This window comes from Lactuca virosa, chromosome 5, assembly GCF_052849685.1.
Source record: "Lactuca virosa cultivar CGN04683 chromosome 5, Lactuca_virosa_CGN04683_v6, whole genome shotgun sequence".
In the NCBI taxonomy this organism is placed as follows: domain Eukaryota; kingdom Viridiplantae; phylum Streptophyta; class Magnoliopsida; order Asterales; family Asteraceae; genus Lactuca; species Lactuca virosa.
Window position 1 is genome coordinate 58963420 of NC_136430.1, and position 72089 is coordinate 59035508.

The following is a 72089-nucleotide window of genomic DNA, read 5'->3' on the forward strand; positions in this document are numbered from 1 at the left end:
TTGAAAAGTTGTTTTGCTATAATTAAGGGAGAGGAATTCATACTTCATTTTGAATCTAAAAGCTTAGATTGAGATTTTAATCGAATTTAGTCATGGACATATGTGAATGTTATGTTGAAATGATTCAACATAAGGAAATTCTATATGTGGAAATATTATAGCAAAAGACGGGTAAAGTATCATGTCTTTATGTGAGACATTATGAATCGTATTCCATATGCTTCGGATATAGGATCGATTACATAAGTTATAATATTAATCTTGTCTAATTTTCCAAATGCCTAGGGCATTAAGAGGGAAAAGCGACTAGAACGAGATATGACTAAAATGGTTAAGCAATTGTTAAGGACAATCTGAGGTTTACCAAAGATTGGTTGCTCATGGACAGTTGGAAGTAAAGTGTGAATATTGGAATGACCATATTGACATACTCTGAGAAGAGGTAACTCTTGTTCAGAAGTGATAGTCAAAATGGGATTATGGAAATGTTCCATAAGTGGAAGTTGATCATAAAATATGTGTAAGATTGGAAACCTTAATGCAAGAATGATGTTCAAAGGAATGTACTTTGAATATGAGACTTCGCTTCCATGGAATTGGTCCAGTAACCAATGTCCAAAGGGAATACTTTGTAATATCATTGGCATAGTCTTTGTGACTTTTGTGCATTGACATTACAAAACGATTATTGCATTTGATTTTCGAATCTAACAGATTATAGTAAATGGTAAGAATTTGGTATTCTTACATTTACGATAAGGATTTGGAATTGTCAAATGAGCATCATTGAAATGTTGTCCATTGATCTATTTCACAAAGAGAGGACCATAGGTAAACATAGTGTGCATGCTTGGAGCATGGCATAACTATTGTTTTAATTCAAGTATTAAGTTGATTAATCGAAACATTATACAATGAATAATGTGTAATCAATATGGTGATTAAATAAAAGGTGTTTTATTTATATTCATAAGTTCTGAGACCATATTGGATTCGATTATTCTTGTGTTTCACTTTGCATATTTTGACTTCCCGAATAACTAGGTTATTCATACTATCCACAGTCGATCATACTTTGGAAGTAGGTATTGAGGCAAGACTGTTATGAATCTGACTGTAGATTGTCTAGGTGTTTTAGACATAGCACAAGGTTGTTGCAGTGTTCATGAGTACTTATGGAATAAGATTCGAGTATTGGATTAAACCCATGCTAATCTGAATCACTTCATGGATTTTATCACGAGTGATTGTGAGACGACAATATGTTATATTCTTAAAACAGAGACGTGTGAGTTGTAGCTTACAAATCAGTTGCACATTGATGATGCATAAACGCACCAGTAACTTGGTGTTATAAAACGCATTGTTGTGTGTGATTTGATGAGTAAATATAGCAAGCATATGAGTCGAAGTTTATCCATTCCTTTTACCATTAGAGGGATAAAAGCGATATATGTGGGCCCCTCGATGATTTAGTGATGACACCCTAAGCGCTTGGCCAAGCCTGGACTGATTTGATTTGTTCAATTAGTCGGTCGTCATAAATCGGAAATCAGGAAACAACACATGAACAGAGAGAATGATTATAATCCATGTCTCAGTTCATACAGTGATCAATCGAAACATTATACAATGAATAATGTGTAATCAATATGGTGATTAAATAAAATGTGTTTTATTTATATTCATAAGTTATGAGACCATATTGGATTCGATTATTCTTGTGTTTCACTTTGCATATTTTGACTTCCCGAATAACTAGGTTATTCATACTATCCACAGTCGATCATACTTTGGAAGTAGGTATTGAGGCAAGACTGTCATGAATCTGACTGTAGATTGTCTAGGTGTTTTAGACATAGCACAAGGTTGTTGCAGTGTTCATGAGTACTTCTGGAATAAGATTCGAGTATTGGATTAAACCCACGCTCATCTGAATCACTTCATGGATTTTATCACGAGTGATTGTGATACGATAATATCTTATATTCTTAAAACAGAGACGTGTGAGTTGTAGCTTACAAATCGGTTGCACATTGATGATGCGTAAACGCACCAGTAACTTGGTGTTATAAAACGCATTGTTGTGTGTGATTTGATGAGTAAATATAGAAAGCATATGAGTCGAAGTTTATCCATTCCCTTTACCCTTAGAGGCATAAAAAAGGATATATGTGAGCCCTTCGATGATTTAGTGATGACACCCTAAGCGCTTGGTCAAGCCTGGACTGATTTGATTTGTTAAATTAGTCGGTCATCATAAATCGGAAATCGGGAAAAAAACACCTGAACAGAGAGAACGATTATAATCCTTGTCTCAGTTCATACGGTATCTAGAATAGAGGAATATATGATCCCTTATCTAATGGACGCAGCATTGACTAGGTCAGAGTTCGACAGCGGCTATTAAGAGCTACGATTGCTAGTCGGGATTTTGGAGTCGTACTTGTAATAATAGTTATTAGACTTATCCAAGTGGGAGACTGTTGGATTAGGTGTCTAAGCCCATAACTATAATTGGTATGTACTTGACCCGAGAGTAGCATGGTCCATTTGGGCTGCCTTCACCAGAGCAATTTGATAGGATGGACTTTTGAGAAGAGGTTATTTATGATTTATTAATATAATATAAGTTCTAATATATTAATATCAAATCATGTTATTTAATTAATATTGATCAAGAATTAATTTGGAATTAATTTAGTGATCAAAAGAGACTAATTAAATTAATGAAGACTAATTGTGTAAATTAGTTATAGATATTGTTTGTGCTTATGATACATGATGGACTAAGTTTATAAAAGAATCCATAAAGAGTTAGTCCATATGGATCATGGATAATAAGCCCAAGGGTATGGATTAGGGTTTAACCATGACTCTTAGAATCCTACAATATATATATATATATATATATATATATATATATATATATATATATATATATATATATATATATATATATATATATATGTCACCCTATAGCTAAAATCGGTTACGAAATATGTTCTAAGAGTTCATTTGAGCCGATTTTATGCAAGGATATTCTCTCTCGAAAGTCCTCCATTTGTTCATGGTGTTTGTGAACCATTTGAGGCATCACATTTGAGGTGCTAAGTTCTTAAAGGCCAAAACTACAAGCTACAACAAAGAGGTAATTCTATAACTCAATTCTATGTTGTTTATGTCAATTGTATGCTAGTTGTAGGCTTCATGCTTTAGAAACAATATTGCATGTATAATTAGAGAAAACATAGATCCAAAGCAATTAGGGTTGTATGTGCACCATAGGATGTTGTAGTATACAAAACCCAACAGTTACTGTTTCCTTTATCCAACCAACAAATTTACGATTCACCTAACCGCCCGTCAACGCGTCCACACCGGAAGCACTACAAGCAAAAGAAATAAACCATCATGATTACTAGGCCCATAGCCTATGACTGGAATGCTCCCGATAACCTACCGACATTGTTGTCCTCGCATCATTGGCCCAACACTCTGGGCCTGAAGATACCTACTTCATTCCATTACCTTAAAGGGCCTAAACAACTCCCATACAAAGCCAACTAAGCACCACAAGACACCTACCAAACGAAACCTTATGAAAACAAGGTCGCACACGATCCACGGATAGGATAACGGTTGCACCCTTGATCCAAATCGGAAGCTGAAACCCAAGAGAACCTTGCACATAATTCGAACCAAGAGCCCCAATGCCCTCTTGCTCAGCTCACAAGGAGCACCCTCATACACATACTTCAGAAACCCATAATCTCATCCGAAAAGAAAAGAAACACCAGAGATAATAAAAAAGGTAACCTTACTTAAAACAGGAAATATCCTCATGATCGGTCAAACAAGACCCCGTACTTGTGAGACCGAACGGATTCCATAGAATATACTGAACAAGAGGGTAGCTGACGTATTCCTTGACCTTTAACTGGCACCACGTAAATCCTTTGGAGAATTCCCACTGAATAACGAACTCAACGACCAGTGGTCTCAAATACCTTGACACCCAAACCAAAGAAACCACAACCCACCTGGAGCTGAACATACCTGCTTCTGAAAAGGGTTCACCGACCAACATCTGCCCAACAAAATCTGAAAGCAGCAAACCAAACAACGAACTGACAGAACCCTCAATGACTGGCGCTCAACCTGAGAATCCCAATTCTCCCCCACTTAAAACTCGAACCATCATCCACTGGTGGTGAAACCAAAACATAACCCAACCGGCCCACCCAGGTACAACCATACTTGACCGTGAAATGAATATCATCCACAGAATGGTCCTCCAGATACTGATCAAACGAACCCCACGAGAAACCTGAATTACAACTGAAAACCTCGAAACTTCCCATAATAACCACTTACAAAGCATAGGCAACTACCGATTTACAATCCAAACATACACCCCCTTCCTGCAACCCACACGACAATCCGGTACCTGGCTTCCCATCTCCCAAGGATACGACCCTTGCTCGCATCGCTAAGGTACTCGTGCCACATCAACCACTTGCGCACACCAGTGCTGAAATGTTATTGCCAACCATTGCGACCAACAGACCTCAAGCTGAGAATCCAACCTAACTCAGGAGGTCACAAGCCTGCCCACTCCTTTAATTTGTAAAAACTGAAGGGAGAGATCCTTGCCACCAATAACGACAATCTAATTCGACAACCTGCCACTTAAATCCCAGATGCAATTCCAAACCGATCATATCAACCGCTTCCTCCCCGTGCCTCGATGCCCAAGGCACGACCTCTAGCCAAACCTCCGAGACCTCCAACCAACATACTCATCTAGGATTGAACCACTCATCCCACATCAATATCGCCACAGGGGCCTAAACAACACAAAACCCATCCTTGCCTGAGCAGCCCAAGCCAAAAGATCAACATATACTGAACCACTGTCTCGAACCATGGTATCCAACCATGCTATCTTCCCTGACCAGTCCTTAGAATCTCCGAAATTTTCCTCGATTTGAGTATGGATCCTATGCTTCCAGTAGTACGGGCCCAATATTACCATCCACACCTATCCATACTCTCCTCAAGAATCCCCTCGGGTCCACTAAGACCTAATCATAAAATACTCCTGAAATCTACTCAATAGCGTAACAACCGCACTAATCATACTCCCTAGGCTATCCTAGGATTCACCCACACCCCTCTTCCATCAGCTACTGAAGAACCTCTACCAACGCCAGCTAACCACTTCATGAATACAATTACATGCAACCAGGGTTAAATAATCCTTCGGCTAAAGGACTCGGCCCTACAACGGTTGGACTTAGACTAGAGCTACGCAATAGGTCCAAGTCCTTTATCCTAAGATTATTTAACCCTCATAGAATATAATCTAATGATTTCATTTTATGGTTAGCTCCCATCAACATAGGTCCTACAAAGCACCAAGCAAGCAGCATTCGAGCAGACAAGCCGACTAGGACTAAAATGCAATAAAATCAGACACATCCTCGTGCGAAATCCTAGATCTTCAACTCCCAGCACCACAAGTACACCTTTGTCCTGCTCACACTCTCCCCGGTGTGGCTAATCATTCCTCACGCTGACCCGCTATACACTGCACCCGCTCATGAAACTTCAACCAACCCAGCAGCACTCGTGTATGCTAGCCATACATAAAACTGGATCCTATAGACAGTTGAATACTTGATCCTAACCTAAGCCCTTCATCAAACATGAATAGGAAATAAGTCCAAACCAAGCATTCTCAGGCTATAGAATCTTAGTTCTATACAACTACGAGGCATACACTAAGCAACTACAGTAATCATGTCAATTTCATATAAAGAAGAATCCTAGGCTATCAGGCATCATATAATCAGGAAATTCTATCATGAAATTCCTGAAGATCCCTAGCCTATCACTAGCATGCTGTTCTAACATATCACAATATCAAATAACAGTATGGTATTTTGGGGTCTACTTACTAGCTCCGGCTGATCGTACACATCGTATCTCCTTAAGTATTTTGAAAACCATTTGAAAATCATTTTGAAAATCTTTTCCCTTAGTTTGAGACTGGATTCACACGAATGTTCCTCCAATTCACTCAAACCAAGGCTCTGATACCAACTTGTAACAACCCAAAAATTTCAATAAAATTAAACCTTTCAAAACAACCCATTTTCTAAAGAAGCGTTTACAAAACCATTGTTTCCAAAACTTTATTTAAAATCCGATTCATTTTCAACACAGTTTTCAAAACATTCATATTATTAGAATTTCCCAGAAATCATAAGTCCAAAAACGCAAGGATGTGTACGGTCACACCTTCACCTTGACATGATTGACTGAAGTACCCCTGGCCCAATCATCAACCAAAATTGAGGCGCAAAACCAAAAGATCCACAAAGGCCCACTAATGGCCCAATTTTCCAAATTGGGTCCAACCCCATATGGGCCTTATCTTTAGCCCATAATTTTCCTTATTACAATTCATATTACCTCAAGCACTCTTTGGGACAAACTTGGTCAAAGACATAAATCGAAAGTCAAAGTCAATGGTCCAAGTTGACCCAAATTGCCGAGTTGTCCTTCAACTCGTCGAGTTTCTCCATCAAACTGCACAGATCGGGAAAAACCTAGTCAGCTCGCCGAGTTAACCCACCAACTCGCTGAGTTCCTCTATCAATCTGAAAATGTCGCGGAAAACCGAGCCAACTCGCCGAGTTTATCCAACAAACTCGCCGAGTTCGCCAGAAACCCACCCCTTAACACATTAAGCACTTAATCCATGAGTACATGACTCCAAAACATAGATCTGACTCCCTTGAGCTAGAAGACAATGCAAAGTTTCCAAATTTACGTTCATGCATGTCTAAATGAAACTCTTAAGCTTGGAATGGACTTAATAAACGACTTAATGCATGCACGACACCAAAATCCTCATAAAGTTTGCACCTTTAAGCTCAAGGGTACCAAAACCAACTCAGATCTGAAAGAACAACCCCTCAAATGACTTTACTCCATCATCATTGTAACATCCCAAGTTCGGAAGCAAGAAGTGGAAGGGTGCAAAGTGTAAATTTAGGAAAGGGACTCGACGAGTAGGTCCGCTTATTCGCCGAGTCGGAGCGGGGTTCTATCGCGGATTAAGTGGCCAACTCGTCGAGTCGGCAACTTGGACTCGACGAGTTGGTGCTGGAATGAGAAAACCCTAATCCCGAGGGTTGCACCCTATTTAAAGGACTTTATGTCTTTCTCCCAGCCTCCTATTCCCCCAAAGAGTTCCAGAAAAACCCTAATTTCGTGTGAGACTTCATTGTTGAGGAGATTGGAGCTTGGAAGAGGAATTTGGTGGAAGGAGCTTGAGAAATTGGAGGCTAGCATCAAGGGGCTTGTGTAGATCTGGAATCTACATCCGTTTGGGCATATCTCAGAGGTAAGGAGCCATTATCTTAAGCTATTTCCTTTTTGGGTTCATCCTTGGTGGTTGATTTGGAGTTCCTTAGCTTGTTTGATATCTATTTCGGGTTTGGAGTTTAGATCTGAGGTTGCTACTCCAGATCTAAGCTTGTGATGCTCCTTAATGCCATAAAGCTCATGTCTAAGAGTTATTGATGAAGCCCCTTTGTCATAAACCCTAGCCCTAGAGTGTTTTGGGCTTATATCTCCTTGGTTTCACGTAAAGTTTGTAACTTTATGTGAGGGTTAGGCTGTAGAAGACTGGATCTATGGTTTGGAGCCCCTGCATGGCTCGAAAAGCCTCTGTATGGATTGAGAACTGAAGACACTCGGCGAGTCACATGGGTGTACTCGACGAGTTGTATGAACATGTTCATGGACTCGGCGAGTTGGAAGAACAACTTGGCGAGTCTGTTGAAGATTGCCTTGGACTCGGCGAGTCTGTTCTTGGACTCGGCGAGTCTGGTCGCAGAACCCAACCTCTTGTGGTTAAAGCTTTGGATTAGTGAGTCGGTTGGCGACTCAGTGAGTTGGACAGGATGGGATTCCGAGATCGTTGAACTCGACGAGTCTTGGGGCGACTCGGCGAGTTGAGTCGTGTTATGGGAGCTTTCTGAATATGAGAACTTGACGAGTCGACGGGTTGACTCGGCGAGTAGAGTCAACCAGGAAGGTTGACTTTGACTGAGTACTTTGACTTTGACCAAGAGTTGACCAGTTTGACTTCCAACGGTATTTTGGTAATTTTGGTATTGGTTCCTTGGTAGTGTGTTGTGGTGAAGTTCGTGTCGGTGGTCGGATCAGCTTGGTCGTATCTCTTCAGCCGGCAATTGCAGGTGAGTTATCCTCACTATATCGACAGGGTCTACAGCACCAAGGCCGGCCCTTTATCGGATGGAAATCCTGGTATTGTTGTTATGTTATTGCTTTGCTAGATCTGCATCCTGGTATTTAGGATGGTGTTATGTTAGTGACCTGGTTAAGGTCGGTACCCGGTATATAGGGTAATGTTATGTTAGTGACCTGGTTAAGGTCGGTACCCGGTATATAGGGTAATGTTATGCTAGTGACCGGTTAGGTCGGAATCCTGGTTAGGATGTTGACATGCTATGTGATCTGTTAGACTGTTTGTCTGGTTAAGGATTTGTTATGTGATTAATTGTTTTATGTGCACATGGTTGTTCGACGGGGGTTTGGTTGAGAAGGGTCCTGCTTTGTGCTGTAGGCCAACATACCCAGGGCGGACCTGATATTCCGAAGTCCCAGCGAGCGGTCTGGATAGGCTGAAGGCCCCAAGAGGGCGGACCAGACGTGCCGAGGCTCGGAGAGTGGACCAGGCCGACTGAAGGCCCGGTGTGGGAGGACCAGTCATACTGTAGACTCAGAGAGTGGACCAGGTGGATTGAAGGCCCGGTGCGGGCGGACCAATCACACTGTAGACTCGATGTGCATGGCTAGACTCGGAGGGTGGACCAGGTGGAATGAAGGCCCGGTGCGGGCGGACCAGTCACACAGTAGACCCGATGTGCATGGCTGTTCTATTTGTGATATGTTATGAGTATGTTTATGTGCGGTTGGTATTTTGGGGGTAACTCACTAAGCTTTCGGGCTTACAGTTTCAGTGTATTGTTTCAGGTACTTCAGGAGATCGTGGCAAGGCGAAGGCGTGATCGTACCGCTCCTCATGTTTTATGATTTATGTGATATGGTTCTGGGGGATACTCTGTTGTTTAAACTATTTTGAAAACGAGATGTATGAACTTAATGGTTTTTGGATGAATTAAAATGTTTTAAATTGGCCCAATTTTTATGGGTGTTACAAGTTGGTATCAGAGCCTTGGTTTGAGTGAATTGGAGGAACATTCGTGTGAATCCAGTCTCAAATCAAGGACAAATTTTCAAAAATAGTTTTCAAAAGGTTTTCAAAATAAGTAAAGGAGGATGCAGAGGGTACGATCAGCCAGAGCCAGTAAGTAGACCCCAAAATACCATACAAGTTATTGATTATGTGATATGTTAGAACAGCATGCTAGTACTAGGCTAGGGATCTTCAGGAATTGCATGATAGAATTGCCTGATTTATGATGCCTGCTAGCTTAGGGTTTCTTGTTATGGGATATTCAGTATTCCTCTATGGGTGAGGATGGATTGCTTGTTATGTATGTTTGTGCTTAGGGCGTTGTGGTGATACTTGAGACAAATATGGGTAGGTGTGGAAGGTAGTATGGGCCCGTACTACTGAAAGCACAGGACCCATACGCGTGTCAAGGAAGTCACAACCCCTAGGTTGTTGGTTAGAGGTTAGTTCTCGGCGGTTATGCGAGGTATCTGAGGTTCTTATGGTTCGTTGCATTATGGCGGATGCGAGACGTTTCGAGGCAGGATCCGGTTCGGGATCGGGATCAGGAGAGGGTAGTCAGGATGGACCAGCACCACCCGAAGTCATCGGTCAGATGAGTACGGATGAGTTGGATGCCAGGATTCGTGAGATCCTGCATGATGAGGTTGCTGCTATGTTCCGGGCTGAGTTGCCGGAACTGTTTGGGTCGATCAAGACCGCCATGGTTGCGTATTTTGATGAGCACTATGCAGCTCTTGCACAGACAGCGGTCGCGGCAGCCGCAACGGCTGTGGCAGCGACAGGAGGAGGAGCCAGTCGGGGCTTTCAGTATCGGGATTTCGACAATATGAAGCCCCTACTTTCGATGGAGTTTAGGATCCGATCGTTGCTATGAGATGGTTGTCAGACGTGGAGGGTTGTTTCTTCACGTGTTCATGCCCTGCGGATCAGAGGGTGAGGTGTGCTCTGAACCTTTTGAGGCTCGGGGCGAAGGATTGGTGGAGGTTGACTACGGGATCTTATTCTGATACGCAGCGGGCTGCAGTTTCGTGGGATCAGTTCCGGGAGATGTTCAGTACTCGTTATGTTCCGCAGGTTGAGAGAGAGGTTGGCTCAGGAGTTCCTGGAACTGAAGCAGGGTTCAGAGTCGATGACGGAGATCACCGGGATGTTCACTGAGAGGGCGATGTTTTGGCCGGAGTTCGCGTCGGAGCAGGCTCAGATGTCCTGGTATCTGAGTATGCTCAAGAGGGATATTAGACAGTATGTGTCCACGCAGAGATGTGATACCTTGTTAGAGTTGCAGGAGGCCGGCAGGCGGCGTGAGTTGGAGATTGAGTTGCAGTTGCGAGAGCAGAGGCAGGCCCCGGTGCAGTCGCAGGCGGCGCCGAAACGGTCCAAAACTGTTGACTCTAGGGTTGGAGGTCAGGGTAGCCACACTTGTGAGAAGTGTGGGAAGGGTCATGTCGGAGTTTGCCGATCCGGTGGTGCGTGTCGCAAGTGCGGGAGAGAGGGGCATTATGCGAGGGATTGTCGTCAGTCGGCTCCGATGCAGGATATGAGGATTTGTTATCATTGCTATCAGGTTGGACACTTGAGGGTCAACTGTCCACAACTTGTTGCAAGACCGGTGCAGGCTCCAGCACCGGCCACTTTGAGGATTACTGGCGGGGGGTCAGGGTGGAGCGGAGCCTCTGAGGGCTCAGGGACGCGCATTCCAGCTTACAGCAGAGGAGGTCAGGGCAGAGCCGGATGCAACTGCGGTATGATTGAGGATCTTAGTAGTTAGGAGTTGTAGTTGGTTAGCATCCAAGAGGATAGATGATCGGAAGGTCGAGTATATGATATCTTTGCTGGGTATGGCACCTGCGATGTGAGAAGTGTTCAGCTGAGATTCAACTTCCCTGGAGTTCGGGTGTGCGATGGTGGAAGGGTTATTCGGTGAAGGTTAATCACTCCCGAGGGAGTCAATTCATGGTTAAGAGGGAATATATGGAGTAAGGGCGATTGAGCTATGCCGGTTTTGGGCATCGGTGGTTAGTAGTCGGTGCACTAAGTGGGGGAGAATTGGAAAATTCTCCGGTGAAACAACATGCATCCAAGGATGGTTAGTTGTTTGGATTTCAGCAGTGTTTTGCTGAGGGTGTGGATCGGTGAGAGCAAGTGGTAGACAAGTGGGGCGGAGCACAGACCATGGTTTTCGGAAAAGGTGACTGATTGTTGTAAGGCCTAGGGTTAGGCCGGGAACTGAGTACATGGAATGGAGTTGGAGTTCGGAACCCCAAGACGGCTAGAACAGACTGCATGGGAGAGATTCCCGGGAAGGATGGTTCAGGGTGACGTACGACAGTTTTGAGAGGTCCAGATAGACTGAAGGCCAAAAGGCGTACCAGTCAGACCGAAGGCTCGGGGAACGATCCAGACAGGCTGAAGGCCCAGGAGGGCGGTCCAGACATGCTGAAGGTTTTGAGAGTGGTCCAGATAGGCTGAGGGTCTGGTAAGGCGGTCCAGTCATGCTGAAGACTCTGTATGTGTTAGTAGATCTGTATGCGGAGAATGAGTGACTATGTCGCCATGCAATAGTAATTGATATGGTCTGGCCCCAAGTATTGATCATGATGATGAAGTTGGTCGGAGGCCGTGCGTGGGCCTTGTTAGTTATGTGATCGGATTCGGAGTATATGGGAGTTCGAGAATAGCAGTTGCTCTACATGGATAGTGTAGAGTGGAGTTTAGCTCTGTGGCACTTATAGGTACGGTAAGGGTTGTTGAGTAGACTTCCTGGAAAGGGAAGGTATGTAGCTCCGGAAGGAGTTTGGGTCCTCTGAAAGGAAGGTAGTGGAGTAAAAGGATGATCGAAAGTGCTTGGTAGTAAGCACTGGGATTGTACCAGATATATGGAAGCACATACGGGTTGGATGCCCGTTGAGGTTGTGGCAATGTTGGATGATGCGCAGGCATGTTTTCAGTCTCCTTAGAAGAGGAGGAGGAAAGTGTTTCCAGATTGGAGATTGGAACAGAGGAAGGTGAAATAGCAGGTTAACAGACTCGGGAGTAGTCTGGACCGGTGCTGAGGAGTGTATAAGGATATTACAGTCGGAGGTCAAGGACCTAGAGATCGTGATAGGGAGGTGTGAGTGGGTTGCACTCCGTTGTGTCGAACCAAAGGGTTCGAGGGTGACGCAAGGACAAGGTTCTTAGTTCCGAGTATGGTTGTAGGCTTGAGTTATGTATGTAGAGGTATTCCAATCTGGGGTATTCCATCATGAGGATTCGTTACAGGTTGCAAGTTATCAGAGTTATCGCCAATATTGGGCGAAGAAAGATGGATTAGTGTCTTGGCGGAGCTCAGTGGGTGTTGTGGTATCCAGTTTTCGCAGGTGGCGAATGAATACGTAAGACGGAAGTAAGTAGTATCTTCAGGTGACACTTAGTTGATGAGTGTTGTCATCAAAGAAAAGAAGCTGGTGGCCGGCTTGAAGCAGTTGATCAGGACCCTGCAAGGAAAGAGATGGATTTTTGGGATTCGATAACTGTGTTTGAAGGAATCTGGGTTGGTTCGAGATCCGTGGATGCATTGTGGGAGTATCATCCGGAAGTTTGTGTTGCCGCAGGCTTCGAGGACGAAGCCTCATTTAAGTGGGGGAGAATTGTAACATCCCAAGTTCGGAAGCAAGAAGTGGAAGGGTGCAAAGTGTAAATTTAGGAAAGGGACTCGACGAGTAGGTCCGCTTACTCGCCGAGTCGGAGCGGGGTTCTATCGCGGATTAAGTGGCCAACTCGCCGAGTCGGCGACTTGGACTCGACGAGTTGGTGCTGGAATGAGAAAACCCTAATCCCGAGGGTTGCACCCTATTTAAAGGACTTTATGTCCTTCTCCCAACCTCCTATTCCCCCAAAGAGTTCCAGAAAAACCCTAATTTCATGTGAGACTTCATTGTTGAGGAGATTGGAGCTTGGAAGAGGAATTTGGTGGAAGGAGCTTGAGAAATTGGAGGCTAGCATCAAGGGGCTTGTGTAGCTCTGGAATCTACATCAGTTTGGGCATATCTCAGAGGTAAGGAGCCATTATCTTAAGCTATTTCCTTTTTGGGTTCATCCTTGGTGGTTGATTTGGAGTTCCTTAACTTGTTTGATATCTATTTCGGGTTTGGAGTTTAGATCTGAGGTTGCTACTCCAGATCTAAGCTTGTGATGGTCCTTAATGCCATAAAGCTCCTTTCTAAGAGTTATTAGTGAAGCCCCTTTGTCATAAACCCTAGCCCTAGAGTGTTTTGGGCTTATATCTCCTTGGTTTCACGTAAAGTTTGCAACTTTATGTGAGGGTTAGGCTGTAGAAGAGTGGATCTATGGATTGGAGCCCCTGCATGGCTCGAAAAGCCTATGTATGGATTGAGAACTGAAGAGACTCGGCGAGTCACATGGGTGTACTCGACGAGTTGTATGAACATGTGCATGGACTCGGCAAGTTGGAAGAACAACTCGGCGAGTCTGTTGAAGATTGCCTTGGACTCGACGAGTCTGTTCTTGGACTCGGCGAGTCTGGTCGCAGAACCCAACCTCTTGTGGTTAAAGCTTTGGATTAGTGAGTCGGTTGGCGACTCAGTGAGTTGGACAGGATGGGATTCTGAAATCGTTGAACTCGACGAGTCTTGGGGTGACTCGGCGAGTTGAGTCGTGTTATGGGAGCTTTCTGAATATGAGAACTCGACGAGTCGACGGGTTGACTTGGCGAGTAGAGTCAACCAGGAAGGTTGACTTTGACTGAGGACTTTGACTTTGACCAAGAGTTGACCAGTTTGACTTCCAAGGGTATTTTGGTAATTTTGGTATTGGTTCCTTGGTAGTGTGCTGTGGTGAAGTTCGTGTCGGTGATCGGAACAGCTTGGTCGTATCTCTTCAGCCGGCAATTGCAGGTGAGTTATCCTCACTATATCGACAGGGTCTACGGCACCAAGAGGGCGGACCGGATATTCTGAAGGCATAGCGAGCGGTCCGGATAGGCTAAAGGCCCCAAGAGGGCGGACCAGACGTGCCGAGGCTCGTAGAGTGGACCAGGCCGACTGAAGGCCCGGTGTGGGCGGACCAGTCATACTGTAGACTCAGAGAGTGGACCAGGTGGATTGAAGGCCCGGTGCGGGCGGACCAATCACACTGTAGACTCGATGTGCATGGCTAGACTCGGAGTGTGGACCAGGTGGACTGAAGGCCCGGTGCGGGCGGACCAGTCACACAGTAGACCCGATGTGCATGGCTGTTCTATTTGTGATATGTTATGAGTATGTTTATGTGCGGTTGGTATTTTGGGGGTAACTCACTAAGCTTTCGGGCTTACAGTTTCAGTGTATTGTTTCAGGTACTTCAGGAGATCGTGGCAAGGCGAAGGCGTGATCGTACCGCTCCTCATGTTTTATGATTTATATGATATGGTTCTGGGGGATACTCTGATGTTTAAACTATTTTGAAAACGAGATGTATGAACTTAATGGTTTTTGGATGAATTAAAATGTTTTAAATTGGCCCAATTTTTATGGGTGTTACAAGTTGGTATCAGAGCCTTGGTTTGAGTGAATTGGAGGAACATTCGTGTGAATCCAGTCTCAAATCAAGGACAGATTTTCAAAAATAGTTTTCAAAAGGTTTTCAAAATAAGTAAAGGAGGATGCAGAGGGTACGATCAGCCAGAGCCAGTAAGTAGACCCCAAAATACCATACAAGTAGTAGAACAAGCCATATGAGTCGAAGTTTATCCATTCCTTTTACCTTCGGGATAAAAGCGATATCTGTGGGCCCCTCGATGATTTAGCGATGACACATGTGAGTGCTTGGCCAAGCCAGGATTGATTTGATTTGTTCAATCAGTCAGTCATCATAAATCGAAAATCGGGAAACAACAAATGGACAGAGAGAATGATTATAATCCATGTCTCAGTCCATATGATATCTAGAATGGAGGAATATATGATCCCTTATCTAATGGACAAGTCATTGACAAGGTCAGAGTTCGACAGCGGCTTTAAGAGCTACGATTGCCAGTTAGGTTTTGAAGTCATACTCAATAATAGTTTTAGACTTATCCAAGTGGGAGACTGTTGGATTAATGTCTAAGTCCATAACTATATTTGGTATGTACTTGACCCAACCCGGCATGGTCCATTTGGGTTGCACTTCACCGGCACAATTTATATGGATAGTCTTTTGAGAATAGTATATTTATGATTTATATTAATATATTATAAGTTCTAATATATTAATATGGAATCATATTATTTAATTAGTATTGATCAAGAATTAATTTAGAATTAATTAAGTGATCAAAAAGAACTAATTAAATATGGACTCTTATATATATGGAATGGGCCAAGTTCATTTAGGTGGGGCTAAGCTTTCATGGATGGTCCAAGGAGCTTTTAACCCATGGATCCTATGTAAATGAAAGGTCATGGGTATTAGGGTTTACATGGATGTAACCCTAATCCTCCATAATATATAAAGGGGTCCTTGGCTCACAAAATTGGCACAAGTGTGTGAAAATAAGAGTGGGCCGATTTTAGTGTGCATACATATTCTTTCAAGTTCTTCCAAGGTGTTTTGGTGATTTGTGATTCCATTTGAGGCTTCCACACTATTGGGGCTAAGCTCTTAAAGCTTGAAGACATCAAGCTACATCAAAAGGTATGTCATCTAACTAGAACTTTGTAGTATAGGTGCTTCATAATATGCTAGTTAGGATGAAACCTTGGAATAGTTAATATTTGCATGTATAATAGAGAAAACATAGATCCAAGGTTTATAGGGTTGCATGTACACCATAGGAGTGTTAGAATGCTCAAAACCCAACAGTGGTATCAGAGCCATGGGTTGTTTTCTGTTATATTGATGCAAATGTTTTATTTTCAAGTTGAAAAAAAAAGGAAAAAAAAACATGACGTTTGTCAAATTTTAAGATAATTACTTGTTTTGTGAAAAACGAATTATTTGTAAAATTTGAATCATTTGTTATATGGACCAACACCACCCGAAGTCATCGGTCAGATGAGTATGGATGAGTTGGATGCCAGGATTCGTGAGATCCTGCATGATGAGGTTGTTGCTATGTTCCGGGCTGAGTTGCCGGAACTGTTTGGGTCGATCAAGACCGCCATGGTTGGGTATTTTGATGAGCGCAATGCAGCTCTTGCAGAGACAGCGGCCGCGGCAGCCGCAGCGGCTGTGGCAGCGACAGGAGGAGGAGCCAGTCGGGGCTTTCAGTATCGGGATTTCGACAATACGAAGCCCCTACTTTCGATGGAGTTCAGGATCCGATCGTTGCTATGAGATGGTTGTCAGATGTGGAGGGTTGTTTCTTCACGTGTTCATGTCCTGCGGATCAGAGGGTGAGGTGTGCTCTGAACCTTTTGAGGCTCGGGGCGAAGGATTGGTGGAGGTTGACTACGGGATCTTATTCTGATGCGCAGCGGGCTGCGGTTTCGTGGGATCAGTTCCGGGAGATGTTCAATACTCATTATGTTCCGCAGGTTAAGAGAGAGAGGTTGGCTCAGGAGTTCCTGGAACTGAAGCAGGGTTCAGAGTCGGTGACGGAGATCACTGGGATGTTCACTGAGAGGGCGATGTTTTGCCCGGAGTTCGCGTCGGAGCAGGCTCAGATGTCCCGGTATCTGAGTATGCTCAAGAGGGATATTAGACAGTATGTGTCCACGCAGAGATGTGATACCGTGTTAGAGTTGCAGGAGGCCGCCAGGCGGCGTGAGTTGGAGATTGAGTTGCAGTTGCGAGAGCAGAGGCAGGCCCCGATGCAGTTGCAGCCGGCGCCGAAACGGTCCAAAACCGTTGACTCTAGGGTTGGAGGTCAGGGCAGCCACACTTGTGAGAAGTGTGGGAAGGGTCATGCCGGAGTTTGCCGATCTGGTGGTGCGTGTCGCAAGTGCGGGAGAGAGGGGCATTATGCGAGGGATTGTCGTCAGTCGGCTCCGGTGCAGGATATGAGGATTTGTTATCATTGCCATCAGGATGGACACTTGAGGGTCAACTGTCCACAACTTGTTGCAAGACCGGTGCAGGCTCCAGCATCGGCCACTTTGAGGATTACTGGCGGGGGGTCAGGGTGGAGCGGAGCCTCCGAGGGCTCAGGGACACGCATTCCAGCTTACAGCAGAGGAGGTCAGGGAAGAGTCGGATGCAGCTGCGGTATGATTGAGGATCTTTGGCACGGTCAAGGAGGGTATTCTGGAGATTCTTGATGATAGATTAAGTGCCTTTCGTGCTACGATGGTGTTTTTGATCGGGCGCGCTCTCTGACCTTCAGAGAGTTTCGGGCATGTGAAGCGCCAGACTATCATAGGGCTAGGGATCCCATTGCGAGTAGCAGGTGGTTGGCAGATGTTGCCAACGCCATTCGTACCAGCCGTTGTACCGAAGGGGACAAGGTTAGACTAGCTTCCTACCTCCTGAAGGACAGGGCTCATGATTGGTGGGAGGAGGTAGGGCATGCGGTAGGAGGTGATGCTATTGATTCGATGACCTGGTGTGATTTCTCGACTAGGTTCCGAGCCGAGTTTGCACCGGTGATTGAGGTGCAGCAGCTGGCGCGAGAGTTTCAGGATCTCTGTCAGACTACTGAGGCGGTGACTGAGATCATCGCTATGTTCAGGTAGAGGGCACTTCTGGTTCCACAATATGTGGCGAACGAGGAGATGAAGAAGGCCCGGTACCATGAGATGATGAGGAGTGACATTCGGCAGTTTGTTAGCCGATACAACTGCAAACGCTGGAAGACATGATAGCGAGGGCTAGGGAGAGGGGGTTGACTTGGAGATGGAGAGAAAGAGGAAGCCAGATTCTGCTGCGGGTGTTGAGGGTTTGGACAAGAGGCCCAAGGTATCTGATTCTAGACCGATAGGCCAGCATGGCCGTAGCCACTGTGACAAGTGCAACAAGACGCACAAGTAGACGTGCAGAGGGGTGAGTTCTGGCTGCTTCAAGTGCGGTCGGACTGGTCACATCAGCAAAGATTGTACTGCTACCATCCCCATCACTCCGGTGTCTGATCTGATTTGCTTTCAGTGCAATCAAAGGGGCCACAAGAAGTCCCATTGTCCGATGTTGGCCATGACAGGACCGGTGTCAGCACCCGCTCCTATGACATTGAGGATTACTGATGGCCGTCAGGGCCGGGCAGATGCACCAGCGGCGAAGACCAGGGCGTTCCAGCTGACTACAGAGGAGGCGCATGTAGCTCCTTATGTTGTGGCGGGTATGTATCTTCTCCTTATCTCTTTATCTGTATTAATTTATTGCTTATGTTGATGTGCTTTATTTTAGGATTGTTCCTTGTGAACGACATCTCTGCTTTAGTATTATTTGATTCGGGGGCTACCCGATCATTCGTATCCCTTGCTCTTAGCAAGAGATTTGTTGGAGCTCCGGGGGAGCTGGATTGTCCTTTAGATGTCGAGATTTCCGATGATAGGTCTATTCGGGCTGCAAGGGTTCATCAAGGTTGTACTCTCCAGTTATTCAGTGAGTGGTATCCGGTGGATTTGGTTCCCATTCCTTTGAGTGGGAACAAGGTTATCGTGGGCATGGATTGGTTGAGCCCTAATGGGGCAGTGATAGACTGTGAGCAGCAGTTGGTTTGGGTTCGGACCCTGAGTGGGGGAGAGTTGGTGATTCAGGGTGAAAGATCGCATCGTGCGCCGGTTATATGTTCTGCAGCGAGGGCCAGACACTATCTACATCGGGGTTGTGCAGGTTTTGTCGCCTATGTCATGGATACCCGGGATAAGGGTCAGGCGACCGTGGACGATGTGCCGATTGTGCGGGAATATCTGGATGTATTCCCAGAGGATTTTCCTGGAGTACCTCCGAAGAGGCAGGTTGAGTTCAGGATTGATTTGGTTCCAGCTGCGGCTTCGATAGCCAAAGCACCCTATCGGTTGGCTCCTCCTGAGATGCAAGAGTTGTCTACATAGCTGCAGGAGCTATTAGACAAGGGATTTATTAGGCCGTGATGCAGTGGGAGGTTCCGAGGTCTCCATCTGAGATTCAGAGTTTTCTTGGTTTGGCGGGTTATTATCGGATATTTATCCAGGATTTCTCCAAGATTGTTGTTCCATTGACAAGACTGACCAAGAAGTCGGTGATATTTCGCTGGCAGCCTGAGCAGCAGGTGGCTTTCGAGACTCTTAGACAACGATTGTGTGAGGGGCCGATTCTGACCCTGCCAGAGGGTGTTGATGATTTTGTGGTTTATTGTGACACGTCGATCACGGGTTTGGGTGCGGTATTGATGCAGCAGGGCCGCGTGATCGCTTACGCTTCGAGGCAGCTGAAGCCTCATGAGGCGAATTATCCGACGCATGATTTGGAGCTAAGGGATGTGGTTTTCGCCCTCAAGATTTGGCGGCATTACCTCTATGGGGTTCGTTGTACTAATTACACGGACCACAAGAGCCTGAGGTATTTGATGGATCAGTCAAACCTGAACATGAGACATCGTCGATGGTTGGATGTGGTGAAGGATTATGATTGCGAGATCTTGTACCACCCGGGAAAGGCCAATGTGGTGGCCGATGCTCTTGGCCGCAAGGCGTTCGCGGCTCCGATCATAGATTTATGCTTGAGGATGACTGTGGTTACTCCGTTGTTGGAACGGATCCGTGAGGCACAGGTCGAGGCGATGAAGGAGGAGCACCGGAAGAGCGAGCGGATTGTGGGTCAGGTGGCTTTCTTCGATTATGATAGTCGAGGATTGTTGACCCTGCATCGAAGGGTCTGGGTTCCTTATTGGGGTGGTGTGCACCAAGTTCTGATGGAGGAGGCTCACAAGTTGAGATTCTCCATTCATCCCGGGGCGACGGAGATGTATAGGGATCTTCGCCCTGATTATTGGTGGCCCTACATGAAGCGGAATATATCATGGTTTGTGGAGCGGTGCTTGAGTTGCAGGAAAGTCAAGGCCGAGCATCAGTGACCTCACATCAAGATGCATCCATTGGAGATTCCCATATAGAAATGGGAAGACATCATGATGGATTTTATCACGAAGCTTCCCAGGACTGCGCGCGGAGTGGATTCTATTTGGGTCATCGTGGATCGATTGACCAAAAGCGTGCATTTCATCCCATCCAGGAGAGTAATTCTGCAGAGAAGCTAGCTGAGATTTATGTTCGAGAGGTGGTGGCACGTCATGGGTTGGTATTGGTCCCTTCAACCCGCTAAACACAGTGAGGAAGACTCACCTCAGACTGTTGAACCTCACAGATAAATCTCTAGATGCTGCTTCGAAAATCCCTGCACTATCATCATAAAATAACATCCAATTAATAATAGGGTCTCGAATCATACTAAGAGTCCAAACTAGGGTAAAAGATCATTTTACCCTTTACCTAATTTGGCCCAAGGCCAAAGCCCAAACCAATTACTTAAAAAGACCCAACTTCCAGCAATAGCCACCCAAGGCCCAATTATGGCCCAATCTTCCAAATTGGGCCCAAACCCCTTCGTGGGCCTTCATCCAAAAATCCAACTAGAAATCTGATGGCCCAACAAAGTCGTACACTTCCTAGGTCCACACATGGCCCAAAAAAGAAGCCCACATGTTGAGTACATTGGGCGTACTCAGCTCGTACGCTTATCGTACACGCTCAGGGGCTAGTACGCGTAGCGTACCAGCTTGTACGCCCAGCGTACTCCCCAGTTGGCCAACCCTCACCAAAAAGCACTTAATCCATTCAGCCCCTACTCTATACTCTCAGATCTTAACCCAAAAGATGACTTATCACATAAAGTTGGCAACTTTATGTGCATGCATGGCTTAATGGGGCTCTAGAGCTCAAAAGAGCTTAACAAATGACTTAACACATGCATGAGTCCATAATCACCATAAATTTTGCATCTTTATGCTTAAGGAACCCTTAATATGTCCATATCTAAAAGGTTAAACTCCAGAAACGGCCTTAGCTCACAAGAACCAACCAAAATGGACCAAAATAGCCATAAACAAGCCCAAAAGAAGATCTATACAATGAGTTATCAAGTTATGGACTTTATACCTCAAAATCCACGAAATGGAGAAGTTAAAGCTGGATCTCAAAGCTCTTCTCCAAAGGATGAGTCTTCAATCTTTTCCTTCCTCTTCAAGATGCATAAAACACACCAAAAATGCTTCACAATAGCTCAAAAGCACCACACAAAGGCTAATGTCACAACTAGGAATTCTAATGCTTTGTAAACATTAAACAAGGATAACATTGTAACTAAAACTTGAAAGCATGTATGATGCTTAATCAATGACAACAAAATTCCATCAAACACTCTATAAAACACTTCAAATAGTCAACAAAAGATTGGAAACCCTAAAAATCCCGGCTTAAGTCCATTATGGACTAGGATTTTCTTATTGGGCCTAATGGGCCAATAAGCCTCCAATTTGACTATGTTGGGCTTAGAACCTTCAAATGGACCATAAATCAATTCTTTTATGCACATTGGGCCGTGAACCACCTCTAAAAGCCCAATGGGCCGAAAACCTACTTAATGGGCTCATGGTTTCGAACAAAATCAAACAATGGCCCAAGATAAACTACTTCCTTCCTCCTAAGCCCAAGAATTCGGCCCAAGATAAAAAAAAAGAGAAAAGAAAAGAGGAAATAAGATTAATGGGTGGTTAAGGGGAGGTTGACACCTCATAATTATACATGGGATATCCATACACCAATCTCATACTTCCATGCACCCATCACCTCAAGACTCTTTCCCATCTCTTTTTCTTCTTCGGCCGAGAGCACAAGGAAACACACACATACAAAACACTTCAAACTCTCTCAAGTATCCTCCTCCTTCCCACTCCAAAATCTCGAAATTTTGCTTGTGTATCAAAAGGATCTCAAGAGAATATCATCACTTCTTGGTAAGTTGTACTTAGATCCATGGTTTAGTTTCTTGATTATTTCATAAATCTCCTTCTAACTCATGAAAGTTCATGATCATGCTTCTTAGAAACCATCTAAGCCAAAGTCTTCTCAAGAAGCTTTCTAGGGCCGATAATAGCATCAAACTCTTCCATTTCTTTCTTCAAATCGAAAACAACAAGCAAAGGTGAGTTCATACCCATCTATTTTCGGTTTTCATATGTTTTATGGGGGAGAATGCAAGTAAAATGTGAAGATCTATGTGTATTTGTATGTTATGTGTGATTTCTTATGTTTTTGTGGTATATGTGTGCTAAAAATGAAAGATATTTCGAGATCTATAGTTCAAGAAGGAAAAATATGTAATCTAGGTCATATTTCACTTAACATGTCAAGATAAACTAATATACAAGCCTTAAAATAACACACTACAACATAAAACTCATTATTGGGCTATTTTTGTCAAATAAACAAAAGTTTGGGAAAAAGTTGTCATTTACGGTTTTTACAAGGTTCAGAATGTCAAAACAGTTAAAATGGAAATTTCTATGAACATTATGTTTTTCAAAGGACTAAAAATGAAATTTGGGGCTTATTGGGCTAAATTTTGGTCTTTTTGGCCCATAGGCCCAAAGTTGCGAAAAAATGGATTTAAGGGGACTGAAATGGTAAATTTCTCAAAACAGTGGGTAGAAAGGTAAATAAATCTATTTCTGGGGTTTGAAATGATCACATTTGTTAAAAAGGATTGAAAATGCAAAGATTTTGGATTTTGGGTAAAAAGTGTAAAAATTGCAAAAAAGGTGGACAAAAATGCAAATCTTTTAACTAAAGGGTTGAAACTTTCTAAAATTTACTTTTGGGCTTAAAACATTATTTAAATAAGTGTTTGGGTCAAAGATGTCAAGAAAAAGGGTTCAAGGACCTAAAATGTCATTTTTTTTATAAAAAGGGCAAATTGCCAACTTTACAAAATAAGGGGCGGAATAGGTCAAACTAATGTTTTTGGTCAATTATGTTGATAATAATAATAATTGGGTCAAAATATACAAAACTTTATAACTTATGGGTTGTAAATAGAAAAATAACTATTTTATAAATCTATAAATCGTTATAAAACAAATGCGTGATTTATACGACATATCGATTAAACAACTCGCAACATTAATTCTATGCAAAACAAGTAAACGTTCAAATGGTTGGGCTTGAGAGATTCTAATCATGCTTAATGGGCCTTCGTGGCTCATTAACATGGCTTTTGGGCCCAACATAATTAATACATGTTATTTGGCCTCCTGCGACCCAATTACGTGCTTAAGGGACCCTCAATGGTTTTTACATGCTATTGGGCCTCAGTGGCCCATTAGCATTACTAGTATGGTCCAAATAAATCGTATGCGAAATGGGCCAACGCGCTTTTCGTATACTCGACAGCCATAAATAACATACGAAATTAGTAGGGCCTAGTAGTCCTCTTCTCCTTGTCTGTTAGGCTTATCACCTCTTCAAGTAAAATAAAAATTAGATCATTAATCAAGGTTAATCAAATTCATGTGGATTGAGTGAGTAATAACGGGTGACACCAATAGGTGTCGCTCGTAGTCTGTAGTTGTAATCAAAGTCTCCTGGAAGGAGAGCGAGAGTTTGTGTATAGATCTATACGGGGGTGACTCCCCCACACTTAAGCTGTTCGCTACAGTTAGACTCGGCCAGTCTAGGGTGACAAAGTCTTAAGATCAAATTTCGGTGTTCATTAGAATGCCAAGACAGACGAACTAGTCATTATAATGCATGGTTATAAAGACTCACGTAGAAATCCGACATCATTAATCAAGGGAAATCATATTCATTCGATGTAACGATTCAATAAAGCGAAACTATCATAACTTTATATCGGAAAACATCGGGTTTTCTGGGGAAACCAATCTTACTCATTTGTACTTTCAAAAACTATAATGCAAAACGTCTCATTTATTCATGTATTGAAATCACTCACGCACATACTTACAGGATCATCACTACATTTTCAAGAAAAGTTTTAATACAGAAAATATCGGATTTTCTGGGTTTTTCAAATGACATAAACTGTTTCACATCAAACACACTTATGAACTCACCAACATTATATATGTTGACCGTTTTCAAAATAACTTGTATTCTCAGGTAATCGTTAGACAAGGAGGCATCCAGTGTGATGAAAGTTTCTTTTGTAGTTGCTAATCACCAAACACTTTATATTTCGAAATCATGTAATGTAAACCTTGTACTTGATGTGAATAATGCCAGTTGTACTATGTAATGGTTGGTGATGCATGTGTTATGTTTCATATATATTCATTGTGATGATATTTCAATTTAAGTCACACGAGCCCTCGGACGTTTCCGCCGTCTGGTTCGGGGTGTGACAGGCTAAGGGACGAAATTAGGGTTTGAGGATATGGAGGCTAGTCTAAAATGTCCAAGAGGTGGGTTAATGATGCTTAAATAGGGCACAAACCCTAAAAATTACGGTTTTCCCCTGGTCAACGTACGCCTAACGTAACCCACGTACGTCCAGCGTACGTGGTTGATATTCGCGATCAGACTTCAACTAGTACGTCAAGCATACTCTATAGTACGCCCCGCGTACTAGCCAAAAGGACCAAGTTGCAATGTTTTGTCATTCAAGGGTAAAAAGTGGACTTACAAGGTTTGAGTGCTACAATAGCCCCATAGGATTTTTATCATTTAAACCTTCCCCATAAGCTTATCTACTTCCTATTTGCTTATATATAAAGTTTGAGGGCAATCAGATGTCATTTACTAGGTTTTCCTCGAAAAAAATAAATTTAAGAGAACGCCTAACACTCCCCGTGTCATGCCTGACACGTCCCCATGTCACGTATGCCTAATATGACAAGCCTCATGTCAACTCTGTTGTAGGGCATTAGAGAGCATCAAAGAATTCGATGATGCGATGGGAAGAAGACGGGGAGAAAGGGTTGTTGAGTCTTAATACTTTGCATTTGACGGTGGCGGAGTTGGCGTCAGACTGGTACAGTGCCTCGTCGGCCATTTTTGAGAACTAGAGTAAGGAAAAAAGGTAGCCTAAATATACAAATATACAAGCCTAGAAACTTTATCTCTTCCAGATATGTATGGATGGATCGAATCTTCTTTGATATACTAACGTGTTTGATTAAGCACCTTAATACAACATGAGACTGATTCTGTAATCTGTAATCCCCACGAGGCTTTGGGTTCGTTTTTCCTGAATGATGGCATCGAAAAGTACATAATTGAAATCAAGGCCCTCCTTTAATTTTTTATCAGACTGAAGAGTAATCAATTGGGTGGTTTCTTCGTGGCTTAAAGACAAAAATCAAAATTAGGTACATAGCCTCTATCCATCCATCTGCAAGCAAGCCGTCGAATTCTCCCGTAACATCAAAGCCTTCATGGGGCTTTACAACAGTAAGTTTACCAAAAAATGTCGTTGTGACAATTCCAATATAGGTTTCTTCAATCTAAATTAGTTGGAGGCTCTAATTGTAATCACTTAAGACTAAAACCACATTTGGGACTCTCACCCAAACCTGCCCATCAGAAAAGCCAAACTCTATAGTTTGGAGCCCCGGTACTCGTCATATCTCAAAACAAGAGTGGGAAGACCGTCATGGGCGGGGTTTATGTACACACCAGAACACAAGTGCATCAAAGGCACCTTACGTTTTATCCTCTTGTCCGACAACGACGAAGGATAAATCTATCGCACATAATCTGTCATCAAGGAAGAAATTGATAAGGAATGTGAGTTTTTATCCCTAGAGTCTTATGGTTTACCCATTACTTATGCCTAATGCACCTACCCTTTCTATCGGCTTACCGACTTTTTCAAAGTCCACCTTAAAGATCATCAACTTCTTTTCTCTAGCTTTGATCTGTTTTATATAAGAAATGAATTATTCATGGTAACAGCATACTTATTGTAATCATATTAACACACTAAATGTTTATAAATGGTTAAAAAGCATTTGGATTAACCCAACTCAAAAAAATTGTCCGTTTTAATAGGTTACTCAACTCGCACCGATTATATAAAATGGAAGACCTTGATGTTTCAAGTGTGACTAGCTAAAACTTTAAAGATAGATTTGAAACTTGTTCATATGCTAAAGCTTGAACAAGTAGGTCTTAAAGAAAAAAAAAAAAAAAAAAAAAAGGTCCAATATCAAAAGAACATGATACCTACGTATACATACCTCTTGGAAGAGTGGGATCATCTTAGAGTTTACTAGTTTACATGTATCACATAATACTCATATACAATTATTATAACCAATAAATAATATATAAACGAAAACAAGTAACACACATTTAGCACACGTTGCGGATTTCAAGGAATTTGAGTCACAATTTCCCAAACCAAGACAAAATTGCAAGTCGTCTCCTAAAAATCGTCGTTCGAATGACCATGAAACTTCAAGGAAGCCTACTGGCTACAAGCGAAGTGGACAAAATCCACTTGTGAAAACAAGAATATTTTGTAACCGCAAAATGGCTTCACAAACTTTGCTATGGTCGTCTTTTCTTTGACTTTATCATGATTGCTATCCTTCAAAAGGGTTCAAATTGTAATTTCATACAATCCTCACATTCCATGTAATTTCTTCCTTCTATTATATAATATTTCATCCCCTATATATTTAACTAAACACCAATCAACAACTGGAAAAACAATCAAAATCAATTTACAAACTGTTCTTTTAGTGTGTGTTTTACAAAGAGAGAAAATGGAGGTAGAGAAAGAATCAGTGAAACTCAGCCTGAGCAATGAGCTTACAAAAACAGCTCAATCTCTATCCATGGAAGCCCACAAACAAAACAAACCTTTCATCACAAACCCCAACAAGAAACATGGTACATCTTCATCAATGGAGGTTGCTATCTTCGCATTTCCAGGATCATGGGAAGTCAGCAACTGGTACCATGGTGATCTTTTTGGAGAAACCGAGGTTGATCGTAAACTCTTCAAGTCCCTGTGCCGGATCGGAGAGAATCGACCCGCCAAAGTCAACGCAGCATTTCTTAAAAGATTTCAAGATCTTTTAAACGATTCCACGTTCAAATCCGAGGTATAAATCTAATAACTTTACCTTCAAGTTATAATTTTAGATTTGAAAAGAAGAAAATTGACCGAAAGTCAAACTGTAAAATTTTCAGATAGAGAAAGCTGTGAACGCAAATAAGAAGATTTTATTCACGGGGCATTTGTATGGTGGTGCGACAGCAAGTTTTGCCACACTTTGGATGCTCGATGAATACATAAAAAAACGCGGTAAAAAATTCCCAATCGGGTGCGTCACTTTCGGGTCACCTCTGATTGGTGATCGGACCCTGTCCCACGCGGTCCGGCGTGAGAAATGGGCGGGTCATTTTACCCATTTTGTCATGGAGCACGACATTGTTCCTCGTATGATGCTATCTCCTAAGATATCAATTCAACAACATCTACCTAGTATTCTCAAATCCTTCCAACAGAAAGTCAAACCCAATGATCATAAGCGTAAAAAACCGAGTGCCAGACAACCAATGGATGAAGATCAGTCGATAGGAGATGCTGAATCTGTTGAGTTCTTTGAGAATGTAATAATAAATGCATCAACGGTTGCAAGCCATGTTGCATTTGAGCTCATGGAACCTACAAATTCTCTAATGGAGAAGCTATCGGTTGACTTTGTAAAAGTCTCTCCGTATAGACCATCGGGTTTTTACGTTTTTTGCACTAGCCCTTCTCAACAGTTTCGGGTTGAAAACCCGAGCGCTGTTCTACAGTTACTGTTTTATTTCTTACAGCTAACCGATGAAAATCAAAAGCCAGTTGATTTTGCGCACAAAAGTTTATCACAAAGTTTCAGTTACGAAGAAGAACTGAAGAACGGGTTACAGCTGGAAAACTTGGTCGACCTGAAAGACCTCAACGACCACTTGTTGACTCCTAATGGTACTGCAGGTGATGCGGTTCGTACAAGTAACGAAGCTCTATTTCAACTGGTGAGTGGTGAAATTCAACTTTTTCCCATTAACAAATTACATTTTGTAGTTGAGCCGAATTGATTTGTGTTATGTTGTTGTAGAGTGCAAGTGCGAGATGCTGTATAATTGCTGCTGAAGAGGCAGAGAAGAGGAAGAAAGAAAACGAGAAGGTGATTGATAAGTCATTGAGAAGAGAGCAACCTCAATCTCGGACTGAATCTAAGCTGATCGGGGATATTCTGAGTGAAATCCGTAACTACAAAGATAGTAATCTAGATTACTATGAGGCATTCAAGCTTCAAAATGAGAAAGCAGACTTTCAGGCTAATATGAACAGGCTAGAGTTGGCTAAGATATGGGATGTGATTGTTGAAATGGTGATGCGGGAGGATCTTCCGGATGAATTTGAGGGGCGGGAGGATTGGGTGGAGGTGGGGACAGTGTTTAGGCGGCTTGTTGAGCCGTTAGATATTGCCAATTATTATCGACATTTGAAGGGAGATGGGTATATGAAATATAGGCCAAAGAGGTATAAGTTTACACAGAGATGGTATGAACATGCGAATGGTATGGGTTTTGATGAGGTTGTTTGTGAGAGTAATTTTGTTGCTGAGGTTGAGGAGATTATGAAAGAGGTTTTTGAAACTAAGAAGAAGAGTGTTGAGAAGGGTAAGCAGGAAGTGGAGAGTGTGGATAAACGAGTTGAGAAGTGGCGTTCTGATGATAAAATACAGAAACAGGATGTGTTTTGGGGAGAATCTATCTTGTCTATGTTGCGGGAAAAACTCTAATATGTTGAAATTTAGTTTCTCCTCGACTAATTAGGGTTAGTTTTGTAATTTTATTTGGTTAGTTATTTTCTGGAAGTTTGTTAGTTATAGTTTTTCCAGCCGCCAAAAAAAATAAAGGGGTGTGATGGTTGGGTTGTCAAAGGGTTGTGTTGGTTCATGTGTGTCCAGAACTTGTAATTGTCATTATGTGTGTAGTTAATAAAAAGGATCTATGTGTTTTTGTTGTGCAGAACCTCTCTTTTACATTCTTCCCAACACACTAATGTTATTGCAAGTTGTCTTATGTTAGATTAAATCCAACAAATGCTTTCATGATGTTCCAAGAACAATTCTAGATTGATGTGGTGTTAAATAAACTTTTCTAATCATATTAAACACATATTGGATCCACAGTAAAAGCGAGAGCGTATTTGAATAACCAGTTTTCTATGGGATTTTTGATATAGGAGATGAAGCCATTGATCTGCTTGATATCTAAATCGATGAAAGATTGTGTGGTGTTCTTATGGAACTCATCTTCTGAAGTTGAGAGAAAAAAATTAATGGTCTCCTGTATATACGTATCAGACATCTAATAGGCAATCAGATTCCCCTCATATATGTAACACACAGTTGCTTCCATCAAGTAAGTTTTGTAAGATCAGGTACCAATTATGTCATATTTGCATAGTTATAATCACAATATGTAAATATTATAACACTAAAATGATTATTACAAAAACGGTCCTAAGACCATATAATAATGAAATATTTCAAGTGTTTCCATAAGAGCTGCAGGTTTATAACAGATATAAGGGTGATCTATTTATAAATAATTTAATCTCAAAAATACTAATACTAAAATTAAACTTTAATTTTTTTTAGATGGTCGTAACATCCATAAAGAACTTGTCTCTCACTTCTCTTTTAGAGAATGAGAAACTGAAAGCGACTGGTATTGGAATTTGAGGATCATCCTCACACATGAATAGAAGTTACACATCATTAAAAACCTTTTTACCTAATACGCCTCCTGAGAACTAGACAGCTACTATTCAGATCAACTAGAATAGGAAGTTTGACGAGCAAAACAAGGTAGTACCAACGTTTTAAAAACCGGTTTGAACCGGCCGGTCGAACACGTTGGACCGGGAACCGGGAGAGGGAGCGATTCAACTATCACCGGTTTTACATTGATTTCTGAACCGGATTGAACCGGCCAGTTTTTAGAAAAAACCCGGTTGAACCGGTTAAACCAAATAAAAACACATGAAAAAGAACCATTTACATAATAAACTTTAGTGATTTTTTTCAAATTTATTTAGTTTTCTCTAAATAAAAACATATGGTAAATGTTATAAAGTTTTTTTTTATGTGTTTGTATTCATCTAAAATTATATTTCATTTCGGTATTATACTTTATTTTCTTTTTGACGTATATGGATTGATGTAAAACACTAAAACTTATGGTAATGTGTTATTTTAATGTATTTGGATTCATCTACAACTTATTTTTATGTGTATTTTAAAGTTTGAACTTGTAAACATCAAATTCATAATTTATATATGTACGTATGTGAAGGAAAATAGAAAAAAACATGAAAAATATAGAAACCGGTTCGCCCGGCGGTCGAACCAGGAGCCGGCCACCATACCGCTTCAACTAAAAAACCGGTTTTTAAAATATTGGATAGTACTTGTTTGCCTTATGTTGGCAAATATCATCCCTGACCTTTAGAAGGATATGGAGAATTTTAAACATAAAAGTGGTTGGATCAAGAATTTAATTTTTAATGATACTCTTTGTATATTGCACATAACTCCAAACTTATTATTCGTATCTAAATGTTGGCTATGCTTTTATGTTTGGTTACACTGATATACTTATTAGATTCAAATCCCATACAAAAATGACAAGTGAAGATTTCATTCATGTTGTTGCATTAACATTTAGGTCACATATCACAACATGACAAAGGGAAACACGAACAGATCCACAACATGTTCAGAATTGATTCATACCAACATTTGTGAATAAGTGGTCATAAATCGTTTACAACTTTCACTGATAATCACTACTAAATAAAATAACCTACTTAATAATTACAAAATAGAAAAAAGATTGATAATTTAGTAGTGTTACCTTAACAAATGCAGGTGGTTGAAGATCGAGTGTTATTCACAGTTTATCTTTGAGAACATATCACATTTCAATCAGATTAGTAACAAAAGAGAAGGTTAAAATCTATTGATTGATCTAAATTTCATAAGTATAAACACACATTAACATTATATCAGTAATGATGGATATGAACTCAAAAAGCCAAGGTTTATGGAGTTGCCTACAAGACAACTTGGAATGCAGTGGAAATGATGTATTCGATTTTTTATATGCCCTTTTTATGTATTCACATACCAACACCCAACACCCAACACCCAACAAGTCCTATAGGCAAACTCACAAGATCATATTTCCCAAACACTGTCTATCGACATACCTACCACTAATATCAGTCTTTTTTTTCTTCTAATATGTAAACATAAAAGACACACATGAAAACAAGGACCACATACTTCTTCTAACGCCTGGGGATCATGCTGTGAGAACGACCCAGTTTGAAAGCTGCAATCCCCTGTTCCGCATGTTCATACAGCTTCCTGCACCCTGGACAACGACCATTATCTTCAAGAATCCTCTTGTGGCAGAAAAGACACAGCCTGTACCCACATGGACAAGGAAGAAAACTTGTGTCTGTCAAATCAAGATCTTCACAGCATATCGGACATGTTGATGGAGCAAATGCAAATCCAACATTCTTATAATGGCGATCTGAATTCATGGGGAAACTCTTCTGTTTTATCAGATTTGGGAGACCTTGAGGACGAAAAGCATCATCTGGTCTCCAGGCTCGATGATTCACTTGTGCATGGCAATCCTCTTGATCCTCTTTGATTGTTTCCACAGGCTCTAGCTCTGATGATGCAGTTGTAGAGTCCGGATTAGGGTTATGATTGTTTTTAATGTCATCGGCTGCTAAAGCATCAGCAATTGCTTCCCAATCATCCAAGCATCCATCGTCACCATCATCTTCTTCTGTCATACTTTCTGAATAACAACCACCGCTGCTACTGCTGCTGCTCCGGCTACTACTACCGGTGAAATTAGCCACTGATCTGTTACTTCCCAAGCTGCTCGTATGACTAGTAGGGCTGTTGGAAGGCGACTCCCAATCACTGTAATGATTCATCAAACCATCGTTCTCTTCACCACCAGGATTAATCACTAATTTCACCAGCGATCGATCTCCCTCGTTTGAGGCATGCATGTCTGAAGCAGGCATTTTTGCACGAACATCGCCTTTATTTTCTTCCTTAAACCCCTTGTTCTTCACTATAAGAAAAAAAATTTTGATTAACCATAAGAGCAATACATCTACATACAAGACATATCAGATCAAATACACATGATACAAAAATTTACACACGAACACAAAAAAACTGAGAAAAATCACCTTGAGAAAGCCACTGTTCACGACGAACATCAAGCTTGCACTGCTTCAATTTGGCAGTCCTATTCACCTTCAAGATTGAAAAAATCAGGTTAGATCGTAACAAAAAACAAGAAGAACGCCCTATTTTCCCAAAAAGAAAAAACCAACACGTTTCTCTCGCAACTATCCATCAATCAAACGATACGCCTCAGAAAATCGAACAATTGAATAGAATTCAATAAATGTACCCGCTTTTTCTTGCCAATTTCCTTCGGATTGGAAAACGCAGTCGGGATCGAAGCGTTGGCGATCGAATCGTAAACCATGGCTGATGAATTCTCAAAAAAACCCTAGAAAATTCGATTTGAAAAAACCTCCAGATCAAAAAAAACAAGCGAAATTTCTCGAAGAGCAAAGATATCGATTCAGAGAAAACGATGGATATCAAGGATTGAGAGAATGCGAAAAGATTGAATTTTGGTGTGGATAGATAACGGAATTTGCTCTGCTTCGTTCGCCCTTTTGGCAACACATGAAACAGACTCTGCCCTCAAGTCGTCCTTTTATAGTTGCCTATTTACAATTATACCCTTCAGTGTCCGACTAATTTTCAGATCGTGCCACCAATATCGTTGACATAAAATGCGCCTGTCGATCTTTCGTCTTGACTTAAATGTCATTTATCCCCACACTTTATTACACTTTCGTTACAATATATGAATACAACTTTTGATCGGATATATATAGGACGCAAAACTAACTGGATAAGAATTCTAAATAGATAAAAACTCTAAGGCTTGTTAGAGCATTGTTGAGCAAGGAAACATAAACGGAAAAAATTAATAAATATGAAACTAATTACAATAATCTTAAAATTTATTTTCAAGTTGGACTGTGAAGATCACGAACACTCAATTTGATGCATATGAATCGAAAAACCTTTAGTAAATATGTATGCAGTTTGAAATTCTAAACGGATAGCACAAGGCTTTATTTCACCATTAACTACTCTTTCTCTAACAAAATTGTCATCTCCACATGCTTGGTGCGTTCATGATATATTTGATTAATTGTGATGTGTTTGACTAGTTCATTATCACACATTAAAGGTGTAGCTCCAACCTGTGTAGCATCATAATCTTGTAAAATCCATCTTAACCAAATTATCTCACGCACCATACTAGCCATTGATCTATATTCTGTTTCAGCTGACGATCTGACAACAATACTTTGTTTCTTTGTTCGCCAAAAAATAAGAGTTCCTCCCAAACTAATAAAATAACCAATACAAGATTTCCTTGTTGATGGACAACTCAACCAACTGGCATCACAGTAAACTACTAGGTTGAGGTTCCTAATCGAAGGTAGAAACAAACCTTGTCCAAGCATGGTTATCAAGTAACGAAGCACCTGATATGCTGCATCCATATGCATTTTTCTTGGTATGCTTAAAAACTGACTTAACTTATGACGGGATTTCTAGGTTACAATATAAAGATTTGCACATCAGATTTTTATTCATAAACTCTTATGGGTATATGCAACCTAGAACTTTTTACTATTATAGCAACATACTTTATGAAACAACTATTGACCTACTAAAATCGAAAACACAAGGCTAAGAATCATACATTTTAGTATATTCAAAGATATTAACTCTTGAGTCTTCAATGCTCCATGGAAAGAAAACATTCATGTAACATTCGGATCCCCGAGGTACGAAATTTTAAGTAAAATATGGATTTTAAAGGGGTCACGACGTGAGGGAGGCACCATCAAGTCGTGACATGGTCGCATTATGCGGGAAGGGTCATCTAAGTGTCATGACGTGACACTTTATGGGTCACGACGTGACACCTAATCATATGCAAAACCCTAATTTCGGACTTGGATCCTATTTAAAGGAAGTGAGGGGATAGGGTTTCCTCCACCCTCAGCCTCCATCACCTCCAAATGCCCCTTTGGCCAAACCTTATCCCTCTTGAGGTTTTTAAGCTCACTTTTAAAAGCTTGTGGTGGTTTTGAAAGAAGGAGAAGAATAATTGGTTCTTAGTTCCTCCAAGCAACCTCTCATTGTAACACCCTATTTCGGATTGTCCGTGATTAGGGTTTATAGGCTGCAAACCGGGCATGAGGAAGCCTCAGGGTTGCGACAAGTTGCTAGAAGCGTAGGGCATCTCGACACCTTTCCGAGGGTATGAGGTTCATTGGAATCGGAGTTATATCGAGGAAGCTAGGGAAGTTTGAAGTTGTGGCAGAATGAGTCCCTTATTTGAGAAAGGTGGTAGTTGAGTACGTTGGGCGTACATGTAAGTACGCTTAGCGTACTCATGTGCGTGAAATTAAAGCGGAGTCACCCAGTACGCTGGGCGTACTAGGTCCAGAAGGAAACCCTAATATTTTGGAGTGCCCCTATTTAAGGAACATTATGTCCTCATATCCAACCACCATTTCCAGATTTCAACTCTCTCAAAACCCTAATTCCTGCTCTTTGAGCTTGAGTGTCTATTGTGAGCTTATAAGTGTTCTTGTGGGATTTTTGGGAGTGAAGAAGGAGCATGGAAGAGAATAGAGTTGGAGTCCAGGCTTTGGATCTAAGCTTTTCTGTGGATGGAGCATCATTTGAAGGTATAAAGCTCAAAGCTTTCCCATCCTTTTGATTTGTGCATGTTATGATCCATTTAAGGGTTTTTGGTCCCAAAGCTTGAAGCTTTATGAGTTGTTGCACTCCAGAGCCTAATGTTTGTCCTTTAGAATATTTCTAGTGGAGAGGATCCATAAAAATGAGGTCTTGGACGTTGGTATCAAGCCATGCATGAGTTATGTGCTTTTTGAGATAAGAGAGTGAGTGTTTTGTGTGTTTGTTACCATATCAGCCATGCAAAGGCTTAAAGTCATTGACTTTATGGAGTAAGAGCTATTAGGGAGTCCAGATCTGAGAAATGAGCTAAGGTCTTAACGGGCTAAGACCAAGAGAAAGGACTAAGCAAAACCGGGTGTACACCCAGCGTAATTCCAGTACGCCCCGCGTACTGGATTGGTGTCCCCGATCAGATTCGTACATTCTAGTGTACGCTGAGCGTACCAAGGGAAGTACGCCCCGCGTAACCTCTCTGAGAGCTTTTTGGGCTGAATTTATTATTGGGCCTTAAGGGTTGGGCATGGATCTTTGGGCTTGTGTATTAGTGACTTTGAGCAGAGAAATATTATATTGTGCTTTGGGCCCTTGAGTTGGGCTTGCCATTTAGATTGAGAATTGGGCATTGGGAGAGCCCATTTATTATTGGGCCTTGGTGGGCCCAATGGGTTTTAGGTCATTGATGGGCTGGTTAGTGGACTACCTTTAGACCTAATGAGTGAGAGTTTGGACTTAGTTTCTAATTGGGATAATTATGGGTTTGGCACAGAGTTAGTGGCCGGTGCGTAGCAGCAACGTTTATAGGGGTTGTTCATCATCCGAGGCGAGTCTTCTCACTATACTTACCATGAGTGGTATCCTTGTGTGACTGAGATGTTTTATGTGCTTATTTGTGTATTGTGATATTCTGCATTATGTATCTGTGATTTATGCCGAGTATTGTTATTATGAGCTTATTGGGTTAGGACCGGAGGGTCCACCTGAGTTCTGGGACCGAAGGGTCCCACTAAGACACATTGACCGGAGGGTCTTATCTGAGTAGAGCCATGAGATGCTACTGAGATGTGTATGGTATTTTGGGGAACTCACTAAGCTTCGTTCTTACCGTGTTATGTGTTATGTGTTTCAGGTTTTTCTCAGGATCGCGGGAAGGCACCGACTCGATTGTACACACCAGAGAAAGAGTTATGTTTTGAGGATCCTGGATTATTAAACAAACAATTATGGAGATGCGTTTTGTAAACTAAATAAATGAGATTTTGTGAAATACGTTATGAGATTTATATGAATTTAAAATGAAAATTTTGTTTGGAAATTACGGTGTTACAAGTTGGTATCAGAGCCTTGGTTTGAGGGATTCGGATGCACCTTCGGGTATATCTGGACTCAAACTGAGGATTTGAGAAAAGTTTTCAAAAGAAATGATTTTTCTAAAACGAGCAAGAGTTTCTAAAAGAAAAACGAGAAGGATCAGTGTGTACAATCAGCCAGAGCCCGAACGGTGATTTCCCAAAATACCCTTACTTATTTGTGATATAAGTTATTATTGAGATATTAGTGATGCATGCTAGAAGATAGGCTAGGTATTTCATATTCTTGGGCTAGAGTTACCCGATTTGTGATGCCTTAGCCTAGGAATTTTGCTATCTATGATGTGCTTTGAGTATGTGTTGAGTAAGAGTATCCAGCAGGAATCTTTTAGAGAGAACTTTGAGTAGAGGAGTAATCTAGGTGAGATGCCTAGATGAGTATTGGAGGAGCCTACTAAGAGAGTAGTTAAATATCCGCGAGGGGGTAGAGTTGCTTGAGTTCGGTGATACCTTTGAGAGTAAGTGGATAGATAACCTAGAGTGGTTTTATGTGTTTGTAGAGATTATTCGATGCCCGAATGCTGTTTGCTTTGTGCTTTGTGGAACTCTTGATGATGGGAGTCAACTACTAAGTGAATATGACGATATTCAGGAGGTAGATGACTGGCATCATAAGGAGTTCTTTAGCAGCTGATGGCAGAGAAGTGAGGGAACCTAGGAAGAGCCTAGGGAGTGGCCTTAGTCAGATGAGTATGCTGGTAGAGGAGAGTATTCGCTGGGAAGTGACCCGGTTTAGTGGGATTGGTGATCGAGAAGGTTGAGGAGCTACTTAGGAATTCTGGGACGATCCGTGTGGAAAGTATGGGTAGATGTGGCAGGTAGTATGGGCCCGCACTACTGAAAGCAGAGGACCCGTACTCGAAACAGGGAGAATACCAGAGGTTCTAAGTAGCAGGTTGAGAGGAGATAACATGGTTCGGGTACCATGATTCATAGAAGATTGAGGGATGATCACATGGTTCAAGTACCATGATTCATGACGGTTAGTGTTTCTGGTTTTACCAGTTGTCCCGTGGTGGTTGATTAGTCTGAGATCAGGTGATAGAGTGTGGGGCCAGAGGGCCATGTCGAGCAAGTTTTAATGGAGTATACCTTGAAGGGAGATTGAGTTCGTTTCCAAAAGATTTTATTGGTGAGATGCCAGTTGGAACTGCAAGGCTCAGGGATGAGTAGAGATGATGCTTATTGGAGGAACGAAGTTTGAGTCGAGCCATCGGCTGATGGATGAGACGTCACTTTCTGTAGCAAGAGTTGCGTTGTTTCCGTTTCCTGCGAGAAACGAAGGAGATATCGAGTTTCCGGTTTCAGAGTTTGGAGGTAAACCCCGTGGGGTAGCATTGGTGGTGACCTTTTCATCAGAGTAGTTAGGCAGTTTGTCTGCTGTGAGGTATTTCTTGTACCATGGAGTCATTAGTGGAAGCTGAGATCGAAGAGACCTAGGAAGGTGCCTTTTTGAGTGTGGCATGCATTTAGCAGCAGTTTCAGGTGGTTAAGAGGAATATATCGGGGCGGTGGCCATCGTTGTATGTTGTGTATCGGTTGTGAGAGTGAGGTCTTGTGCTTTGATGATGATTCCCATGTTGGGAGGCTGGTCGAGGAATCAGAGACGAGGTGCGTGATAGTGCATTACTTCCGGACCGAGAGTCAGGCTAATTCAGGACAGTGGGGTATCCGGTGGTATATCAATTTGAGGTTGCGAGATGACTAGAGGCAGTCACGTTGGGAGAATTCTGAGATTCTTTTCTGAGTTATGGGATATTTGGAGTTGCTTGGTTTACATCGGGAAGATCATTGAGTGATTTCCTGGTACATTCCAAGAGTCAAGTGTGATGTACCGGGTGAAACGGTCTATGGGGTAGATTGTTGGTATGTCGGCTGGTGATGGTTCGAACCCTGAGTGGGGGAGAACTGGTATTCAACTGAGAGGATCAGCAATTCGTTCAAGTGCGGTTAGAGAACTGATTATGGAGATCTGCGGTGCGGACACACGAGACCTGGGTTATTGGTGGATGAGGAGAGGTGCAAGGCGGGATGATGTGCGAGTCTATGCGTAAGGCAGGATAAGTGAACCCACGACAGGTGGCCGTCGGTCAGGGAATTTATTATGGATAGGGATCTTTCAGGTTTGCAAAAGTTGAGTTCGAGGCAGATGGGTCGCTGATTTCAGGGTGCAATAGCTAAGATTTGAAAGTATAGGTATAGATTGTGATCTATACTCCAGGAGGGGAAGCAATTGATTTGTCAACCAATTTCAGAGTCGGTATGAGTAGTTCGTATGGGCGGTGATCAGTAGAGGGTGGAGCTTCGGAATTTTTGTCAACGTGTTTTCAGTCATTGATGATTCCTCCGTGTTTCAAGTTATGAGATTGGAGTATTTTGAGGTTCCGAGTATGATGCCGTAAGTGGAAGATCAGTGTATGAGACAAGACGTCGTGAGGTTTTGTGATGGCGTACCGGGGTATCTGAGTATGACGCCCTAAATTTTGGATTATTTTGAGATTTGAGTTGCAAGTGGACTACCGAGTGGCTATTGTTCCAGTGGGAACCCATCAGTTAATTTTCGCAGAGCGAGTCTGTCTAATGGTGTGCCTGTGTTGAGAAAAAGTGTCTGGCTTATGAGAATTTACATCAGGAGTGGGGGTGCATGAGCTGAGTGGGTGTGTGCACCTATCTATGCTGGGTTGTGGAGCATGAGTTAGTGAACTCAGTGTAGTGATAACCTGATGATGAGATTATGAGGTGATAAAAGAGCGAGTGGATCCTGGTGGTAGTAATCGTGTGGAATTATCAGGAGAAACCATAGAGAGAGACCATGGTAAATCAGTGAGCGAGAGAGTGTTGTAAGACTACGGGGAGTTGTAGCATCCATGAGTAAGTGGGAGAGAGTGTCGTGATACTACGGGGAGCCGTAGTATTCACTGGATAGCGAGAGAGTGCTGTGATACTGCGGGGAGCCGTAGTACTCACTGGTTAGCGAGAGAGTGATGTGATACTAAGGGGAGTCGTAGCATTCACGAGTCAGTGAGAGGGTGTCGTAAGTCTACGGGGATTCGTAGCATTCATGAGTCAATAAAGGAGCGTCTTAAGACTACCGGGGGGGGGGGGAACTGTAGCACTCATTAGTCGATAAGAGAGAATACTGTTCAACGGGGAGCTGTAGTATTCACTAGTATGAGTATGACATAGAGGAGTTCTTAGGCTTGGGTAGCCTTACCACTTGAGTCTTCGGGAACCTGGTTGCCGGACCAGGGGCGAGACTGAGATCTCTGTGACAGTCGGGAATCGTTATATCCCTGGGATGAGGAGGGATTATCGTAATCGGAAAGAATTGGAGAGTTGGTGTGAGCATAAATTTACGAATCTTGAGTCATGAGTTGAGTACCAAATTGGAAATAAGTGATTCCAATTCTCCTGTTAAATCAGACTCTCGAGTTGAGTCTGGATCCATTCGTGTATTGAGAAGGCGAGATGAGGTTTCAGATTCGTGGATGGGTTTCATTTTGAGGGGTATTGACCTCCATATGATGTTCTTGTGTGATTTTTGGGAGTGAAGAAGGAGCATGTAAGAGAATAGAGTTGGAGTCCAGGCTTTGGATCTGAGCTTTTTCTGTGGATGGAGCATCATTTGAAGGTATAAAGCTCAAATCTTTCCCATCCTTTTGATTTGTGCATGTTATGGTCCATTTTAGGGTTTTTGGTCCCAAAGCTTGAAGCTTTATGAGTTGTTGCACTCCAGAGCCTAATGTTTGTCCTTTAGAGTATTCTAGTGGAGAGGATCCATAAAAATGAGGTCTTGGACGTTGGTATCAAGCCATGCATGAGTTATGTGCTTTTTAAGATAAGAGAGTGAGTGTTTTGTGTGTTTGTGAGCATATCAGTCATGCAAAGGCTTAAAGTCACTGACTTTATGGAGTAAGAGCTATTAGGGAGTCCAGATCTGAGAAATGAGCTAAGGTCTTAACGGGTTAAGACCAAGAGAATGGACTAAGCAACACTGGGCGTACGCCCAACGTAATTCCAGTACGCCCTGCATACTGGGTTGGTGTCCCCGATCAGATTCGTGCACGCTAGTGTACGCTGAGCGTACCAAGGGAAGTACGCCCCGCGTAACCTCTCTGAGAGCTTTTTGGGCTGAATTTATTATTGGGCTTTAAGGGTTGGGCCTGGATCTTTGGGCTTGTGTATTAGTGACTTTGAGCAGAGAAATATTATATTATGCTTTGGGCCCTTGAGTTGGGCTTGCCATTTAGATTGAGAATTGGGCCTTGGGAGAGCCCGTTTATTATTGGGCCTTGGTGGGCCCAATGGGTTTTAGGTCATTGATGGGTTGGTTAGTGGACTACCTTTAGACCTAATGAGTGAGAGTTTGGACTTAGTTTCTACTTGGGATAATTGTTGGTTTGGCACAGAGTTAGTGGCCGGTGCGTAGCAGCATCGTTTATAGGGGCTGTTCATCATCCGAGGTGAGTCTTCTCACTATACTTACCATGAGTGGTATCCTTGTGTAACTAAGATGTTTTATGTGCTTATTTGTGTATTGTGATATTCTGCATTATGTCTCTGTGATTTATGTCGAGTATTGTTATCATGAGCTTATTGGGTTAGGACCGGAGGGTCCACCTGAGTTCTGGGACCGAAGGGTCTTATCTGAGTATAGCCATGAGAGGCTACTGAGATGTGTGTGGTATTTTGGGGAACTCACTAAGTTTCGTGCTTACCGTGTTATGTGTTATGTGTTTCAGGTTTTTCTCAGGATCGCGGAAAGGCACCGACTCGATTGTACACACCAGAGAAAGAGTTATGTTTTGGGGATCCTGGATTATTAAACAAACAATTATGGAGATGCGTTTTGTAAACTAAATAAATGAGATTTTGTGAAATACGTTATGAGATTTATATGAATTTAAAATGAAAATTTTGTGTGGAAATTACGGTGTTACACTCATCATCCTTGTGTGTAGCTTCTGGACTTTTGTATGTCCTCAAACTCTCATATTTTTGTCGTATGTCTTTTAGATCTTGGTTTTATGCTATATTTTGCCCCATTTGTGAAGATGGAATGAGTAGGAGAGATAAAGGTTGCAACTTTGTGATCTTTCTGAGTCCCAAGAGCATTATATCTTATAGATCTAGGATGTGGTTGTCATTTGGGGACGTTGCATGGATTTTAGGTCATATTGCATCTTTTGACCTAGATTTGGAAAGGACATTCATGATGCATGTAACGTCCCAAAAATAAGACCTAAAATTTTCATTTTTAGATTAATAAAAAATAGTATTCTAAAGACATCATCATAAAAATCCAAATAAGACAAATGTATCAATCATCACATCATATCAGAGTAAGTCAAGAAAATGCGGAATGAGTTGGTGTGTGCTCTGCAATCATCCCGAACTCTTCCAATTGAAAACCGAAGTACCTGAAACATAAAATGAAAACCGGAAGCACAAAGCTTAGTGAGTTCCCCAAAATACCTCATACCATACATACATTTGCCATGGGCTACCCCCATGGTCTTTTCCCTGAAATGCCATGAGCTACCCCCATGGTCTGACATGCAAGTGTCATGGGCTACCCCCATGGTCTTTCCTTGGAATGCCATGGGCTGCCCCCATAGTCTGACATCCAAGTGTCATGGCCTACCCCCATATTCTTTCACACAAATACCACGGGCTACCCCTGGGGTCTTCTAAGCAAGTATCACAAAGACAACTAGCATTCCATTTAACAAGTAATGGATCGGCATTGGTTCCTTCGACCCATTGATACAGTGAGAAAACTCACCTCGCACTGCCGAATCTCATAAAAAGAACCTCTGGCTGTTGACCCGCAAGAATCCCCGCGCTATTAATCACAAATTAATTATCCATCAATAATCGGATCCGACACACACTAAGTGTCCAAACTAGGGTAAAGTACCTTTTTACCCTCTTCATAACTTGGCCTAAAGCCAAGGCCCAATCCAACAACCCAATAATTCCAATCAAACACCCAAGACCCAAATATGGACCAATTTTCTAAATTGGGCCCAAACCCTTTCATGGGCCTTACTCCAAGGTCCAAAATATTCTTTGCCCAAAAATACTTGAATTCTGATGATCCAACAAGGCCCTAAGCATCCAATCCCAAAATGTGGGCCATACCAAAGACCAAATGACCGAGGCCCACTCTGCTGAGTACACGGGGTATACTCAGCTCGTACACACAACGTACTTGCCTTAGGGCTTGTACGCTAAGCCTACCTGCTTGTACTCCCATCGTACCCTCACATTCAGCCATCTTCCCTTTTTCAGCTCTTAATCCCTTAAGAGTTCATTCCAAAACCTAGATCTGACTCCCTTGAGTTGATTTATCACGTAAAGTTGCTAACTTTACGTTCATGCATGACTTAATGAAGCTCTTAAAGCTCAAAAGGACTTTATGGATAACTTGATGCATGCATGAGGCCATAAATACCATAAAGTTGCTAACTTTATGCCTAAGAAACTCACTATATGACCAGATCTAAAAGAATAAGCCCCGCAAATGGCTTAACTCAAAAAGGAACCAAAAGCATCAAAACTAAGATATGAAGAGATCTAAGTAAGAAAAAGACAAGGTATGAACTTGATGCCTCAAAAGACTTGCAAAATGAGTGGGGATTTTGGATCTATAAACTTCACACCAAGCAAAGCACCTTCAATCTTCTTTACTTCCATCAAAAAAAGCAAAATAACCACCAAATTCTTCTCAAGAGCTCAAAGACACAACAATGGAGGCTAAGGGTCGAGATTTAGGGTTTAGGAAGTTTGGAGGTTGGTAAAGAGGCCAGCCCTATGGACTTAAGGACTTTTTCTAGGGTGTAACACCTTAAAATTAGGGTTTCTTAATCTCCTCGTACACCCTGCGCAATTCTCGTACGCCCAGCATACAAGGCCTCGCATTATCGATCAAGCCCACTTAGTACGCTAAGCGTACACCAGAGTATACCTCGCGTAATGAACTTCGCATGAGTACGCCCAGCGTACTCCCTATGTACACCCCACATACTAGGGTTGCCTTTAAACCCTATAACACTCTGAAGGCCATAACTTCTTCATTATAAATCCGATTTCAACGATCCTTATATCCATGAAAAGGTAACGAGAAGCTCCACGATTTTATTAACTCATACCTGCCTTAAAATATACTGAAAGAAAATCCAATATCCATAAAAGCCCGAGCTGACACTTTACCAAAATACCCATTGGCTCCAAAACACAAACCGAACACTCGGATCATCTAAATCACGTCACCCACACCCAAACGGGAAACGATTTGGAACAGATCATTACAGTGTAAGTATGTCTATAAAGTTTGCATTTTTAGGGGTCAATAGGGTCCCTAAAACCCTTCTGGAAGTTGTAGATTGAGGACTTTAAGAAATAAGTGCTTAGTGGTTGATTTTAGACATTAAGTTGCCATTAAGGACCTTGGATTTGAGATCTTGGCTTAAAAGAATGTCTTAATGGGTAAAGTTAGAAACTTTATCCATTAATACCTTGGGAAGAATCAGATATGAGCATTGGAGCTTATATGATCAATGGAAAATGGCTTAACCCATTAAGTTGTTACATCAGTTTTCACGACGTGACGTGACAACTGGGGTTTTCCCCCGATTAACTTGGACTGATTTTCGTAACGACGTGATGGCCAAAACATCACGACATGATGATGATTTGGATCGAAACTGATTTGAGCCTGGACTGAGTTGAGTCGTTATTGAGTTGAGACCGGGCTGATCCTATCTTCCATGACATGACCATGAGTTGTCACGACGTGAGGGTCAACTAATAGGAGTGTTGATTGTTGAATTTGACCTTGAACGTTGACTTGTTGACCTGGTTTGTCTATTAGTCAAAATGGATAGATTTGGAGGTTAGACTAAGGTGGTACCTTGTTTGATTCTATAAGTGTGTTCTAGTGTTGTCTGTGTGGAAGTGAGCTATGTTTTAGCTGATTTCAGGAAACAGGTGAGTCTTCTCACTATACTGTGTATGATGCTAGTTGTCTTTTTGACTCTTGCATGTGTATGTTGGGTTAGGCCCATTTATTTGTATGTTGGGATGGGCCTATTTATATGTATGTTGGGATGGGCCCATTTATATGTATGTTGGGGTGGGCCCATTTATATGTATGTTTGGTTGGGCCCATATATATATATATATATATATATATATATATATATATATATATATATATATATATATATATATATATATATATATATATATATATATATATATGGTATTTTGGGGAATTCACTGAGCTTTGTACTTACGGTTTATGGTTTAAACATTTTCAGGTACTTCCAACTCCACAGGGATGGGCCCGGCTTGACTGTACAGTATCCCCTTATGACTTTCTACACTGATGATTGTTATTTCACTTTGATGATTGTGATACTTTTTTACTATGATTGGTTTTGAAACACTTGATGTACGGATTTGGTAGTTTTAAAAATGAAAATTTTTTATCAGTATTTTTGGGATGTTACAAGTTGGTATCTGATATGTGCATATTTAGCTATATATTTCGATTAGAATTTTATTACTTTTCGGCTAATTTATTGCAATTTATGGACAAAAGGTACTTAATTATGTTTAAATTGTATTTTCAGTCTAAAAGATGTGCTCGGAAGCAAAAGGAAGCAGGAAATACAATCGGGAACTCGGGAATTGAAGAAAGAAGAAAAAAGAGTCAAAATCCTGAAGGACTCGGCGAGTTGGATGTCTACTCGACGAGTCCAAACGAATGTTCGCGTAGCAAATACAAGTCCTTGTCGTACACGGATTTTTAATAGGGGAATCGGCGAGTCGGTTATCTACTCGGCGAGTAGCCCATATTTTCTGAAGTCTATAAATAGAAGCCAATTGCCGAAACCAAACCCCTCTCTGGAACCCTTGGGGATTAATTTGCGACTAAAGGTGCAGCTGGAGCTCTGGAATTCGTGGAGAAAACCCTAAACTTCGATTTTAAGGAGACTAAAGGTGCAGGTGGCCCTTTTGACCACAATTGTTGCAGAGCATCTCACGACATGGACCATGGATGCGGTGATGATAACTGCACTTATTGCACCAAGGGAGGGTACCAGTGTACCTACTGGTAGGTGCTTGAGTGGCAGGAGCAGCGGCAGGAGTAGTAGCAGCGTGGACTGTCACCGTTTGTTGTTTCTTCGAGGGATCATGTGAAGACTGGCCCTTCCGCTGCTTCCAAAACTTTCTTTTCTCACCATTCCCTTTAGCTGGCTCAGGAGCGGTTGCCACTTTGTCAAGATCAACTCCGTGATCTATGAGAGTTTGCGCCAGACACTTAGCGCTGTCAAAGGTGTTTGGTCTAGCAGCCAAGACATTTCCTTTGGTGGGTTGTATCAGTCCCCAAATGTATCTCTCTATCTTCTTGCTTTCCGGGGTGACCATTCCCAGGCAAAGAAGCGCTAGGTCTTCAAACCTAGAAGTGTAGGCAGCAATGTCAGATTCCTTCATCCTTAGGTTCCAGAGTTCGTGCTCTAGTTTCTGAATCTCGCCTCGTGGGCAGTACTCCGCTATCATGAGTTCCTTTAAACTTTCCTAACCCATAGCATTTGCCACTGGTAGGGTTAGGGATTTGACCCGACCATTCCACCAGGTCAGTGCCCTGTTGGCGAATGTGCAAGCGACGAATTTTACTTTGTTGACCTCAGAACAGGAACAGATTTCGAAAATGGATTCAATTTTCTCGATCCATTGAGTCAGGGCAATAACTCCTCCTTTGCCGTCGAAAGACGTGGGTTTTGTGTTCATAAAGTCCTTATAGGAACACTCCTTCTGGTGTCCTTGACCACCTTCATGATTTTGGGGATGCGTACCACCTCCCTGTCCACCAGATCCACCAGGATTGATCTGTGACATTGCGGCAGCCACAACAGCAGTAACAGCTGCTTGGAACATAACGGGATCGAACTGAGGGGGCGGTGGTGGTGGTGGAGCGTCGTCATTTCTTCTGATGGGTCTTTTTCGAGGAGGCATCTTGTTCTAAAAACAATCAGGAAGAAGAGGATGGTAAGTCCTCAAGATATATGAAGCAAAATATATCTCATCCTGATAATAAAGGGTTCTACCAAGCGATAAGCAAATAAAAGTTACTAGCGTAAGTAAGTTATCGCTAAGAAACTAATAGGTAGCAACACTAGGAATGAATTTCTACAATGTATTCGGCTCTAACTAAAATACTCCTATAGTATTTTAAGTTGTATGGATAATGGGTAAGTTTTAGGCCTGTTGCAACACCAAAGTCACTCCCAAGCACATGTTGGTCATGTATCGAATGAATATAGTTGATCAGGCTATATTGACCCTAGACATGATTACATAACTGCCCAGGTTTAACCGCAGTGTTCAACATCCAAATACTTTTGTTTTGTTCTACTCATGATATCGTTTCTAGTACGTAGGTATACTTGTATACTTTTTGTAAAAATACTTATATTTTTAAAAGTATACTTTTAGTTCAGAGCACTTCGGCCCCTTTGTGTTTATAGTTGTATACCATGTAAGGTTCGGTATACTTAGTTCACTATAAACAATAGCTCTGATACCAATCTGTCACACCTCGAAACCGATGGCGGAAACGTTACGGGGCGGAGGACGTCATGCGTAGTATCACAACAATTTGTATCACAGTAAGCATAGTAAACACAACCAAACATTGAATACATACATGAAAAAGGTTTACATTGTTTAATACATAGTTTATACATAACAATACATATAGCAAAAGTAAAAGACATGACTTCAAAATGTTCCGTCTTCTCCAAAAGTTGGTAAGAGTACCTGTCTATTGATGCCCTGAGAATACAAGCAGTTTTAAAATATCAGCATAAAGCTGGTGAGTTCATAAGCGTTTAGTTATGGTAAAAGAAATGTTTCTTTGATCCTTTGAAAAGTGTTTCCCAAGAAAATCCTATATTTTGTTATGAAAGATATTTGATTATCCAATCGTTATTGTTTAATAGCCTGTTTATGTAAGGTTGAGTTATCCCAGGAAAATCCTACATTTTCCTTAAAAGTTGATAGTTGGTTATCGATTCTGAAATGAGGTGTACAAGTATCTACCATACTTGTATCATTAGATGTAGTTTCCTTGAAAACCCTGTTTGTTCTCTGTGAGGTATATTAGCCTTATTACATAAATAAAACTAATAAGATAGCTAGTGAACTAGATCCTAAGGGTATTATCGATACCCTCTAGTAATCAAATCGGTTATTACTTTGAGGTTAGTTCACTTGTTTCCTTATTATAAGAGTAAATCTCTGTCATCTAGGTTGCGAGTTTTATAACCATACATTAAACTAGATATGGAACGTAATGGGGCCAGTATCCTTTTATGACTTTGTCACCCGTAGACCTGACGGTCCTACTGTAGCTAGCAGCGAGGTGCGGGGCAGTCAGTCCCGTATAGATCTTTACATAATAGTCATGCTCTCCCTACAAGAGATTTTGGTTATAAGGGTTAGTCCTACACTCACGAATCCAGTGGAGTGTTACCAAGGACATGTCTCCAATCCTAAAATAACAAACTTACAAGTAATAGTATAGAAAATCCTGTTTATGGTTTGTATGAATCCTTTGCAAAATATCCCATTTTATGACAAGATTCACAAGTTCCTTGCTTTAGTTTTGAAAACTGTTTCTACGAGTTGAATTCTAAATCGATTTATAAAACGGTTTTCTGAGTTAAAAGCATGCTGAACATATAATCATTCTATGCGAAATAAGATAACTTGAGCACAAGTTTCCTTGTACTTTTACTTGTATTCCCCCCTGAAAACATGAAAAACTCGAAAAAAGGCGTATGGGTATGAACTCACCTGAAGTGAGTGATGCGAATGCAAGATCGGAAGAAGGATGCTAAGTGTCAAGTGAAGACTTGAGCACACACGGATCCTATTTAGCATATAAAGGCACATATATGAATACAATTAGTGTTTACTCAACTAATCAGGTAAAGAATAACACTTTAAGGACTAAGAAATCCTTAATGGAAGTGTTACAATCACTTAGGATTGCATAAGAGGGGTTGTAAAGCCACTTAAGGGAAGTTTTCGGTCCAAGAAGGGTTTTCGGCCCATGAAGGGTTTTCGGTCCATAACCGAAAACTCAGGATGTTTGATGCATGTGGTGATTTTCAAGGGCTTTCAAACATGCATAGGGGTTCTAAGCTTTATCCGAAGCCTTAAGTGAGTTTTAAGGTCTTAAAGGCATCTTTCTTTAGGGTTTTCGGTTTATGGAGATGCACTAAACCGAAAGCTCCTTTTGTTCTTGGAAAAATGACGATTTCAAGACCTTAAACAAGAGTTTCAACTAGATAATAAGTGCAGAAAGTAATACTTACGATATGGAAGCAAAGAAGGGTGTTTTCGGCCAAACACACACTAGTGTGTGTTCTTGGTGTTCTTGAAGATTAAACCCAAAAGATGAAGTTAATGGATGAAATCGAAGGGTGTTATTAGTTAGGAAGATCTAATAACAAAACAAGGGGAAAGAAACACTTACATTTTCGAAAATTTGAAGATCAAAGTGAAAAACTTGATGATACTTGAGAGAGTTTTCGAGTTCTAGACTTGTAAAAAGGGAAAGAATGATCAAAATGATCATGAAATATATATGTATAGGGGAGTTTTCGGTCCCTTGACCGAAAACTCTAAGGTCTTGACCGAAACTCCTTTTTGAGGAGGTTTTCGTTTTGCTTCATGTCTAGAACTTCAACAAATTCATCCTAACACCGATTCCTTTGAATACTAACGTGAACGGAAATAAATCCGAATTGATTTATTTAAACGCAAAGTCCTTCCCAAACTATCAAATTTGACGGAATTAAATAAAAACCCAAATTTGATTAATAGAAATTGAGTAAGGATAACGGAAAAAGTTTCGGGTTGTCACATCATCCCCCCGTTAGAGGAAATTTCGTCCCGAAATTCGAACATAGAATACAAATTATGGATTAGGAAAGAGATGTGTATACTTTTGTTTCATCTGATCTTCGCGCTCCCAAGTGAATTCAGGTCCCCGCTTGGCATTCCAGCGAACCTTCACTATCGGGATGCGACTTTGTTTCGTTCATTTGATCTCTCTATCCATGATTTCGACTGGTTCTTCTACGAAGTTCAGATTCTCGTTGATTTCAATTTCGTCGAGAGGAATCGTAAAGGTTTTGTCAGATACGCATTTCTTAAGATTCGAAACGTGGAATACAGGATGAATGTTGCTAAGTTCTTGCGGTAAACGAAGTTTGTAGGCTACGGGACCGATCCTAGCGAGGATCTCGAAGGGTCCTATGTATCTTGGATTTAGATTTCCACGCTTTCCGAAGCATATCATGCCTTTCCAGGGCGAGACCTTCAGCAGAACACGGTCTCCAACCTGGAACTCCAAGGGTTTTCGTCATTTATCGGCGTAGCTCTTTTGTCTATCTCGTGAGGCCTTAAGTCATTCTCGGATTTGTACGATCTTTTCAATGGTTTCGCGGATGATTTCTGGACCAGTGAGAGTATTGTCAGGGGCTTGCCCCTTGACTAGCTGCGTGTCACCCACCTCAGCCCAGCACAGAGGGGATCTGCACTTGCGACCATAAGGGCTTCGAAAGGCGCAGCCTTAATGCTGGTATGGTAACTGTTGTTGTAGGAAAATTCAACCAAAGGAAGATGAGTGTCCCATGACGCGCCGAAATCGATGAAGCAGGCTCTCAACATATCTTCCAATGTCTGAATTGTTCTCTCACTCTGTCCATCAGTCTGAGGATGGTAAGTTGTGCTCATATCCAGCTTAGTTCCAAGAGCTTTCTGTAGTGACTTCCAGAATCTCGAAGTGAACCTGCTATCTCGATCGGAGATAATGGACACAGGCACACCGTGCAGGCGGACTATCTCTTGGATGTTGATTCGCGTGAGTCTCTCCATTTTGAAAGTTTCTTTGATTGGCAGGAAGTGGGCGGACTTCGTCAATCGATCGACAATTACCCAGATGGCGTTGTGCCCACTCGGAGACTTGGGTAGTTTGGTGATAAAATCCATAGAATTTTTCTCCCACTTCCACTCAGGTATCTCCGGCTGGTGGAGTAGACCTGAGGGTTTCTGATATTCGACCTTCACCTTGGCCCAAGTCAGACAGTTGCCCACAAAGATAGCGATCTCTGCTTTCATGTTCGGCCACCAATACATTTTCTTGAGATCGAGGTACATCTTGTCCGAACCTGGGTGAATGGAGTATTTAGTCTTGTGATCTTCGTTCATTACAACCTCTCTGTAACCACCGAACTTTGGGGTCCAGATCCGGTCCATGAAATAATAGACTCCGTCTCCCTTGATCTCTAAGTTCTTTTCTATTCCCCTCAAGGCTTCACCCGACATGTTCTCTGGTTTTAAGGCTTCCAACTGAGCCTCCTTGATTTGCGCGGATAAATGGGAATGGATAGTCATGGTCAGTGCCTTCACTCTACGACCTGAGTATTCCTTCCGGCTGAGGGCATCTGCCACCACATTGGCCTTGCCGGGATGGTAGCGGATTTCACACTCGTAATCGCTGAGTAGCTCAACCCGTCGCCGTTGTCTCATGTTCAGCTCCTTCTGGTCGAAGATATGCTGCAGACTTTTATGGTCAGTGAAAATAGTGCACTTGGTTCCGTAGAGATAATGTCTCCATATCTTCAGTGCGAAGACTACTGCTCCTAATTCCAGATTGTGGGTTGTGTAGTTGACTTCGTGTAATTTCAGCTGTCTTGAGGCATAAGCAATGACTTTTCCCCGTTGCATGAGCACACAGCCTAGGCCCTGATTAGATGCATCGCAGTAGACAACGAAGTCCTCCGTCCCTTCGGGTAGGGACAAGATAGGTGCGCTGCAGAAGGCCTGCTTCAATGTTTGGAATGCAGTGTCTTGCTTTTCACTCCAACCAAAGGATACGCCTTTCTGAGTCAGAGTGGTTAAGGGTTTGGCAATTCTGGAGAAATTCTTGATAAATCTGCGATAGTAGCCAGCGAGACCCAAGAATTGACGGATTTCTGTGGGCGTCTTCGGTGCTGACCAGTTCTCTATCGCCTTGATTTTGGAGGGGTCCACGTATATGCCTTCCTCGCTTACCACGTGACCTAGGAAGGTTACTTTTCGAATCCAGAATTCGCACTTGGAGAATTTCGCATACAGCTTCTCCGTCCTTAAGGTTTCCAGCACCGATCTTAAGTGCTGTCGATGATCTTCCTCACTTCTGGAATAGACAAGTATATCGTCGATGAACACGATTACGAACTTGTCCAGGAAAGAAGGCACACCCGATTCATCAGGTCCATGAATACTGCCGGTGCGTTGGTTAGACCAAAGGGCATTACTACAAATTCGTAGTGACCATACCGAGTCCGAAATGCTGTCTTAGGAACATCACTCTCATGGACTCGTAGCTGATGGTACCCTGATCTTAGGTCTATTTTGGAAAAGTAGTTGGCTCCTTGAAGTTGATCGAAGAGGTCGTCGATTCGAGGAAGAGGGTAACGGTTTTTTACCGTGAGCTTGTTCAGCTCTCGGTAATCAATGCACATCCGAAAGGATCCATCCTTCTTTTTCACAAATACGATCGGGGCTCCCCAGGGTGAGGAACTCGGTCTGATGAATCCTTTGCTGAGCAGCTCATTGAGCTGACTGGATAACTCCTGCATTTCTGCTGGCGCTAATCGGTATGGGGATTTAGCTACGGGGGTAGCTCCGGGGACTAAGTCGATGCGAAACTCGACTTGGCGTTCGGGAGGGATTCCCGGGAGGTCTTCGGGAAAAACATCGGGAAAGTTGCAGACTTCGGGGATGCTCTCGAGGTCTTTAACTTCCTGCTTCTCGTTAACGACATGGGCTAGGAATGCATAACACTCCTTTTGCAAGAGTTTCTGGGCTTGGATGCATGAAATGATACGGAGGTTCGAACTGCGTTTATCGCCATAAATCATGATAGTTTCATCAGAGGAGAGATTGAGGCGGATAGCTTTTTCGTAACAAAGGATATCAGCATGATTGGGGCTCAACCAATCCATGCCGATGATGACATCGAAGCTTTTTATGGAGACCGGCATAAGGTCGATGGGAAAACAATGACGTTTAAGGTAAGAGTACAACCTACATATATATCATTAGTGCTCTCTTTCTCACCGTTAGCCATCTCGACGGTAAATGTTTCAGTTATGGTTGAGGTTTATGCCTAAGAAGATGTTTAAATGCATGGCTAACAAAACTTCTCTCCGCACCAAAATCGAAAAGAATGCATGCATAAGAGTTGTCGAGGAGGAACGTACCCGAAACAATGGTAGGGTCAGCCACGACCTCCTCTTGTCCCATAGTTAGTACTCTCCCGGTGTTTCCAGTTGTTGCTGCCTTGGGGCAGTTCCTCTTGTAATGCCCGACTTCCCCACAGCCGTAACAGGCTTGACCAACACCTGCTCCAGAGGCCTGATCGGTTGGTTGGACTGGGTTTCTGCAGCCTCGAGCCAGGTGGCCCTTTTGACAACAATTGTTGCAGAGCATCTCACGACATGGACCAGGGATGCAGTGATGATAACTGCACTTATTGCACCAACGGAGGGTACCGGTGTACTTACTGATAGGTGCTTGAGTGGAAGGAGCAGCGGCAGGAGTAGTAGCAGCGTGGACTCCCACCGTTTGTTGTTTCTTCGAGGGCTCTTATGAAGACTGGCCCTTCCGCTGCTTCCGCTGCTTCCAAAACTTTCTTTTCTCACCACTCCCTTTAGCTGGCTCAGGAGCGGTTGCCACTTTATCATGATCAACTCCGTGATCTATGAGAGTTTTCGCCAGACACTTAGCGCTGTCAAATGTGTTTAGTCTAGAAGCCAAGACATTTCCTTTGGTGGGTTGTGTCAGTCCCCAAATGTATCTCTCTATCTTCTTGCTTTCCGGGGTGACCATTCCCGGGCAAAGAAGCGCTAGTTCTTCAAACCAAGAAGTGTAGGCAGCAATGTCGGATTCCTTCATCCTTAGGTTCCAGAGTTCGTGCTCTAGTTTCTGCATCTCGCCTCGTGGGCAGTACTCGGCTATCATGAGTTCCTTTAAACTTTCCTAACCCATAGCATTTTCCACTGGTAGGGTTAGGGATTTGACCCGACCATTCCACCAGGTCAGTGCCCTGTTGGCGAAAGTGCAAGCGGCAAATTTTACTTTGGTTACCTCAGAACAGGAACATATTTCGAAAATGGATTCAATTTTCTTGATCCATTGAGTCAGGGCAATAACTCCTCCTTTGCCGTCGAAAGACGTGGGTTTTGCGTTCATAAAGTTCTTATAGGAACACTCCTTCTGGTGTCCTTGACCACCTTTATGATTTTGGGGATGTGTACCACCTCCCTGTCTGCCAGATCTGCCAGGATTCATATGTGACATTGCGACAACCACAACAGCAGTAACAGCTGCTTGGAACATAACGGGATCGAACTGAGGGGGCGGTGGTGGTGGTGGAGCGTCGTCATTTCTTCTGATGGGTCTTTTTCGAGGAGGCATCTTGTTCTAAAAACAATCAGGAAGAAGAGGATGGTAAGTCCTCAAGATATATGAAGCAAAATATATCTCATCCTGATAATAAAGGGTTCTACCAAGCGATAAGCAAATAAAAGTTACTAGCGTAAGTAAGTTATCGCTAAGAAACTAATAGGTAGCAACACTAGGAATGAATTTCTACAATGTATTCGGCTCTAACTAAAATACTCCTATAGTATTTTAAGTTGTATGGATAATGGGTAAGTTTTAGGCCTGTTGCAACACCAAAGTCACTCCCAAGCACATGTTGGTCATGTATCGAATGAATATAGTTGATCAGGCTATATTGACCCTAGACATGATTACATAACTGCCCAGGTTTAACCGCAGTGTTCAACATCCAAATACTTTTGTTTTGTTCTACTCATGATATCGTTTCTAGTACGTAGGTATACTTGTATACTTTTTGTAAAAATACTTATATTTTTAAAAGTATACTTTTAGTTCAGAGCACTTCGGCCCCTTTGTGTTTATAGTTGTATACCATGTAAGGTTCGGTATACTTAGTTCACTATAAACAATAGCTCTGATACCAATCTGTCACACCTCGAAACCGATGGCGGAAACGTTACGGGGCGGAGGACGTCATGCGTAGTATCACAACAATTTGTATCACAGTAAGCATAGTAAACACAACCAAACATTGAATACATACATGAAAAAGGTTTACATTGTTTAATACATAGTTTATACATAACAATACATATAGCAAAAGTAAAAGACATGACTTCAAAATGTTCCGTCTTCTCCAAAAGTTGGTAAGAGTACCTGTCTATTGATGCCCTGAGAATACAAGCAGTTTTAAAATATCAGCATAAAGCTGGTGAGTTCATAAGCGTTTAGTTATGGTAAAAGAAATGTTTCTTTGATCCTTTGAAAAGTGTTTCCCAAGAAAATCCTATATTTTGTTATGAAAGATATTTGATTATCCAATCGTTATTGTTTAATAGCCTGTTTATGTAAGGTTGAGTTATCCCAGGAAAATCCTACATTTTCCTTAAAAGTTGATAGTTGGTTATCGATTCTGAAATGAGGTGTACAAGTATCTACCATACTTGTATCATTAGATGTAGTTTCCTTGAAAACCCTGTTTGTTCTCTGTGAGGTATATTATCCTTATTACATAAATAAAACTAATAAGATAGCTAGTGAACTAGATCCTAAGGGTATTATCGATACCCTCTAGTAATCAAATCGGTTATTACTTTGAGGTTAGTTTACTTGTTTCGTTATTACAAGAGTAAATCTCTGTCATCTAGGTTGCGAGTTTTATAACCATACATTAAACTAGATATGGAACGTAACGGGGCCAGTATCCTTTTATGACTTTGTCACCCGTAGACCTGACGGTCCTACTGTAGCTAGCAGCGAGGTGCGGGGCAGTCAGTCCCGTATAGATCTTTACATAATAGTCATGCTCTCCCTACAAGAGATTTTGGTTATAAGGGTTAGTCCTACACTCACGAATCCAGTGGAGTGTTACCAAGGACATGTCTCCAATCCTAAAATAACAAACTTACAAGTAATAGTATAGAAAATCCTGTTTATGGTTTGTATGAATCCTTTGCAAAATATCCCATTTTATGACAAGATTCACAAGTTCCTTGTTTTAGTTTTGAAAACTGTTTCTACGAGTTGAATTCTAAATCGATTTATAAAACGGTTTTCTGAGTTAAAAGCATGCTGAACATATAATCATTCTATGCGAAATAAGATAACTTGAGCACAAGTTTCCTTGTACTTTTACTTGTATTCCCCCCTGAAAACATGAAAAACTCGAAAAAAGGCGTATGGGTATGAACTCACCTGAAGTGAGTGATGCGAATGCAAGATCGGAAGAAGGATGCTAAGTGTCAAGTGAAGACTTGAGCACACACGGATCCTATTTAGCATATAAAGGCACATATATGAATACAATTAGTGTTTACTCAACTAATCAGGTAAAGAATAACACTTTAAGGACTAAGAAATCCTTAATGGAAGTGTTACAATCACTTAGGATTGCATAAGAGGGGTTGTAAAGCCACTTAAGGGAAGTTTTCGGTCCAAGAAGGGTTATCGGCCCATGAAGGGTTTTCGGTCCATAACCAAAAACTCAGGATGTTTGATGCATGTGGTGATTTTCAAGGGCTTTCAAACATGCATAGGGGTTCTAAGCTTTATCCGAAGCCTTAAGTGAGTTTTAAGGTCTTAAAGGCATCTTTCTTTAGGGTTTTCGGTTTATGGAGATGCACTAAACCGAAAGCTCCTTTTGTTCTTGGAAAAATGACGATTTCAAGACCTTAAACAAGAGTTTCAACTAGATAATAAGTGCAGAAAGTAATACTTACGATATGGAAGCAAAGAAGGGTGTTTTCGGCCAAACACACACTAGTGTGTGTTCTTGGTGTTCTTGAAGATTAAACCCAAAAGATGAAGTTAATGGATGAAATCGAAGGGTGTTATTAGTTAGGAAGATCTAATAACAAAACAAAGGGACAGAAACACTTACATTTTCGAAAATTTGAAGATCAAAGTGAAAAACTTGATGATACTTGAGAGAGTTTTCGAGTTCTAGACTTGTAAAAAGGGAAAGAATGATCAAAATGATCATGAAATATATATGTATAGGGGAGTTTTCGGTCCCTTGACCGAAAACTCTAAGGTCTTGACCGAAACTCCTTTTTGAGGAGGTTTTCGTTTTGCTTCATGTCTAGAACTTCAACAAATTCATCCTAACACTGATTCCTTTGAATACTAACGTGAACGGAAATAAATCCGAATTGATTTATTTAAACGCAAAGTCCTTCCCAAACTATCAAATTTGACGGAATTAAATAAAAACCCAAATTTGATTAACGGAAATTGAGTAAGGATAACGAAAAAAGTTTCGGGTTGTCACAAATAGCGAACGTGAAACTAGGGTTAACTAGAAAATGGGTAAGTTAATGTGTGAGCTTGTGTGACAAACCATCAACAAGGGGTTAATTGAATTAGTAATTTGATTAGCTAACTACAAGTGTTATTTAACCCGAATAAATAAACTAGGAAATTTATTAGTTTAATCACTTGATCATTGCTTAAATTGATCTGTTTTCTAAGGATTGGTAATAACGAATGTGAACCTAATCACATTAATCGGTAGCCAATAACAATTAATCCATTGTACTTGCCATAAAATCAACCATAGGAGTAAATGAATCGAACCTAAACAGAAGTCTTCTTATTATTGAATTTAGTTGGTTTTTACTTTCTTTAGTTGTTAGTTACTTAATTTGCTTGTTAGTTAATTGTTTAAGTTTCTAGTCTTGCAAAACTAGAGAAAACCTTTCACTTTTATTACTTGTTTTAGATAATTCTAGTCATTAGCTTAATTACCGTTCCCCGTGTTCGATACCCTGCTTACTAAACTATACCACCAATTGACAGGTCCACTGCCTTTGTGTGTGTAAATTATATCTTAAAAGTAGGACTAAAATTAGTGCATTTATATACACATAAAGTTTTTGGCGCCGTTGCTGGGGAACAGTTCAAAAATTAATTCTAATCGCTAGTGTTATCGATCCTTTGTGTGAGATCTATCTTGCACAAAGTTACTGCTTTAGTAATTTAGTTATTAGGTTTAAGTATTAAGTTGTTTTTAGTATTTTTGTTAAAATTTTTTCTATTTTACCCTCAAACTCGTCGAGTGCAGTCGAAGCTACTCGACGAGTCCAAGGCAATTTTTCAGTTTCGTTTTTAATTTCTTTTTTGTTCTTTTTACGCGTGTTTCTTGTTTTCTTTCTGGTATTTTATGACCCCAAGGATCAGGCACACCCTTGATCCCACCACTCGCAAACCCGGAATCAGCTCTTAGGAAGGACAAAAACATAACTGTAGAATCATCTTCAACACCAAAGAAGTCACCATTTAAGAGCCTCAAATCAGCTTTTAGCAAGAAAAAGGACAAGAAAGTTGGAGAATCCAACACCTCATTGACGGACAAAGACCCTAAGAAAGAAGACACCGAGTACGAAACAGAAACCGAAGAAGGAAGCGACATAGAAGGCGAACTAGCTAACACCATGGCTAACATCAATGAAGTTCCCACGGGTGAATTGAAGAAAAGGATGCGTGACGATACCGGCCCAAGACTCGTGCAACCCGCGTTTCCCGCAACTGCCACCTTTGAACTTAAGGGCCACATACTTGCTCAACTTAAGGAAATCCCATTCTTCGGGAAGGATCACGAAGACGCATACAAGCATCTTGACGAGGTCAACGACATAGCCGACTACTTCAATGTTCCTAACGTGACTCGCGATACTGTTTTGCTTCGTATGTTACCGGTCACATTTAAGGGATCCGCGAAAGATTGGTTGAAATCACTCCCTCCAGGATCCATTACTACTTGGACTAAAATGCTTGAGGAATTTATCGATCAATTTTGCCTTCCCTCAAAAATAGCAAAATTGAAGAAGGCCATAGCCAATTTTGAGCAACAAGCTGGAGAGTCAATTTATGAAGCATGGGAGAGATATAAAGGCCTAATAAGGAACTGCCCACACCATGATCTAAACAGTCAACAAGAAGTCTCCATTTTCTATGATGGAGTGAATGTAACAACTAGGCAGCTCCTTGATTCGCAAGGACCACTCACAAAGAAGCCACCCCCGGTGATAAAAGAGCTAATTGAAGAATTCTCTAAACACTCTAGAGAATATCATAACCCAAGAAATAACTCAACCAGAGGGATGGGGAATGCTATTTCGGATGACATGGCGACAATGATGGCAAAATTGGAAAGCATGGATAGAAGAATGACTAATATGGACCAATCCATCCATGCCATTAGAGTGGGATGTGAAAACTGTAGAGGGTCCCACCTTACTAAAGACTGTGACCTTGACGAGAATGGGAACCGGAAAGTACAAGTGTGTTACTCAAGCGGTGATAGATATGATGATGTTTGGCGCAAACCCAAGAAAGAATGGCTACCTTATGATGAGTACAAGAAGGCAAAGGAGGAAAAGTATAAGCAAAAAGGAAGAGGTTTTTATCAAAAAGAGGAACCGGTGCAAGAAAAGAAGTCAAACTTTGAAGATATGCTTACGAGATTTGCAGCTGCATCCGAGAAAAGGCACAACGATACCGATGCTGCAATTAAGGAGCAACAAAACTTAATGAAGGAGCACCAAATCATGATGAAAGACCAAGCAACATTACTTAGGAATCAGCAAGCTTCCATTCTCAATATTGAAAAACAGCTGGGCCAACTTGCATTACAAATAAATGAGAGACGACCGGGTGGAATTCCTAGTAATACCGAAAACAATCCGAAAGGCGCACATATAAACATCGTGACAACTAGGAGTGGGAAGATTATAACTCCTCTGGCCCCTATTCAGAATGAAGATCCTAAGTTGGTGCAAGAGGAAGAAGCAGAAACTGAAAAATCGCAAATTCCCGATCCGACTCGCCGAGTCTCAGATATGGACTCGACGAGTCCCCCACCTGAAGATCTATTGGTGAAAGTTGATAAGTTTGTGTTCCCTGCGAACTTCATAGTACTAGACATGGAAGCGGACCCCCAAGTCCCGATCATACTTGGAATACCCTTCCTCAACACCGCGAGTGCTATAGTAGACATGCGAGATTCTAAACTTACCCTCCGGGTGGGAGATGATTCAGTTACATTTGGAGTTGATCAAGCAATGAAGCATGCAAGGTATAGTGATGACACGGAATTCTCAGTTGATATGCTGGAAGAATTAATGGAAGAATGGAAAGAAGACAAACCAAACAAGTCCACTGTTACCTTTGAAGATGAATTTGATGCTGGAAGGGACCTGATGGAGATAGAGAGATTGCTAGAGGAAGCTGAATATAATGAATTAATCAGAAGTGATGAAAGCCCGACTCGCCGAGTAGCATCCACCGACTCGACAAGTCCGTTCGAAAAAACTCGATCAATCGCGAATTTTGCCTGGGACTCGACGTGTTCAGCATACAGAACACAAAATCTAAACTAAAAATTCTACCTGATCATCTGGAATATGCATTTCTTGAAGATGGCCAACAAAAACCAGTAATTATAGCTTCTGATCTAGCTAAACATGAAAAAGAAAGCCTTATGGGAGTACTAAAGAAAAGACAAGGGGCCATAGCATGGAAGATAACCGATATCAAAGGGATAAGTCCGACCTATTGTTCTCATAAGATTAACCTAGAAGATGGAGCTAAACATGTAGTTAAACGCCAAAGAAGACTTAACCCAAATATGCAAGAAGTGGTGAAAAAGGAGGTGGTTAAACTATTAGATGCTGGGATCATTTACTCCATCTCTGATAGCCCATGGGTAAGTCCGGTGCAAGTGGTACCGAAGAAAGGAGGAATGACGGTAGTTACTAATAACGATAACGAGTTAATTCCAACAAGAACAGTAACCGGGTGGCGCGTTTGCATCGACTACAGAAAGCTTAATGATGCTACATGCAAGGATCACTTCCCGTTACCATTTATTGATCAAATGCTAGAAAGGCTTTCCGGTCATCTATACTATTGTTTTCTCGATGGTTTCTCAGGGTATTTTGAAATTCCAATTGACCCACAAGACCAAGAGAAGACCACTTTTACATGCCCAAGTGGGACCTTTGCATACAGACGCATGCCTTTGGGTTATGCAATGCACCTGCTACATTCCAAAGGTGTATGATGGCTATCTTCCATGATATGATCAAGAAATTTATGGAGGTTTTCATGGATGACTTCTCGGTTTTCGGATCCTCTTTTGAAGATTGCTTATCCAACTTAGATCTAATGTTAGCACGATGCGAGAAGACAAACCTAGTACTAAATTGGGAAAAGTGCCACTTCATGGTAAAGGAAGGGATTGTCTTAGGACACAAGGTTTCAAGGTTGGGGATCGAGGTAGATCGAGCAAAAGTTGACACAATAGCTAAGTTACCACCTCCAACAAATGTAAAAGGGGTAAGGAGCTTTCTTGGCCATGCGGGATTTTATCGTCGCTTCATTAAAGACTTCTCAAAGATCACTAGGCCTTTGACTCAACTTCTTTTGAAGGAAGCCCCATTCGATTTCTCTAAAGAATGTCATGAAGCATTTCAGTTATTGAAAGAAAGGTTGACCACTACTCCTATAATGATAGCCCCAAATTGGAATCTTCCTTTCGAGCTAATGTGTGATGCTAGTGACTACACGATAGGAGCCGTTTTGGGACAAAGAATTGACAAACATTTTCAGCCTATATATTATGCAAGTAAAACTTTGAACCCGACTCAAGAAAACTATACTACTACCGAGAAAGAGTTGCTAGCGGTGGTATATACTTTTGATAAATTCTGACCATATTTAGTCTTGTCCAAGACAATTGTTTTCACCGACCATTCTGCCCTAAGGTATCTATTTGCTAAACAAGATGCGAAACCAAGGTTGATACGTTGGGTCTTACTTCTACAAGAATTTGATATTGAAATATGAGATAAAAAGGGAATGGAGAACGTGGTTGCCGATCATTTATCAAGATTAGAGAACCCGCATTTGGAAGAATTAGAGGAAAACGAGATTGGAGATGATTTTCCCGAAGAATATCTTTTGGTGATAGCAGGAGAGGTACCATGGTTTGTGGATATAGCTAATTGCTTAGCAACTGAATACATTCCAAAAGACTTAACCCGACAACAAAAGAAGAAATTCTTTTCAGAAATCAAGTATTACTTTTGGGACGACCCGTACCTTTTACGAAGCTGCGCGTATGGGATGATACGAAGATGTGTGTTCGGGAAAGAGAGTTGGGAAATCTTGGAACATTGCCATAGCGGGCCCACTGGAGGACATCATAGAGCACATATACGGCTAAAAAGATTTTTGATATTGGTTTTTATTGGCCTACAATTTTTAAAGATGCTACTCAATATGTCAAAGAATGCGATTTGTGCCTACGGACGGGGAACATAACGTCCCGAAAAGAGATGCTCCAAATAATATTCAAGTTTGTGAGATATTTGATATTTGGGGGATTAACTTTATGGGACCTTTCCCAATGTCAAAAGGGAATAAATATATCCTAGTGGCAGTCGACTACGTATCTAAATGGGCGGAAGCACAAACGTTACCTACTAATGATGCTCGAGTGGTGGTGCATTTTCTTAAAAAGTTATTTTCAAGGTTTGGAGTTCCTAAAGCTCTTATTAGTGACCGGGGCACTCACTTTGCAAATGATCAATTAGCTAAGGTGCTTAAAAGATATGGTGTACACCATAGGTTTTCGACATCCTATCATCCACAAACAAGTAGACAAACTGAAGTGACAAATCGGGCATTAAAACGAATTTTGGAGAGATCGGTTGGAGGAAATAGAAAGGAGTGGTCGGATAAGCTTGATGATGCACTTTGGGCTTTTCGAACAACTTTTAGAACACCTATTGGTACTACACCATATAAGTTAGTTTATGGAAAAAATTGTCACTTGCCGGTTGAAATAGAGCATAAAGCATTTTGGGCTTTAAAGATGTGTAATTTTGAGTTAGCTGAACTTCGTACCAACCGGTTAATGCAAATGAATGCTCTTGAAGAACTTAGAAATGAAGCATATACAAATTCATTAATATACAAAGAGAAGACTAATAAATGGCATGACATGAGACTAAAGGGTAATATGGATTTTCATGAAGGACAAAAGGTGCTACTCTTCAATTCAAGGTTAAAGCTTTTCCCGGGCAAGCTAAAAACAAGGTGGCATGGGCCTTTTGTGGTTAAACAAATTTTCCCACATGGAGCTATCGAGCTTATATCGAAAGATGGAACCCCTTTCAAGGTTAATGGGCATATGGTGAAGAAATATGAAGAAGGAATGCCAAAAGACGAAGGACTTGAAGAATGGATAGATTTGGAAGAAACCACTGAAACGTAGCATGCGAAGGAGTCCAGCTAACGACTCCTCAAAAAGAAGCGCTTCCGGGAGGCAACCCGATTTTAGAGTTTGCTTTCTTTTTACCTTTCTTTTTCATTTTATTATTTTTTTTTTGGGATTTGTTTTTTTTTTCAATCTTCTTCTTTGTTTAAAATGATTGCTTGAGGGCAAGCAAAGCTCAAGTGTGGGGTATGGTGGCATAAAATTAAAGAACTTAAAAAAAAATTTCAAACAGATTGAAAAACTCGCCGAGTCCATTTATCTACTCGGCGAGTCCATTTGAAAAATCGCGATATTTTTACAGATCCGCGTATCTACTCGGCGAGTAGGTACCCCTACTTGGCGAGTCCACGTATTAACCCGAAAAAAAAATTTACATTCTTTAAAATAGGGTTTTAACCCTAAAAGTAAAACACAATATCATTCATCAGCCACAGCCGCTCGACGAGCAAGTTCCCTCTCAAGCTTTCATCTCCAATTTCTTGTGATTTCTTTCAATTCCCATCAAAAGGTAACATTTTTCACTTATAATCTTGTTAAAATTCAAATCTTTGGTAGAATAATGACCCTAATTTGTGGAAATCCCGATTTTGAACTTGACTTGGATTTCTAGGGTTTCGATTTTGGATAAATTAGGTGGTTATAGTTGAAATTTCTTATGAATTAATGTTTGAGAGACATCCATGAACAAACCCCTAGACCTAATTTAGAATTTTGATTGATGATGTGATCCAAATCAGAAATGCGAATCGCGATGAACTGCTCATGCTACTCGCCGAGTCGGTTCGTGGACTCGACGAGTCCATGTTGCAGTGACACATAATTTTTACATCTTTAATCTTTCTGTGTTCTGTTTGTGTGTTTTGGGTTTGGTTTTGCAGGAAAAATATCAAGGAGGGGCCAAAGCTCTCATGGAAGCGAACATGGGAATATCTCGTGGTTAAATTTTCCTCAAATCACATCCAAATCATCACTAGTCCGAGCTAAGAAGAAATTGGATACATTGATGAAGAAAGAGATCTATGTGCCAAATGAGATTGATTGGAGCTGGATGGGGCAAGCGGGACTAGAAGAAGAGTTAGCTCCATATGTAATCAAGAATTTTGAATGAGAAGGAGTGTCTATTATTTGTGAAGGGTGGAACCGACTCTTCCGTATCCAAGAGCTAGTATATCAAGAGCTTTGCTGGGAGTTTTTCTCTACCGTTGTTTTTCGAGGGGGTGATGACATTTATAACCCCAATGCCCTCACTTTTTGCCTTGGTGGGGAGGTTCAACAATGCAGCATTGCCGAGCTATCATAGAGGATGGACATTTATGACCAATCTTTGGTCATCACTGACGAGTTTGGTACTTTTCTGGAGCACTGCCACAAAGATTTACCCGAGCGCGTTGTTGCTTCCACTTGGTGGAATACTATTGCTAATCGGGTGTACATTCCATCTTCCGCTCAAGAGAGAAGTATTCGCTCACCGATCCACCGATTGATTCATCGTCTTGTCGCATGCTCCATAAATACGCGCAAAGATGATGACAAGGTTCCGACCCTTGATGTATTTTACTTGTGGAGTATTATTACGTCGGATGTGTTTTGCAACATCCCTTACTGCTTGGCGAAATACTTGGGGGAAGGGGCGGTCAAAGACATAATCACGTCTAAAATGAACAGTGGCATGTTCGTGACCCGGTTGGCGAGGTCGTATGGTATCTTGGAAAGGGGAGCCGAAAACTTTTTGACAATGGTACCCACACCACCTTTTAGCATCACACTATATAGGAGGGCGCAAATCATAGAAGACTATGGTGGGGGACACGTTGGCATTCCGAATGAGGATGAGGTTTTGGTACCCGAGGAGCCGGGATGACGGGTGAGGCCACGAAGAGAACATGTCCGAGAGGAACCGCCGGTAATCCCGGTTGAAGACGAAATCCCCATGGATCGGTACAACATGGAGCTACGTAGGTACCAAGATGACCTCGGGCGAAGCATGAACTATCAAAATGAGTCATTCGTTCACTTGTTCAATCAATTGAATCTTGCGCCAAGGGATGGGCCGGGGTACCCTTATGTGCGAAGCTGGGATGAGCGGATTAGTCAACACCAAAATCAAGCCAGAGGAAGCGGAGTTGGAGGAGATGAAGATGAAGATTGATATCTTTTGATTTTTATTTGTTTGGTTTGGTTAAAGACGATTTTTATTTGTTTTTGTGTGATGTTTAAACTCTTAGTAGTTAGGATTAAGTAGGAATTTTTATTGTTTTCCTTTCCTATCACTTTTGTTTTGTTTTTGATCTTTTCAGTTGAGGTTAAGGGATGCATGCAAGGGTCTAGAGTCAAGGCTAACCAAGTGAGAAATCGAGTCTAGGCGAGAGAGAAAACGAAGTTTTGAGTCACGTTATGAGTCCGATTGAGAGAAAAGTTATTAAGTGGTTACTTACTGAAGCAAAATGAGGGAAAATAGTAGTTTAATATTACCCACATACATCAGAAATGGACCTGGGCAGAATACATGTATTTTTTCACTCAGCGGTCTACTCGTCGAGTGCACTTTATGGACTCGACGAGTCCAAGTTAAAATCCACGACTTTTCTGCCAATTACGCTACAACTCGGCGAGTTCCCATACCTACTCGACGAGTTGCTCATTCTTCTACTATCAAGCTGATGATTTGATGACAGTTGACACGACCATTGGTTGTATTCTTTGAGGATCATTTTCCGAGCATTTTCCGAGAATTTTCCTGCATAATTGGAGCTATACCACACAAGACGAATGACACCCAAGGCATGGATGAGCTGTTCCCATGTCTAAAGTCAATTGAAGATGGAGTTTCAAATGAAGAACATCAACCTCGCGACTACTATCCCAGGGGAGTTTGTTCCAATTCCCTCTTTACTTTGTCATTTTCTTTATCATGCATAATATGCAATGAAGGCATTGCAAAAATTAAGTATGGGGTAGGGGGTTGATCATATTAGTTACATTAGAATCCTAATTTAGGTTTAATTTTGAAAGTTTTGCATTAAAATTGCTAGGATTAATTTAGAAAATTTTGGTAAAGCAATTAGGACTCCATGCTAGTATTATGTTTGACGATTGCATGAAGACCCAAATGTTTAGTTGAGCCTATATACGTTATAATGCATTTGTGGCCTCCTTTATTCTAGTGAAATCATGGGACAAAAACACAACCTCGCTTAGTTTGAGGGATGTCATATGTTTAGCATCGTGTACCTGAAATGTATCCAGGAAAATTAATATCTTTAACCAATAAAGCTTGAAGTTGAGCGCCCCTGCTTAAGCATGTAGGTTTTGAGTGAAAAAAAGTGAGTTACATGTGAAAAAAAAAGATAGAGAATTACAAGAAAAGTTGTAAGAATTTTGGAGCAATCAAAGTATGAAGCCAAGATCAAAGTTCTAAAGAAGTTCAAAAGTTGAAGATACCAAATATCAAACAAAAAGATAGTGAATTCAAGAAATCAAGATCAAATTATCAAAGAAATGAAGAATTCTAAAGAGCTCCATAGTGGTATCAAAAAGTTGTAATTTTCTAGATTATGTGTGCTTGGGTTGCTCAACCAAAAATACCTTGAGGTTAGGAAGTTTTCTGCGGATGGATTCGGAGGGATGCATAAAAATGAGCATTGTTCAAAAGAAGTGGGCGAGTGTTTATGAGGATTGTTAGTATTTAGAATTGAGGGGGGTCCTTAGGAAAAATTTTAGACACAAATGCATGCGTTGCGGTCTTGGCATAATGGCTGGGTTGGATTGGGATTGTTTTATGTGATGCTAGTATGTTTAAAATTCAGTTTTGCTTGGGGGCAAGCAAAAGTCAAGTGTGGGGTATTTTGATATGTGCATATTTAGCTATATATTTCGATTATAATTTTATTACTTTTTTGCTAATTTATTGCAATTTATGGACAAAAGGTACTTAATTATGTTTAAATTGTATTTTCAGTCTAAAAGATGTGCTCGAAAGCAAAAGGAAGCGGGAAATGCAATCGGGAACTCGAGAATTGAAGAAAGAAGAAAAAAGAGTCAAAATCCTTAAGGACTTGGCGAGTTGGATGTCTACTCGACGAGTCCACACGAATGTTCGCGAAGCAAATACAAGTCCTTGCCGTACACGGATTTTTAATAGGGGACTCGGTGAGTCGGTTATCTAATCGGCGAGTAGCCCCTGTTTTCTGAAGTCTATAAATAGAAGCCAATTGCCGAAACCAAACCCCTCTCTGGAACCCTTGGGGATTAATTTGCGACTAAAGGTGTAGCTGGAGCTCTGGAATTCGTGGAGAAAACCCTAACCTTCGATTTTAAGGAGATTAAAGGCAATCTAAGTTTACTCTTTACTTTATCTCTTGTTTGAACCATGTGTGAACTACTAGATCTTGTTTTTGAGTTACTTTCTGCTGTAATCATGAGCTAAACCTTATATCTTCTATTTAGGGTAGATGAATTTATGACTATGGTTTAATTTGTGGTTGGATTAATTGAATATTGGTGAGTTTTGTTTTATTAAGCTTGTTAAAGAACCTTATGCATTAAGAACAACTATTTTCTGTTAATTAACAAGTAATTAAGCTGCATGAACATGTCTTAATTGCTTATCTCATATGATTTATGTGAAAACATTGTTATGTGCCTAGGAATAGCGAACGTGAAACTAGGGTTAACTAGAAAATGGGTAAGTTAATGTGTGAGCTTGTGTGACAAACAATCAACAAGGGGTTAATTGAATTAGTAATTTGATTAGCTAACAACAAGTCTTATTTAACCTGAATAAATAAACTAGGAAATTTATTAGTTTAATCACTTGATCATTGCTTAAATTGATCTGTTTTCTAAGGATTGGTAATAGCGAATGTGAACCTAATCACCTTAATCGGTAGCCAATAACAATTAATCCATTGCACTTGCCATAAAATTAACCATATGAGTAAATGAATCGAACCTAAATAGAAGTCTTCTTCTTATTGAATTTAGTTGGTTTTTACTTGCTTTAGCTGTTAGTTACTTAATTTGCGTGTTAGTTAATTGTTTAAGTTTCTAGTCTTGCAAAACTAGAGAAAACCTTTCACTTTTATTACATGTTTTAGATAATTCTAGTCATTAGCTTAATTATCATTCCCCGTGTTCGATACCCTGCTTACTAAACTATACCACCAATTAACAGGTCCATTGCCTTTGTGTGTCTAAATTATATCTTAAAAGTAGGACTAAAATTAGTGCATTTATATACACATTAGTATCAAATTCTTGGTTTAAGGGATTCTGGCACACTCTCGGGTATGTCTGAACTCAAACTGAGGAATTTGTAATCATTTTGAAAAGAAAATAAGTTTTCTAAATAGAGTTTTACAAAGAAAGGGGTGTGATGCATGCAATCAGCTGAGCTCAAGTAAGTGATTCTCAAAATACGTATACCTAAGTATTATGATTATTATGTTGTTATATGAATTGCATTATAGGATAGGGCTAAGGATACCTTCAAGAATTTCATGATAGAATTGTCTAATTTTTATGATGGCTTGTATACGATTATGATCATATAGCCTTAGAATGATTGATTTGGCCATATTTCATGTTCCTTGTTTGGTTGTGGGCTTAGGGTAGAATTATTTATTTGACTGTCTATCTGATCCTGTATTATGTACAATTTTCATGTATAAGGCAACCGATAATGTTGGTAGAAGTTCCTAGTATTGCAGAGGCCGGTGGGGCGAGGATTCCTAGGATAGCCTAGGGAGTACTATAGTGGGGATATGAATGTTGTTTAGCATAGGGTTTATGGGATTTGCTTTGGTGGGATGACTTAGAGGACTTGGAATGGTTCTTGGGGAAAATACAGATAGGTGTGGAAGGTAGTATTGGGATCGTACTACTGAAAGCACAGGATCTGTACTCAAGTCAAGGATGGTCTCGTAGATTCTAAGGAGCTTGTGGTGTGAGAGTTTCCTTGAGTATATTCTGATCGTTTGTATGTTTTTATTTCAGTATGGTGTAACATCACAACTTATGATCTGATGAGTCAAACACATTACATGCTGACCACCAGCGCCAATGCCAACACATAATCTTATCAGTGTCAACGTGAAACAATGATCTTGGTGATCTTATGTATATTAGGCAGTTATACGTATATATATATATATATATATATATATATATATATATATATATATATATATATATATATAATAGATATCTGATCCGTAATCTTGGTGATTAGGATCAGACCTTTACTTAGATAGGTATACATCCCTTAATTAGTGGGATTTCAGTTATTGTAATCGTATATATTCAACAATAGGGTGAAACCCTAATGTAATGTCTTTGTGACCTTCGTTCTCTTGGTGAGAACATTCTTTCTTAGTGAAAGCATATTTGTGATTAGTCGTGTTATTTGTTTTTCTGTTTAATCTTATGCTTAGTTAGTTCGTTCTTTGTCATTCATACTTGAAGTGTATCCGATCGATACAAACCTTCAATTGGTATTAGAGAAGGTTTTTGATACACTCAAGTCATCATGTCATTTTCCTATAATATTAAATCACTTGTTATTAGCAAGATCCCTCATTTAGATGAACTCAAGTTTGATGCATGTAAATCGAATTCCATGGACGTTCTCGAGATCATGGACTCTGATATGTTGGATGTTGTTAACGAGGGTCCCATTGCTTATTTACATCGACCCTCCAATAACAATGCATACGGGAGTGTGCTAAAGCAGAATTCTATGCCCGGATTCAACAAGGAAGAAAGAAGAGTTCTAAATCTCGATGTTAAGGCAAGGCTTGCTATTGGAAACTCTCTTCCATATCATGTCCGTCGTTTGGTTCAAAACTACTCTACTGCATAATAGATGATGAACACTTTATCAGCCGCCTTTGACATAGAAGGACTTTCTGATGATGAAGCTGTTGGGTTTTATGTACTATAACACTCCTATGGTGCACATACAGCCCTAATAGCTTTTGGATCTAAGTTTTCTCTAGTTATATATACAATAAAATTTCCAAAGCTTGAAAACTGCAACTAGCATACAATATTGGTAATTGAAACATAAAAGTAAGTTAGAATAATACCTCTTAATTGTAGCTTGTGGGAATTGGTCTTTCAAGAGCCTAGCACCTCAAGTGTGATGCCTCAAATGTCTTATAACAAGCCAAGAACAAGAGGAGGAACTTGAGAGAGAGGTTTGGAGACACAAAAATCGTATAAAGCCTCTTTGAATCAGGAGTGCACGAGTTTTGGCTTAGGGGTTACATTTATATAGTGTAGAATCCAAGAGTTAAACCTAATCCACTTCCTTGGGCCTTAATCCAATAATCCATATGATAAGCCCTTTAGATTAACTCTTCATGGAGTCTTACATGAATTAGTCCATTACTAATCAAGATGGATCATTAGCCCAAACTATATATATCACTGATTTACACAATCAGTCCCCGTTAATTTAATTAATCTCTTTTGATTACAAAATTAATTCCAAATTAATTCTTGATCAATACTAATTAAATAATATGATTTCTCAATTAATATATTATACTTATAATATATTAATAAAGCACATTAACCTCTTTCTCAAATATCCATCCTATCAAATTGTTCTAGAGTGTTACAACCCAAATGGACCATGCTTGTATCGGGTCAAGTAAATACCAATTATAGTTATGGGCTTAGACACCTAATCCAACAGTATCCCACTTGGATAAGTCTAATAACTATTACTGCAAGTACGACTTCAAAATCCGATTAGCAATCATAGCTCTCAAAAAGACCGTTGTCAAACTCTAATCTAATTAGTAAGGCGTCCATTAGATAAGGGATCATATATTCCTCCATTCTAGATATCGTATGGACATGAGACATGGATTATAATCATTCTCTCTGTCCATGTGTTGTTTCCCGATTTTCGATTTATGACGACCGACTAATTGAACAAATCAAATCAGTCCAGGCTTGGCCAAGCGCTTAGGGTTGTCATCACGAAATCACCGAGGGGCCCACATATATCGCTTTTATCCCTCTTAGGGTAAAGGGAACAGATACACTTCGACTCATGTGTTTACTCTATTTACTCATCAAATCACACACAATGATACGTTTTATAACACCAAGTTACTGGTGCGTTTACATATCATCAATGTGCAACCGACTTGTAAACTGCAACTCATATCTCTCCGTTTCAAGAATATAAGATATTATCGTCTTATGATCACTCGTGATAAAATCCATGAAGTGATTTAAATGAGCGTGGGTTTAGTCCAATACTCAAATCTTATTACAGGAGTACTCATGAATACTACAACAAACTTGTGTTATGTCTAAACACCTTTAGACAATCTACAGACCCATTCATGACAATCTAGCTTCAATACCTACTTCCATAGTATGATCGACTGTGGATATTTTGAATAATTTTATTATTCGGGAAGTCAAAACATGCAAAGTGAAACACAAGAATAATCGAATCCAATATGGTCTCAACCTTTTGAATATAAATAAAACACCTTTTATTAAATCACCATATTGATTACATATTATTCATTGTATAATGTTTCGGTTTATTAACTTTATACTTGATTTAAAACAATAGTTATCCCATGATCCAAGCATGCACACTATGTTTACCTATGGTCATTTCTTTGTGAAATAGATCAACTGAATACATTCTTCAATGAAACTCATTTGCAACTCCAAATCTTTATCACAAGTGTAAGAATTCCAAATTTTTGCCACTATTAGAATGTGTCAGATTCTAAACTATTATGCAATGATTCCTTTCATAATGTCGAGGTACAGAAGTCACATAGACTTTGCCAACGATATTACAAAGTATTCATTTGGAGATTGTTACAAGAGCAATTCCATGGAAGTGAAGTCTCAATTTCAAAGTACATTCCTTTGAACATCCTTCTTGCACAAAAGTTTCTAACTTTCTCATAGATTCTTAATATCCAACTCCCGTTATGGAAACATTTCCATATTTGCCATATGGCTACTCACTATTAATAGAATCCTGTCTATTGATAATCATGTCAGTAGAGTCCATTCATTACTAGACTTCCAACTGCCCATAAGTAACCAATCCTTGGCGAACCTTAGATCGTCATTGACAGTTGTTTAACCATTTTA

At 41.1% G+C, this 72089-nt stretch overlaps 2 protein-coding genes and 1 non-coding gene across 3 annotated transcripts; 1 reads left to right on the forward strand and 2 right to left on the reverse strand.

Moving 5' to 3' along the window:
* The first annotated feature begins 26877 nt into the window (after positions 1-26877).
* Positions 26878-29229, forward strand: LOC145115098 (protein EDS1-like). The gene is made up of 3 exons (XM_079051265.1): positions 26878-27305; positions 27394-28224; positions 28308-29229. The coding sequence occupies exons 1-3, from the start codon at positions 26964-26966 to the stop codon at positions 28995-28997; spliced, it is 1863 nt and encodes a 620-aa protein (XP_078907391.1). The 5' UTR covers positions 26878-26963; the 3' UTR covers positions 28998-29229.
* Positions 29230-31305: 2076 nt separating this feature from the next.
* Positions 31306-33017, reverse strand: LOC145116740 (RING/U-box superfamily protein). The gene is made up of 3 exons (XM_079053067.1): positions 32716-33017; positions 32489-32555; positions 31306-32367 (listed from the first exon to the last, which is right to left on the reverse strand). Exons 1-3 carry the CDS (start codon positions 32791-32793, stop codon positions 31556-31558), a joined length of 957 nt encoding a protein of 318 aa, XP_078909193.1. The 5' UTR covers positions 32794-33017; the 3' UTR covers positions 31306-31555.
* A 25468-nt stretch (positions 33018-58485) lies between these two features.
* On the reverse strand, positions 58486-58592 carry LOC145117956 (small nucleolar RNA R71). The gene has a single exon (XR_013712947.1). It is a non-coding gene; the product is annotated as a small nucleolar RNA R71 (small nucleolar RNA).
* Positions 58593-72089: the final 13497 nt, after the last annotated feature.

Coding starts and splice junctions, on each gene's coding strand:
- LOC145115098 (XM_079051265.1), top strand. CDS start 26,964: ATGGAGGTAGAGAAAGAATCAGTGAAACTCAGCCTGAGCAATGAGCTT. Junction 27,306..27,393: donor ATTCCACGTTCAAATCCGAG/GTATAAATCTAA, acceptor TAAAATTTTCAG/ATAGAGAAAGCTGTGAACGC. Junction 28,225..28,307: donor ACGAAGCTCTATTTCAACTG/GTGAGTGGTGAA, acceptor ATGTTGTTGTAG/AGTGCAAGTGCGAGATGCTG.
- LOC145116740 (XM_079053067.1), bottom strand. CDS start 32,793: ATGGTTTACGATTCGATCGCCAACGCTTCGATCCCGACTGCGTTTTCC. Junction 32,556..32,715: donor AAATTGGCAAGAAAAAGCGG/GTACATTTATTG, acceptor TCAATCTTGAAG/GTGAATAGGACTGCCAAATT. Junction 32,368..32,488: donor TGAACAGTGGCTTTCTCAAG/GTGATTTTTCTC, acceptor TTTTTCTTATAG/TGAAGAACAAGGGGTTTAAG.